Raw genomic sequence first — 53851 nt, forward strand, 5'->3', positions numbered from 1 at the left:
AAACGATATACTCTTATTTGGATTGTTAAATAAAAAAAAAACATTTCAAAAGTTTCCCTTGGAAATTGTAATGGAGGGAACAAGATCATCCAAATTATTTTCTGACATTTGAAAAACTGGAAAGTCTCGTACAAAGTTATTGCATTTATAGTGAAAAAAAACTGCAATTTTAATCATCGTTTTTATCTCCCATAAAACTCTCTCGTATAATCTAAATCTAAAAATAATCTCAATGTCATATTTGTTATTATTCTTACTGCATCGGTTAAAGTGTTTATTATGATCAGGCTGCCGTGTAAATAGCCAGTGAAGTTTCGCGAATACTCGACTCAATTTAGAATTTAACAATGATTCCATTTTTACTAGTTGGAATAGTGGTATTAATCGCCTTATATGTCTACTACCAGAAAACCTACAGGTATTGGCAGAGGATGGGTGTACAGCCAGTATCCAACTACCCATGCATATTTCTTGGGGACTTTTGGCCAATTTTCCTTGGCCAAATGAATTTTAACGATATTATGGACAAGTTTTACTATAAAAGACCCACTGCAAGGTAAATATTTTAGGTATTAGATTCATCAAGGTGACCAAAAGAATATATAGATTTCTCAATATTTTTTTTTGGTGTTAGTCAGAGAAATCCAAAGAGGTATTCGAGAGAATTTAGAATATGAAATAACCTTGAAACATGTTTAGGTGAGATATTTTAGCAATAATACACTGAAATTTTAAATATATATTATTTTCCAATATGATCTTAACAACCTGAATCAATCTGAATATCATGAGGGAGCAAGGCAGGAAAAATCTATTTAGGACCTTGGAGGGGCATTAATATCAGGTTAAGTAAATTTAAAAAATAAAAAAGAATTTAAAAAATTAAGGGATAAACTTATTTTTCTTGCTATACTTAATAAATATAATTAAATATTTGTCTTAAAGGCAAAAAATGCATGGCATTGCCGTAGAGATAAATTGTTGATCGTTTTGGGTAAAAAAAAGGAACAAAATGCAACCCTTACAATATTTTAGTGAAAAGACCACAATCGAAGAACCCTAAAAAGAGCCATTCCAGAGTATTCAGAATAAAGAGTAAACTGAAAAAAAAAAGGTGTGTAATTAGAAAATTGAATGCCTAGAATAAGCATAGCTGCAAACCATAGGCGAGGTTTAGGAGTTCACCATCTCTCAGACAATGATTTCGAATCGACTTTCCAACTTTTCATACAATATATATTGGCAATGATTGTATGGTTCAACGATACGCGGAGTATCAAGTGTAAACTGATAACGGTTGGAGATACTTACCAACCGAAACATCGTGTTACATTAAATAAATAAGACAATGCAAATCCGACAAGATGTTTTCACTATACCATTGTCTACCACCTTCAAAAATAGCTCAGCTTTATTATTGATTCTAAGTTACGATTTCGCAGCCAATTGGCAAGAGTTCTTTAAAGGCCGTATATGTCATTGCGGAATTGGTACAAAACTAAAGATATACTTGAACTGCCGCTGAGAAAGGTTTTGTGTAAAAACCTTGGTTCTCTCTCATACTGCATATTATAATTTTGTGAATTGCTTAGCCCTGGATGAAACATCAAAAAACAGATTACAACGCGTGCAGATTTCATGTATACGTTTTATTTACAATTTAATTAATCACAGGATCTTCTCTAGTGGAGCGCCTGAGTATCTTAGAGAGAGTTTAACTTTTAGATTCTCCACTTAGGATCGTATCACAGGTCAAAATAACTTTTTAAATAAAGCATCACACAGCTATGTTTCGACGTAGATTTTCGTTTGTTGCTTCAGAAGTATATAATAATTTGTTGCAAATAAACTTTAAAACTGTAGTTTATCAAGTTTTAAGAAAAACATATGAAGTTTATGTTGGATAAATATAGTTCTATACTAGGGTTTTGAACTTTTAATTCTATTTGGAGTGAATTTTGTGAATTTTTGATTATCATAATTATTGTTACTAATTAGGACTCTTTATATATTGCTGATTTCTTTATTCTCAGTTAAGAAAACAGCCTTGGCTGACCTTAATCGCATGCCCCCCTGGACAAGGAGGGATCGTTGGTGAAGCGCTTTCTATGTTATCGGACTCTGTTTTTTAAACTAGTTGATGTTATTTGCATTTCCAATGAACTTTCTGACGATTCGAGATGTGGATAATAGCGTTGACTTCTGCATGAGCTTACAGATGCTTCTCTTAAGGTTAAGCAGTTTCATGTTTTCGATCAGACTCTTTGGTATTACTCCTGTTGTTGACACAATAATTGGAACGGTCCGCACTTCTCTCTTCTCCCATGGTTTTCGTATCTGGTGTTCTAGATCCCTGTACTTACAAATCTTTTCAATATGTTTTGCTCTTAGTTCGTTACTAGATCATGTCGTTCTTTTTATTCCGTTGAAGCAAAAGTTTGACATCCACCGGTGACATGCTGAATAGACTCTGTTGTCTCACATCCATACCTACATCTCTCACTTTGTACTGTCACCTACAACAAACTTTAAATAATTTCTTGATCTTGAATAGCCACAAGAAACCCTTCAGTATAGGGGAAAAGTTGTCCCGAGGTCAACCAGTAGTTCGAAGCCGCTATGTCGACATACTCTTGTTAAACCTCGTGAACATGCCTTCCGTGGCAAACTAAACATGTAGTGGTTTTCCCATCCAAGCTTGCATTTTTTCTTGCTCGGTGCGATGGTGTTCAAGTTCAAGCTCCTGTAGTTTAAGTAGTGTTGAGTCGTCTGCTTCACATACGGCACGATGAATGTGTGATGTTTCAGCCTTTATTGAGAAAAAGGAACGGAAGTTACCTACTAATTTGCTGAGTCAGCTGCTTCTCTATGTCGGTCATTCTTCTTCCTCCCATATGTCGAGGAAGCGTAGTTCGTTCTACAGCACTCCGCGGATGATGCTTATTGGCTTTCGTTAGGAGTGTTCTAGCCTTTTTTTGCAAATTTTCGATGTCCGTTTTACTCCATCCTATAATACCAAAAGAGTAAGTTAATGAATTGACTCCAGATGTATTAATAGCTTTAAATAAGTTTCTGCTATTATTATTACTTGTTTTAAGAAGTCATCACATTCTTGTAGTGAACTTAGTAGTCAGCTCATTCTTTATAATTCTATGATCTATTCCTTGCGCCTGCTTTATTCCTAGATATTTGTAGGATTCCTCTTCGTCCATAGCATTAATTATCTGACTGTTTTCTATTTGAAAGTCACCTGGTTGTGTTTACCCTTAATAATGTTTACAGTTTGACACTTATCCAGTCCAAAGGTCATTCCCATAATATCAGAGAATTTTTTCACTATTTTAAGGATCTGATCTAGTGGATTTCGTGGCAAGAATTTTTAAGTCAGCCATATAAAGTAGATGGTTTACTCTTGTTACTTCTCTATTATCCTTTTTTAGGCCAAATACGTCCCTAGTTGAATTGAGTTGGCTAGATAGCGGGTTTATGGCAAGGCAGAATCAAAGTGGACTTAAAGAATCTCCCTGGAATATACCCCTACGAATAGAAATCATATTAGTTTCAATGCAGTTACCATTAGACACCTGAAGTTTTCTAAAAAGGAAATTATGTGTTTATCTATTTTGTACAATTTATGTACATGAATAAGTCATTTATGTGGAACTGCATCAAAAGCTTTTTCGGTAGTAAATGTATGCTGCGAGAAGGTTTCTCTTGTTGTTAAATGCCTGATTGCAAACTACGGAGTCGATAATTAGCTGTTCCTTACACGCCATGGCACTTTTGGTACATCCTGTCTGTTGAGTCGCTATGATACTATTCTGGTCCTTTTTTTTAGTGGGCTAAATGCTTATGGCGGTGTTTGTTGGAAAAGTGTCGTTAAGCTTTCGATAAAATTGCTTCTCTGAGCATTTAAAAAATAAATTATCTTGTTTCCTTTGTTACTGGATTTATACCTGCTTAAGCGACCTGAAAACATAGATAGCTTTTGTTTAAGGGTTTCTAGGCATTGTTCCGGAGAATAGTTTTCTGGATCCTTCTTGTATATTGTTGGGTCTGACGCATTATTTCCTCTGCTCTTTTTTGTACTTTCTGGCCCTTGTAACTCTGATATATTCCTTTAGCCGGCCAATGTCTTTCCTAGTATCTTCAATGTTTTTTTTGTAGTCTCCTTTCCCATGGCGGTATCGGTCTTTCATTAAGTATAACACTTCGCTGGTTATTTATTATTTTTAATTCCAGGATAACAGCGGTAACCGCATAGTAAATCTACTGTAAATCACAGTAAATCAGATGAAGCTGTTTAATTGTCGTAAGTGTAAGAGTATAAATAGGTATAATTATGTTGGCAGCATTCGGAAGAATGACCAATTTGCAGAAAGAGTTAACTCTAGGAAGAGGTGGTCTTGTTGAGGGGTTTGTGCCTTCATACTCTGCCCTTCCCTCGCGCCAAACTCTGTTCTAATTTTAAATTGCACTTCATCATTATGTTCATTATTCTGGTCTCCATTTTGGGCTTCTTCATTTATTATCATTTCTGGTAATGATGCTTGGTCTATCGGGTGTAAGTGTTCTTCCGCTTCTGTTCTCTCTTGATCGGCATTGTCCTGAAAATTATCCCTTCCTTCATTTAAAGCCTTTCTCGATCATTTATTTCTGCTGAAATTTCCCCTTTAATAAAGTTATTTCGCGTTTCTGGGATCAATTTATCTCTAAGAATGACGCGATTTTGGTTAGCGACTCTCTGCTCGGTCACGTTCACAATTTGATATTGTAAGCAGAATTCGGCATGTAGCTGTTGTCTGTAGCCATTCATTTGTTGCCCCAGATTTGTTATCTTAAAGAAAATGCGCATTATAGATTCATTTATGGCAGATGTCCATTTTAGGCGCTGTTTCGATAACCCTGCTTAAGTAAATACTTGCTGAGTTTTCTGCGCACCGCCTTTAGCGGATTGGGTCCTGGTTGGTGTTTGATGACCCTGTGCAACTGGGGGTTGTGGTGGAGCTGTAGTTTGTTGTATGCCAAGAGCCCGCCCCCTCAGCACCCTGTCACCGACGGTTTGCATACTGTCATGTCCAGCGCTGGCTTCAGATATGCCCTGGCGATCCCCAGGCAGCGACCTTTCTCCGAGGCTGCAGTTATTCTCCATTTTCATTGGTGTGAGCCACTATTTAACCCAGGTTGCCCCTTTTGTCGCCTTTTACGACAGGCAGAGCATACCGGGAGACTATTTTTTGACCCCGGTCCCCCACGGGGATTATTAATATTCTTCTTATTAGTTTCATGAATCTGATATAGAATATATTTTCCAAGATGGCCTAGGGGACCAGAAAGCAAAGAAGACTAATTCATGTAGTATTTCAGTGGAAAGACCCAAATCAGAGAATACCAAACAGCCATTCCAGAGAATTCCGAATTCAGAATAAATGAAGATAACAACTGCAGCAATAATCTTAATGTGTCAACTTATAGAGATAATATTTCCCAATATGGCCTAAGATATCTAAATCCGAAGAAAGACGGGAAAAAATTATTTAGTTTGTTGGAGGGACGATGGTATTAGATAAAATACTAAATTTGGGAAAAAAAAGAGAGATAGGGAAATTTTTGACTTGAAGGCCAAAAAATGCACCAGCACTCCTAAATACATAAATTATTGATCTATTAAGACAAAAAAAAGAAAAATAGTCCATATTGTGTTCCGGTGACTGACAAGACTAAATAAATAAAACATTTCAGCAACAATCCCAACAGAATTTTTTTTAGAGTGAATTTTCCAATAAGCTCCCTGAGTTAATCTAAAAAAACCACTAAGTAAGCCTGGAAAAAATTATTTAGGTTTTTGAAACGCATTTATTATCAACTTAAATTGAAGATTTGGTCAAAGAAGTAAAAATTAGAGGTTTAAACATATTTTTCTTGTTATTATTATTAAATTTAAATAAATTGTTGACTTAAAAGTCAACAAAATGCTCCGGCATTACCATTGAGATTAATTATTAATCTATGAAGACAGAAAGTAAGAAAAAAAGACTGATCCATATAGTATTCTTATGAAAAAACCCAAATCACAGAACTCTAAAGAGTCATTCAAGAGAATTCAAAATATAGAATAATCTGGGAAAGTATGTAGATAAATAATTGCAGTAACAATCTCAATATTATTTTATATAGAAAAAAATTATTTAGATCCTTATATCCGCCTATCAGACAAAATAGTAAATTTGTCTAAAAAAAATGAAAATTAGAAACTTAAACTTATTTTACATTTAATGAAATTTTTGACGTAAAACCCAATTAAATACAGCAGCATTCTTATAGAGATGACTTGTTGATCTATTAATCCTTTCTTTACCGGTCATAAATGTCATTGCAGTGGCCTCATTCCCAGACTTTTGAAAATGCCTTGAGCCCCACTGGCGTATTTAATATACGACACTCTAAAAATGAGACAAACAAAGTTTTACGAAGGACTTTATTTCAAATAATTTACAAAAAATTCTGAAAAATAATTAAGAAAATTTTTTAATCGTTTTTTTTCCTTCATTGTGTCATATTCACCAAAACAGGGAGCGACACACAATCCCACGTTGCATTCGTTTACACATATATCTGGAATCTCATCGCTTCTTTTTCTCCCGAATTTTGGATTGTGAACAAACGAACTTTGTTGTTTGGTATGATAGCAGGAAAAAGACGTTGATGACTTGGTGCAGCCCTTACTGACATAGTTTTTGGTGCAACATATCTGAAAAAAAAATAGTTGAAAATAATATGCTAAATTCTAGAATCATTATACCTCTCGAGTAAGATTTAATTGAAAATACTTTCCTGGATTTTAGGTTAGAAATAATGCATGGCTGTTCAAAAAACATAGATCCACAACGTGAAAAAAGAGTTTCTTGTACCATTTTAAAGTTTTTCTTACGCATTCTGTCGAACTTAGCATCATATCAGTCCTATCAACTACTCCCATATTTTGGTTGTACTCCACCACACATGCTGGTTTTTTTACAAATTCCCCCGTTTTTCTATCTTTTTTAGTCAACTGGGTCATTTCATCCCTGTGGAAAGTTGTCAACATGTTAATCGATCCTTCCACCTGACCAAAAATATTTTCACTAGACATGGATTCTGTTTGACCCTTGTCCAATCTTCCTGATAGATCCGGCATTTGCTTTCTGGTACTCCTAACTGTAGCACGTGTGTTTGTTTTTTTTTTAATAAATAGGTGAAAAGAGCTGGTCAGGTATACCAATTGTCAGTATAGAGGGAATGACCCTTGTTCAAATAAGATTCCATTAATGTTGTTACAACCGACCCTGATATGTCAAGATCTTGATACAACTCAATTTCGGTTTTTGAGCCTATATATATAATAAAATATAGCCTGTCTCACAATCACACAGGAGGAACAGTTTCATGTCAAAATGATGTCGTTTTGTTCGTATGAACGGCTTGAATAACAGACGTCCTTTAAAAAGCATTAAACTCTCATCAATCACCAAGTTCTGGAATGGAACAAATTTCTGGGCAAACGTAGTTTTAATTTTGTCAAAAATCCCTCGAACTTTGTGGAATGAGTCACCTTTAATTTGTTCGCCATTGTCTGCAAAATGAAGCATGCGTAATATTATTTGAAAGCGGTTTCTGGACATCACTTTTCCAAATATCGGAGTGTATAGTAGTTCATCGGTGGACCAATTCTCTACTAATTTGTTTTTTCTATGGCGAGCAGCAAGAAAAAGTACATCAATAAAAGTGAGGAAATCTTCTTTAGTAAGTGTTGTCCAAATTATTTTTTTATTTATTTCTTTTTGTTCTAAGGCATATTAGTTGTTTAAGTGATTATCATATCTATCACTTCATCATTCAAAAATAAAAGAAAATAATCTAATTCTGTCAAAGTATTTGTCATATTTTCCACACAAGCGCCAGAATTTGAAGCGTCAAAGTCATGGTTTAAAAGAATAAATTTGCGGTTAGACCATTTTATAGAAAAATCTTCATGTAAAGCGTTCTTTACCTCTCGCATTTCTCTATTTTCCCGTAAATTATTGCCCTGTTCCTCAATTATTTTATTGTCACTTTCACTAAGCCTTTCGGGGTATATCAATTCGTCAATTTCCTCATCACTACTTGCCTCACTATCCGTTGGTACATACTCACTTCCACTGTCAGCGTACGGATCCTCAACAGAATCTAGACACCCTAGAATATTATTTATTTCATCCTCTGCAAGGCTGCAAAAACGATTATTATCTTTTTCAACGTGTTTTCTTTTTCGCGATGTATTCGGCTCACTCAACGCCATTTTATATCCACTGACTACCGTACCTACTACGAGCAATACTGGAACAGACTAAAAATCAAATTACCTTACCAGATCGATGACAAACAATGCGATAGGACATTTTCGGGTATTTTCGTTAATTTTCGCTAATGCCGAATATATGCGACACTGGTTCTAGTGCCACTTGTATTTGAACGAAATAATACGACAATGGGTTTAGAAGCACCTCGAGGCTGACGTATGAATGTGGCGGTGGGTCTACAAATACTCTTAAATTAGTTAGGTGTCGCATATATGAGGCAGGGGGAATTCCCAACATTTGGCCGGTGAACGTATATATACGGCGGTGGGAAGAAAAGCCCACCTAGGTCTTGTCGTATATATACGGCTCTGGTAAAGAAAGGGTTAAGACAGAAAAAAAAGAAAAGCAAAAGCATCAATGCTTATAGTATTCCTATGAAAAAATCAAAACCAAAGGTCCCTTAAGGAGCATTCCAGATAATTTAGAATATAGAATGAAATGGAAAGGTGTGCAGGTTAACAATTGCAGCAATATTCTTGATGGAATTTTATCTAGAAATAATTTCTCAATACACCCCAAGCGATCTGAATCAATCTCAAAAGAATTATGAAGCAAGCTTGAAAAAAAAAATTCAGATCCTTGGAAGAACTTTATTATCAAGATATAAATTTATAGAAGTGAAAATTAGAGTCTTACTGTAATTTTTTTCGCAATTCGAATTCTATTCAATTACATTTTTTACTTAGAAGGCAAAAAATGCACCAGGCTTCTCCTAGGGATCAACTATCGATCTGTTATTAAAAATCTATTATTATTAAAACAGAAACAAAGGAAAGAAGACTAACCCTTTTCGTATTTCAGTAAAATGACCCAAATCAGAGAATCCTTAAGTTGTATTTCAGAAAATTCAGAACACAGATTGATCTGAAAAGGTGTGTAAAAGAAACATTTCACTGATAATCTCAATGGTATCATATATACAGATCATTTCTCAACATGACCTAGGTAACCTGGATTCTTTTTTAATAAAATTCTTTTTTTTTTAAATATAGATACGAAGCCGTATACCATCTAATGACCCCCTCCTTAATGATTAGGGATTGTGAACTCATAAAGCAGCTCTTAGTCAAAGAATTCGACTCTTTTACCGATCATTTTGACTTTGCCCCATCGGATGGACCTGATGGAATATGGGGCCAAAACCTCCTCAATTTAAAGGGTAAATTTTCTTAATTTTTTTCTTGGTTTTCTTTGCTTGTTTTATTATTAAAAATAATTTCAGGCAATAAATGGAAGGAGATGAGGTCAGTGCTATCAGGGGCGTTCACTAGCAGCAAAATGAAGGTTTTATATGGACTTATATCGCAGACCTCTGAGAATTTCGTGGAGTATTTTAAGGAAAGGGAGGAGGAGGAGGTGATTGAGGTTGAATTTAGGGACTGTTTTAGAAGGTTAATGACGGATATCGTCGCTACTACCGCCTTTGGGATCAAGGTTGACTCCTTAAGGGATAGAAATAATGAATTTTACGAACTAGGGAAGAAAGTTACGAATTTTCAAGGATTTGGCGTCGTTATTAAGTTTTTTTTGTCGTTTTTGTTTCCGAAGCTCGCATGGGTAAGTTTAAAAATTTAATTGTTGGATATTTCATCCCTTGAGTAATTTTTTCATCTCAGTAGTGTGAAGCACTCAAAGGAATTCATTTTTTAATAATAATAGGATAATATATAATTATAGTTAGTAAGTAGACTTATTAACCAATACAATAAATTAATAATTAACGTTTAGAAATACACTGAAGCACACTAAGCACTTGTGCGTGATTTGTGGTTACATAATCGAGTAAAAAATTGGGAGGAGATAAAATGGCGACCATGGCATAAACACGCGTCAACTGTGCTCCATTTTTTTAAGCTAATTAAGTTAAATTAATGGTTTTGTGCGTAACTAGTTATGTCCCTCAATCAATCAATCAATCAATCATATGCTTTATTGTCAAAAAATTATAAAATTTTGTAGACAAAGCTAATAAAAAAACATAAAAACAAAACAAAACACACAAAATAAAAATAAAAATAAATATACAAACAAAATAAATACATGCAAAACTGTACAAAAACAATGTACCTGGTTAATATACATCATGATGTATAAAATGTCAATAAAAATAAACACAATAGTCAATAACAGTAAATTAATTAAATACAAAATAAAAATGCAATTCATTTACTAAAGAAAAAAAAACTAATATATTCTCTATTTTAAGATATAAAAAGAGCCAGTGTGTGTGTGATACCCAAAAAGTTATCCTAGAAAAAAATCCTCCACTGCGTACAAGGCTTTTTCCAGAAAGTATGCCTTCAAAGCATTATAAAATCGAGGAAAAGAAAAAAATGATTTAATTTCCAAAGGCAAATGATTATGCATCTTTTTGGCTCTGTATAGAATAGAGCTTTTTACTCACTCGGACCAAGGGGTTTGCAGATAAAGATCATGCACTGCGTTGCGAAGTGAATAATTGTGAGACAGCCTACTTGGCATTTCTGACTTATGTTTGCGTACTAAGCAAATAGATTCCAATATGAATAAAGCGGGAAGAGTAAGTATCTTGTATTTTTTAAAGATTTCTTGACAGTGAGCTCTGCTATTAAGTCCAAGCAGATACCGAACTGCTCTCTTTTGAAGTTTAAAGATGCGCTCAAATTGAGTCACACCGCATGTGCCCCAGAATGGAAGGGCGTAACGTAGATGTGACTCAAAAAGGGCATAATAAACTGTTCTTAATGTTTGAAAACTTAATTCCCTGGAAACTGATCTTAAGGCAAAACATGCTGAACTTAATTTTTTATATAAGGCATCAATATACAAGTCCCATTTTAGGGAGTAGTCAACATTAAGTCCCAAGAACTTCACAGATTCTACAACGTCCAAACTGGTGTTGTTAAGTACAAAGGGTTAAATAGTAGTTTTATATGATAAGACTTTAGTTTTTGAGACATTTAGGCACAGAAGATTAGAATCGCACCACGATTTAATGGTAACTAAGTCATTAGAAACAGTAGCATGTAGTGCCCTAGCATCCAAATTGCTCCATTTAAAGCTAGTATCGTCAGCAAAAAGACAGATTTTGCCACTGATATTAGGATTGGCCATGTCATTTATAAAAATCAGAAACAAAATAGGGCCCAGGACTGAACCTTGAGGCAGGGCCGTATCTAGGGGGGGGGTTTTGGGGGTTCAAACCCCCCTCCCCCGAAAATCTTATAACGTAAAATAAAATTGAAACGACTGGTAACTATAACTCTTTTTTTTTTAATTTACTTTTTAAAGTTTTAAAGGTGTTCAGACTATAATTAGAGAAAAATATCCAGCAGCAATATATGTGCACTGTAGTGCTCATTCTTTAAATTTAGCTCTTGCCCATTCCTGTAAGGTTCAGAGTATCAGAAATTGTATTGCAACAGTAAAATCTATTGCAAATTTTATAAAAATATCAGCTATGCGCACTGAGATATTAAAAAATAAAATTAAAGAACGTGTTCCAAATAGTAAATGGAGTAAGTTAACATCCATGTGTGAAACTCGGTGGGTGGAAAATCATGACGGACTAATTAGGTTTACTGAAGTTTTTAAACCCATTATTGAAACATTAGAAGAACTAAAACAAGTAAGAGACATCGAAACTTCTTCAAAAGCTTTGCAGTTCCTTCGAGCTATTATGACCAGTAAGTTTATTATCAGTATGTTAACAGCGTCCACTTTATTTGCTTTTACTCTACCGTTATGCAGAATTCTCCAGACTGTGGATTTTGATCTATTTAGCGCTGTTGAGCATGTGAATACTGTTATTAGTCAGGTCAGGAATATGAGACTGAATATAGATCAAGAATTCAAAAATATTTGTAAAAAATCTGAAGCTATTATAAAGTCTATAGAAGATTTAGAATGCATAAAAATACCTAGAATAGTTTCACGACAGCAGAATCGTTCTAATGCCATGGTAGCTACTGCAGAGGAATATTTTCGAATCACAGTTGCAATTCCTTTTTTTGATCAATTTATAGAAGAACTGATGAAAATCTGCAAGATTTGCAAATCACGAAAAATCACTTTCATTGTTATATTGTCTAGTACCAAATATGTGCGAAGCACACATAGTAAAAATGGAAGACTTGTTACCATATGAGGAATTTTTGGACCTAGATACGTTATCTGCAGAACTACAGTTGTGGAAACAAAAATGGATTAAGCTGCCTCAAGCAGAAAGGCCAAAAAATGATCTTGATGCATTATCAGCATGTAATCCATCTTTGTTTCCCAATATTCATACTCTGTTGCAAATTCTGGCTACGCTACCTGTATCTACAGCCTCATCAGAACGATCATTTTCATCGCTACGGCGTTTAAAAGACTATTTGCGCAATTCAACTGGTCAGGAGCGACTAACAGGACTATTGCCCTTTTAAGCGTGCATAGAAATATTATAATTGATACCGCAGAGGTCTTAAATTGTTTTGCGAGGGAAAAGCAAAGAAATATTCAGTTGTTATTATAATTGCTATTTTTAAAATTTTAACGTTGTTAAATGTGTTTTTTAGTTTAAACTGGTATCTTCTTTTAGTAAAACCTATTTATAAATTAAAGATTTTTTTATCCCTAATATCTCAAATGTCACTGGCCTAACCCCCCCCAAAATTTTGGTCCAGATACGGCCCTGCCTTGAGGTACCCCACATTCTATTGGTTTGCAAGAAGACTTCGTCGTATCAACCTTTACAAGCTGATTTCTGTAACTGAGATACGATTTAAACCACTCAAGGGGCGTTCCTCTGAACCCATAGTGATTCAATTTGTCAATTAAGATGTTATGGTTTACACAATCAAAAGCCTTGGAGAAATCACAAAAAATTGTTGCTGTTGAATGATTATTATTTATACTGGTGTAAACACTATTAAAAAGAGAAAACATAGCATCATTTGTGCACTTGTTACTCAAGAATCCAAATTGGTGAGGAGTAAGAATTTTATATTTAAACAGAAACGATAAGAGCCTTTTTTTTAACCAATCGTTCAATGATCTTTGATAAAGTGGGAAGGAGTGCGATTGGGCGATAGTTTGAAGCTTGTTGTTTATCTCCTCCCTTATGCAAAGGAATAATTATTGCAGTCTTAAGGCAGGTAGGAAAGACTCCATTTTGAAATGACTTGTTAATTAAGTTTGTTAGATGGATTAAGGTGCAATTTGGCAGATTGGAAAACATTCTGAGAGTGAGCCCATCTGTACCAGATGATGATTTGTATTTTATTTCATTAATTGTAGTTTGAAGCTCTCTTGATACAATGGGGGTAAAAAAAAAGCTGTGTAAATTTTCATTTGGGAGATATGAACGAGGATCGTGAGAAGGTGTTATGGTAGCCATTAGATTTTTAGCAACATTAACAAAGTAGTGATTAAGGTCCTCAGGTGAAGTAGGGATAGTGCTAGATGAAGAAGTCTTATTTCTTAATTCATTTACAATAGACCATGTTTCTTTGGCAACATTACTTGATTCGATCATCCTTTTATTATAATAAATATCTTTTGCAGCTTTTATAGTCTTATGGTACATTTTTCTATAAAGCTTGACATAGTTATGAAAAAATACGCTGTCTGTAAATTTTTTTAGGTGTGATAATGACCACATGTTATTTGCAGAAACATGTAAGCCTTTAGTGGTCCATGGCTTATGATGTTTAATTTTGATAGGTCTAAGAGGAAACGACTTATCTGCAATACTTGATAAAGACTTTATAAAACTAGAAAATTCACTATCTATATCGTCAGAAAGAAAATCCCAATCAGCCGTTTGGCATAAGTTCTTGAATTGTAAAAAATTATTTTTGCCAAAAACACGGCCTAATTTACGTAACGTGTTTTTGCCTTTAGAATTTATGGAAAATTTAGTTAGTGCAGCTTCATAATCAGAAAATCCGGAATTAAAAACCGTGCAATCTACGAGTTCAGGAGCAAAAGATGACACGACATAGTCGATAGTAGTAGAACTATTTCTAGTTATTCTGGTAAGAAAGTTAATATGCATTACTATACCCATTGAGACGAAAATAGAGTGAAGAGATTCTTGAGCAGCACACACACTGGAAAAATCAATATTAAGGTCGCCACACAAAATTAATTTAGCTTTTAAGGGCAAGGATTCTAGCAAGCTTAGTAGTTTTTCAAGAAAAGTCTGTAAGTCAGCGTCAGGTGTTCTATATAAACAAATAATATAGAGGTCGTATATGTATCATGGTAAACTATGGAAAATTCAAATACTTTTTCTAATAAAAAGTTATCAAACTTAGTTACCGGTGAAAAATCGTTGTTTATAGACATAATCATAGTGCCCCCATGAGATAAATTAGTTCTATTAAATCTTGCTATTGTAGTGTAATTTTGAACAAAAACAGGTTCATCAATGTTTAGCCAGTGTTCGGTTATAGCAACTATTTCTGGAAAATTTAGCTCTTCTAATAAAAGAAATAATTCATTAGTTTTGTGTCTTAAGGACTGAATGTTAAGAGGAAATACGCTAAGCTTGCTATCATCCGATTTATCAGAGGGTGCTTGATCCTCTGGTCGCGTCACGTTATTTAAAAATTTTTGTTCCTAGATGAGGAACCACTGGAAAAATAATTAGATTGACTTTCTCGTATTTTTTGAAGCCTTAAAATTTTTTCTGAAGAAAAGAAGGATCTAAAAGCGGAGAGGTCTTCTTCCACTTCGGCTGCACCAATTCCATAGACGTCGTGGAAACGGATATACAAGCGTCGGAGGGAGTCTATGTTAGTAGGTAGGCCCTCTGAAGCTAGCATTAGCTTGACACTGGTCTTGGTATGGCCTTCGAGACAGACGTTGGAAGGCTGGTCATAGAGGTATGCCAAGTAGAGCCTAAGAGTTTTTAGGATGCTGGGGTCTCTCAGTCTAGCCAACAGGTACCGTCCATTTTCCGCATCAGATTTTTGGGATAGTCGCACTACTGGAGGAGTCATCGGATCCATATTATGCAGTCCATCATCATGGTTGGCCTTCTCCACAAGTATGAAGCTGACATTTTCTTGCCCAAATGACTTAGATGCAGCTATCGCATCTTTATCTGAACCAATTTGAAGCATATTGAGCTGATTTGAGACAGGTTTGGGAGTTAAGGTTTTATTAGCTGCCGGTGGAGAATTTAACGGTGGTAATGGACTCATCCTTCGTCCATCCACTACAGCACCAGCCGGCCATACGTTCGTCTCTTTTAGCTGGCTAAAAAGATCCTTGTTTTGGACACCTACTTTAAAGCTGGAGTTCACACTGTCTTCATTTTGCGTAAAGGGAAAACATCGAATAAAAGCATTAGTCTGGATCTTATCTTTAACGTAGTGAGCGAGCCGGTTTACTGTATAGTCAGGGGAAATATTAGAGACGATTAGGTAATGCCATTCTTCCCTAGTTATGGTTTTCTGAGGTGAAACCGTTATTCTTTTTGTAGAGGGTGAAACTTCTGGTTCCTGATCGGTCTGTATAGAAATGGAAATGGATCTTTTTGCTATTGCTGGAATGTATTTAGGGATTTCTTTTTCCTTAACTGTCAACTTTTCCAACTTAAGGGCCATTTGATTAATACTCTTCCGTAAATCTTCCATTTCTTTGGCAAGTTCTTATTTGGGGGAATCATGAATCTGGATCTTGACGGATTCGTCGTGATTTCCCAAAAGAAGTGAAGACAGGTTAAAGAGCTCTTGTTTCATATCCCTGATTAAGTGAAACATTGACTCTTGACCATTTTCAGATCTACTATTGGCAAGCAAGTTGTGAATGTCATTCATTTTCTCGAACAAAACCTTCCATTTGGGATCATTTTGACTCAAGATGTCATATAGTTCTGTAATGACAGGGTAGAGATCCGTATTCTTTTTGAGACATGAACCCAAAGCATCAACAATGTCTAAAGGAATCTGCGCTTTTTGTAACTGTGAAACCTTGTCGTGAAGGTATTTTAAAGTAGGAGAGTCACAAACATTGCAGAAGAATCTAATGTTATGGTACTTTTGATTATACAGTACCTTTGTTGTGGCCTTATCCAAACCAGTACAGGACATGCAAAAATTTCGGCGACATTCCCCGCTACAGCGAAGCTTATATTTTTCTTTCTCCAAGATGGTCTTTTGACAGGAATCACACTTAAATTCAGCCATAATTTCTTAAGATTGATTTCAAAAAGTGTCCAAATATTTAAATAACAAATATTGTTTCGTGCACGAAAACTATTTGTAAAGCAGGAGACCGGAACTGTTTATTATCAAATCACACGCACTGCGAAAACTTGATGTTGTAGAGTTAAAGTTCAATAAATTGTGTTTTTAAGGTCAAGTTTAGGTTAATAGGTACCAATTTAATCGGAAATCAAAACTAATGTTTATACAGGAAGCAAATCAAAACTATTTATACCGAAAGCACACGTACAGCAAAACTTCGCGTCGCGTCTGGTAAGGTCAAAAACAGAAAGTCTAATCAAAACAAATCAAAGTCAAAACAAAACTTATCAACCATCAGAGCCGACGAGCGAAGACACAACCGTCTCGTACGACTACCAATGATCGAAAGAAATTAAGAAATTTCTTAATTTGTTAAATTTGTTTGTTTTCTTAATGAAAAAAACCATTAAGAAATACCTTAGCATTTTGGTGTATTAAAATGGGAGGTCCAAGCAGAATCAATACTAGAGCCACATCTGAAAAATCGACCGATTTGGCCGGAAAGATGACAGAACTAGAAGCAAAGCTTCAGTAAGATCTCGAGAAGTTGCGTGAGGAGTATGCATCTCAACAAAGTATACATATAAAATCCAACGAAGACATACCTTTTAAAAAAAAACTTCGACTTTTTGAGGTAGATATAAAAACCTCGATTACTTCGCTAAAGAAAGACATTGCATTGTTGCAAGACAAAGTCCAGAGCAATGAACAGCGAATTGACGATATTAAAAAAATAAACAATTATAAAAAACTCATATTTAGAAGAATACCCGAGCGGCGACAACCGTGACCATCACAGCGACATTATTAAATTATTACAGTCAAACCTAAATATTCTCGGGTCCAAAAATAAAATTAGTTCATGTTACCGGCTTCGTACAACCGCATCTATAATAAAATATAATAAATATAATAAAATTAGAAGGTCAAACAATGCGTCCTATTGTGGAAGAATTTGGGTCTCAATGGAGACGGGACGAAATTTTTTTTGCAAAAAACGGTTACGCGGTACCAACTTTTTTATATGTGAGTTTTATAGACCTGTATCTAAAAGTGCGTGAAAAGTTTAAGAATCAATCATGGACCTGCCGTGGTTATTAAAAAGAGCGAATGCTACAAATTACAGTTTTGAGAAAAACGCACTATAATTCAATAACTTATTTATTAAGTAATATTTTGGCTTGATTTTTTTTAAATGTTTTCCCCCAAACGTATCTTACCCTTTGTTTAAATAAAAGTTAATTAACTCCTTTATTTAAATAATAATATCAAAAAAAGCAAAGCGAATGTTTCCTGGTTTTTATATTTAAGCCAACGTTCTTAGCAAAAAGAGCGAATGTAACATAAAAAGCACATTCGCCCTTTTTATTAAACAGTATATTGGTGGAATTAATTTCACCGTTTAAAAAAAAAAGAGCATGTTCTTAGCAGTTCCGTTTTTTTTTAAATAATATGATGTCATGCTTTCATTTGGATCTTTCTTTCTATTTAGCATCATTTGTAGACTCATGGCATAGTCAGAATGATCTGGAAAGCTTATCTTTATTAATGCTTTCCACTCTTATTACCTGTGGTTATAATTTTTTTAGGCTATGGTACCAGCTTTTAGCCATTCCTATAAGCCTTGACGACTGCATATGATAGATAGTATTAATCTTGTCCCACTGGTTGACATCTTCAAATTGGTCGACCTTATTTAACCACTGCTGGGTAGTCAGATTTGTCTTTTCGAAGAAAACTCTGGAATACAATCTGCCTTCACCTTAGGTCAAATTGTACTGACCTTGCTATTTTCGTCCTTTCGTTGAGCCAAATTTTCAATCATTTTCTTCAAACGTTTGAACCGTTGTTTCGTTGTTTCCGGCTCAGGAGTTTCTACAACACGTGATTCTGGACGTCTCCTTGAATCATCGCGTTTTCCTGATTCCACTGAAGGTTTTCTTGAATCACGCCTCGATTTCATATAACGGTACCTCTCATACTCACTATCTGTTGAGCTAGTAGAATGAGAGCTACTGTGGGATCTCTTTCCCACTGTTGAGCCTTTTTTATATAATACACTACAACTTAACTACTATTTTTACTACTACTATAATTTTTAACTCTAAAACTTGTATTTAAAAATAAGTTAGGTTAGAATTATGTTTTTGTTTCAACGGTTTTTACGTAATTTGCTTGCGTGTTATTTTTGGGGATTTAGTCGGCTCTCACGCTAAGGCAACCAGCTATAAGCAATCTGGCAATAGGCAACACGCAATTTTACATTAAACTTGGGTTGAACCAAAAATATTGCTTGTTGCAGCGATATTATTGCTATAGCGATACATGCACCGTGAAAAGCGTTAAATATTGAGGTTTTGCAAATAGTGCTGTGAAAAGTTTGCGCATTAGACTGTTAGTACTGATACTGATAGTACTTATTTTATTTTATTTTATTTATTTATTTTATTAAAAAGGCGTAAAATATTTGCGCCGTTCCAGGTTTTATAAAATTTTTTGTAGAAATAGTGAAAATTCTTGTGTCTTTGGAGTCGTCGAATGACATAATGGTCAGAGAATTCTGGCAATACTGTTATTGTTTTAATGTGACAGGGAACTTAAATAATATTGCGTATTGCCTATTGACATTTTCCAATTGCTTATTGGTGTGCCTTAATGTGAAAGCCACCTTATAGAGGAAAAATTTGTGAGATTTTATTATTTAAAAAACTCTTAATTGCTTTAATTTTTTTTAAGTGACTGAAATTAGTACTTATATGATTAAAATTTGCAATTTACATTTTAAGAATTAATGCGTAACATGATGCGTAAGGTAAGTAAAGATATTGGACATAAATAGACTTTCTTCAAATGGAGACGAGTGTCAAATCAAAGATACATTAATAGCTGGCCCGCGTCATGATTCATTAGTACAAGCATCTGCTGAGGAAGTTATAATATTAGGTAGATGCAAATTTTTTCTAGTGTTAGTATTCTAATTTGTTTTATTGTAGATTTTATAGCCAATCAAGGTGAACAATATCTGCAAGATTTTGGCGAAATTAATTGCGTTAACAGCCTTACTGAATTTTCTTTAGATGAGGTCAATAATTCCATGCACGGATCGGATCATGAGATAACTAAAGAAACGTTTAATGTAGACCAGCTTGAATGAAATCATGGTAATGTCAATGAAGAAACCGTTGAGGAGGAGCCATTGGGTATAATATTATACTAGTAATAGCAACTATCATGCACTATTAAAAATTCTGTGTTTTAGATAACTGCACGTTAGCAGGGAACTCTGATTATGAAAAGAAAAAAGATGAAAGCTTTAGCGATTTTTCCCCAGACAATTCTGAATATCTTCCTGGCACCAGTTCTTCAGATTCGGAGAAAGATACAGCATCTAATAAAGGAGAAGGTATTAGTGAAAATAATTTAATTGGAATGGAGGAACATCCAGAAGTAACTAGTAAACCTCGGAGGAAAAGAAAAAGGCCAGAATTGTGGAAAAGAAATATTAGGAAAAAAAACAGAGATGAGGGAAAAAAATATGAATCAGTTAAAGGCGTTATAAAACCTGCTGCTAAAATGGGTGGTCCCTGCAAAAAATCTTGTCGGCTCAAATGTTTTGATGTCCCTGAGGCTCAACGGCTTCAAATCTTTAACGCATACTATGGGCTGGGCAACTACTCGCGCCAACGAGATTTTATTCTCTCTAATTCGGAAAAAACCGAGAAAAAAATTAGAACAACTCAGCACGAATCTAAAAGGAAGTATTCAATCAGCTATTTTCTTCCCGTTGTATGCAAGCCCATGTTTCTGAGTACTTTAGGTATAAAAAAAGGCGTTGTTGACATTGCTATGGCAAAGCGATCCAACAAAAATATTTCAGCTTCTGATGGCCGAGGAAAGGGAAAGGGTAAAACCTTGAATCCTACTTTAGTTCAAGACATAAAGTCACACATAGAAAGTTTTCCATGTGTTCCCTCTCATTATTGCAGAGCTGATATTGAACGAAAATATTTGGATTCTTTTTTAAATTTGCCTACAATGTATAGGATGTATGTCCAGTGGTGTCGAAAAAATGGAAGGCCAGAAGCAAAGTTATCGACCTATCGAAATATTTTTAAGGATAACTATAATTTAGGATTTGATCGGCCAAGAAAAATCCAGTGTCGAATCTGTGTGGCTTTTAATAATAAAGAAAATATAACTGACGAGGAGGCAAATGACTTTGAAGTACATCAACAATTAAAAGAATCCGCCAGAGAGCAAAACGTACGGACAAACAAATTGCCGTTACCAGTGATCAAATTGTTAGTTGCAATTTTGACTTGGAACAAGTTTTACTTAGTCCTAGTGACCCCACGAACAATGCCTTATTTTACAAACATCGATTAGCCACTTATAAGTTTACAATTTATAACGTTGGTAACAGAAAAGGAGACTGTTTTATGTGGCACGAGGGCCAAGGAGGTAGAGGTAGTTGTGAAATAGCGAGTCTTTTATTTAGATATTTTAAATCCCTGCCAAATTCTGTAAAAGAAATAAGGTGTTTTAGTGATAGATGTGATGGACAAAACCTTAACAAGTACGTTGTTGCAATGTGCATGCATGCAGTACAAGTAATAGGCAATTTAAAAACGATCCATCTAAAATTTTTGACACCTGGTCACAGCGAAATGGAGTACGACTCAATGCATTCCGCTATAGGCACCAGGCGATTGGAAGACTATTGCCAGAAGTGCAAGGAAAAGGGGAGATCAGCCCTATGCAATTCATGACATTCAGGGCAATGATTTTTTTGATTGGAAGGCATTTGCCAATAGCCAGTTGACCATGAGAAAAACAGATATTAATAATGAGCCTGTTTTATTTCAAAAGCTCTGCTGGTTTCGCTTTAGAAAGGAAAAATATATATATATATAAATATATATATATATATATATATATATATATATATATATATTTAATTTTGTACTAAATGTAATGTTTTCATCATAATAAAGGACTTTAAAAATTTTTTTTGACAAAAAAATTAAGCTATTTTATTAAATACATTTACTGCAGAGCAGTTCTAGTTATATCGCTTATAATGTTTTGCCCATTTTCTCGAAACTATCAAAAAATAGTTGCCTAGTTTTTGCATTCAGGCGACGAAATGATATATAAGTAGAGAAATTATGATTGTGATATATTGGTTTGGAAATTATAAATCATTAATCACAGCTACAATTTTTTAATTTATGATGTGGTTTATTTTAATCGAATTTTTTCTTATTTGCAATATTTATCACAGCAAGGATTTTAACGGTTCTTTTAACCAAACATTAGAAAAACTTGCCAAATCATAATGAATTTTGAAAATAATAATTAAATCATTTATCACCGCAGTGATTTTTGATTTGTCACGTAGTTTATTTTATTTAAATATTATTTCTCGTTCGTGATATTTATTGCAGGCGTGATTTTAACGATTTCTTAGGCGAAATCTAACGAAAAATCTTTTCCCGGTCAGTGATAATATATAGATAAGAATAAGATAAATTTATCTTGATTGACAGTGAGTTTAACGGGTCTCATCAAATATTTATTTTGAATATCATAAAATGTTTATTACAGCGGGAATTTCAACGGTTCGATTAACTAAAAATTTAATGAAATTATCATTAATCTCATTAGTGATTTTTCATTGATTGACTTTTCTTTTAATTGACTTAAAATATTCATCTCAGTAGTGATTTTTAGCAATTGAACATTGGACTTTTCCCCAAAGATGCCACTGAATACTTTTATAAGGTGATCGATGAAACTTTAACTGCAAGAGAAAAACAAGGTATTATACGTCCTGACATGCTTCATTTACTCCTTCAAGTCAAGCACCGTTCGCAGCAGGAAGAGAAAACCGCCCCCAGTAATCAAGATGGATTCGCAGTAGTAAAAGAGGATTCGTTAAACTTCGGTAAGCAAATTTTGTCATCCCTAAAGGGATTTTTGACCCTTTAACTCTCAGGCAATTCCCAAAAAACGATCCAAATCACCAACAAAAATATCGTTGCTCAAGCACTGACATTTTTTGTCGCGGGCTTTGAGACAACTTCGAACGCCATGTGCTTTACCGCTTACGAACTCGCAGTCAATCCAGAAATCCAGGAGAAATTAAGAAAGGAAATTGAGAAGACTTTGCAAGAAAATGACGGGAAAATTGATTATGAGGCTCTGATCGGGATGAAATATCTGGATATGGTAGTTACAGGTATGTATCTGTATTTGCCTTTTTTTTAATTCGTTGCGAATTCAAGTGTTTTCTGATCTAGAATCCTTAAGAAAATGGCCTCCGATCATGGCAACTGACAGGGTGTGCGTGAAACCGTTTACTATAACACCCACAAACACCAACGAAATCCCCATAACTGTACAACCAGAACAAAGAATCCTAATTCCGTTCCAGAGCATCCAAAGGGACCCAAACCACTTTCCGGATCCAGAAAAGTTCGATCCAGAACGTTTCTCCGATTTAAATAAACACACTATCCACCCCTACAGTTTCTTGAGCTTCGGGGTAGGTCCTAGGGGTTGTCTCGGGTCCAGATTGGCTCTCCTTGATATTAAGACTATACTGGTATGGATTTTAAGGAATTTCCAGATTGTCGCCACCGATAAGACGCCTGTGCGTTTGGAGTTGGATAAGAAGGCCATCAGTACCAGCGTCAAAGGGGGTTTTCCTCTTGGATTGAAACGATTAAACCAGAATAACTCCTAACTTAAATAGATATCTCTGCGGTGTTTTTTTTACTATTTTTCTCTTAACAGCAATGATTTTAAATTATTAATTTATTGCCTGTAAACAATAAAATACTAATCTCAGCTGTGTTCTGGCATCAAAAATGTTTTTCTCAATAGTAATTTTAACCAGGAATAAATTCATTATCTTAGCAGAGGTTTTAAGGATTTATCATTTAAAATACTGATTTTTTCCTTACTGGTATAAAATTAATACAACAAACAATGAATACAAAAATTAACACATACACGTGTGTATGTGTTAAGTAACTCAAATAAAAGTAGTGTAAGTTCTAGGTCTCAACACTCAAGAACTCATTAAAGGTTTTGTGAGTACTTTTAATATTAAAGTGAATTATATTTAAAAGTTTGTTGTCCAAATTAATTTTATTTTGAACTTTATTTCCCAATAAATTTTCCCGGTTATTTTTAACCTCCAGTTCTTCCAAATTTCGAAAGAGTGCCAATCGATTTTAGATCGCAATATGTTCAGGAAGTACTGATGTGATGGACATTCCAAGTCACTAGCTTTATGGAAAATGTTATATTTTAAATTATATTTTTCATTGGCTGTTTGACAATTTTTTCATATTTTATTTAGTTTTGCATTTTTTATTAGAAATTATTTTGCTCTTTTATCGCTTTTGTAACTTGGTTTTCTTGCAAATGACAATTAAATCCTAATATTTTGAAGCGGGGTTATTTCATCTTGGTTATTTGAACACTCTATTTGTAATGTTCCATGGTCCTTGTCTTGAAATGCTTGTATTTTTGATGCAAAGTGGACTGTATTATTTCACTGGTTGGAAAGATGCTTCTGGTGTTGTAATTTTAAGAACGTATATTGAACATACATATTTTTACAAATTGAATGATTAATGTAATTAAATGAAATGTAAAAATGTCGACTGAGGCTGTTGTGTCTCCCATGCTTGAACGGGGAATGCGTCTCTCTCGCTTCGTGCTAGTGGCGCCACCGGCCTTCGCGAATATAGAGACAGGGTCGGACTGTACATGCCCTCGGCCTTGGAAGCTCAGCTTTCAACTGGAAGTGGACACAAGCGGACAACTGCTCTTATGAGAATTCCGTCTGCTGTCTTCACGGATGCAACTCTGACAAATCTCCACCCATAATTAGATCCAAAACTCTTCGTAAAAGCCATTTCATTGGAGGGACGTTACTATCCCTGACCAAAACCAATTGACCGACCTTTATGGATCCCATATTTTTCTTTAATTTTTGCCTTTTTTGGAATTCGCTGATATATTCGTGGTGCCAACGATTCCAGAACTGTTCATAAATCCTTTGAAGCAGCTGATACTGAGATAGCCTATTTTCTTAAACATCCATGACTGATGGCTCCAGGATAGCCGTAGCATTGCGGCCGATGAGAACAATGTGCGGGGGTAAGTGGGGAGTAATCTTCAGGATGGGAACTTAAAGAGAAGAGTGGTCTGGAATTCAATACAGCCTCTATGCGTACAAGCAGTGTTTGGAGATCAAAAATTAATAAAGTATAAGAACCCACTACTCTTTTAAGATGATATTTTAAGCTTTTAACGCCCGCTTCCCATGTAAGTGTAGCGAATTTGGCGAAATAAAATGCCATTTAATTCCTAAAACTTGATAAAAAAAATGACCCATTGACTGTAAATCTTTATTGGCTTTAATAAAATTTGTTCCATTATCGGAAAACATTTCTACTGGCTTTCCTGTACGGCCAATAAATCTATTTAAAGCCTGCAAAAAATCATCGGAACTTAAAGATAATACAGTTTCCAAATGAATTGCACGAGTTATAAGACAAATGAATACGGATACCCAACATTTGATAACCTTGCAACCGCGTCCGCGCCTTCCTTTTGCCATAAAGGGTTCAGCATAATCTACGCCTACCTTTACGAAGAGTAAAGCTTACTGTACTCTGCAAGCAGGTAAATCTCCCATAATTGGCTGAATATGTGCTGGATTTTAACGAGAGCATTTTACGCAATTTCGAACGATTTTTCAAGCTAAGTTTCGTCCTGATATTGGCCAGAACTTATCGCGAATGCTGGTTAACAGTAATTGAGGTCTCGCGTGTAATAAATTTTCATGTCCATATTCCATAATTAATTTCGTTAAATTATGAGTTTGAGATAACAAAATTGGATATTTTTTGGAATACGAGAAATCTGAATTGGAGAGTCTTCCTCCGACTCTTATTAGTCCCTGATTATCTAAAAATGGCTTCAAGCTAAGAATTTTGCTGTTATTCGGAAGTTCGTTCTTTTGAGATATAATAGCATATTCTTCTGGAAAACTTTCTATTTGAGCCACTTTGATGATTCTTTGAAAACCGTATTCTAATTCTGAAAAAGTGATACGTGTAAAAATTCGTGTCAATTTAGAACTTTTAGAATTAGTGTAAAATCTGAAAATAAATGCGATGGTTCGCTTCAATTTAATTAAATTATTAAATTTGTCAAAGGGAAAATTACTAATTGGCAATTTAACTATCAAAGAATGTTATCGCATTTCGGGTAAGTTATCTAACATAAATCTATTAACTGGCCACTCGTTTTGATTTTTTAGTAGCCAGGTCCATGCCACCAGATTTGCATACCAAAAATGTTTTTTGGTTGGACACCTCGAGAAACTAGGTCTGCTGGGTTATCTGAGCTTGGAACATGGCGCCATTTAAAATTATTTGTCAACTTTTGGTTTTCGGCTACTCGATTATCTACGAATGGTTTTAATAAATTGGGAGAGGTTTGTAACCATCTCAAAACTATGGTCGAATCGGACCAGCAATATATTTCGTTAAATTCAATTTGTATCGAATTTAAAACTTTAGAAATAAGTTGAGCAAGCAACAAAGCTGCGCATAATTCAAGTCGCGGCATTATTAATGATTTTAAGGGCGCTACCTTTGATTTAGCACACAATAAATTGGATGCTGAACTGCCGTTACTTAAGTAAAATATAATGTATTTCACAAGCTCCATAGCTTGATTCCGATGCATCTGAAAAACCGTGTAATGAAATAAAATTGGGATTATTACATGTAACTTTACGTTCAATAGACAAAGAATATTTGTTTAGTTCTGAATAAAATTCTAACCATTTGATCAAAATGCGGTTAGGTAAAACTTGATCCCATGCCAGATTTTCTGCCCATAATTTTTGTAATAAAATTTTGGCTATGATTATGCAGGGACTTACCAATCCATGCGGATCAAAAATTGTGGCAATTCGTGATAAAATTACTCTTTTAGTAATTAAATGTTGATTCAGTTCGTTTGAATGATTAATGATCTTATAGGTAAGTAGATCTGAAGTGCTTTTCCAGGAAAGACCTACAATCTTTGTGTCGTTATCTTTGTCTTCTGAATAATGTACAGTGTGGTCATTTGAATCTAGATTTAATTTCTGTATTAACTCTGATCGATTTGATTTCTATTTTCGCAATTCGAAACTCGGTTTAAGAAGAACTTCTGTAAGTTTTTGAATTATACAGGGTTACTGGTAATTCGATACATTCCTTTGGAGATGTGATAGGGGAGGGGGTAAGAAGTAAATTGAATCCTAATATGTATTATGCAAAAGTTGATAGTTTTCGACATATTTAATTTTTTCTGTTTTTCTTCAAAATGTAGGCCTTAGTGGTTTAAAAGGCAGTTCCCAGAAAATCCACTGTATATTTTTTTAACCTTTTAGGCAAAATAAATGCTCAACACAATAGTGTTACGTTTGTAATGGCAAAAGTCCCGCAAATAGTTGTAACCATAGGTAAATTCTCAATGCAAAGTGTAATTTTTTTTTCTTAAATAAGATACTACACTTTCTAGTGGATATTTTTTGACAAAAAAATTATGCTACATTCTTCAAAATTTCCTTAAAACTTCCTTATTACCTAAGCTAGCTCACAGGATACAAATGCTTAAAAGTTAGGTGACATGGTTTTGTATTTTTATTATAAATTGTAAAGTAACGCATTTATCAGTATTTACCTTCACAAATCTTGTTCAAAATGAGAATCTCTATTGCGAATACAGGCTCGGCAGCGCCTTCTCATTTCAGTCTTTGTTGTTCTAGTTGTTATGGTATTCCTGATCTGCTGGGCAGCGTTGGTTATTCTTTGAAAAGATCTTCCCGGGTAATTATTGGGGTTGCATAAACCAGTGCTTTCATTTGATCCCATATGCTATAATCAAGCGGGGTTAAGTCAGGGCTTCGTGCTGGCCAAGCTATTGGACCTGACCTACCAATCCAACGATTCGGGAAACGTTCATCCAGGAACTGCCGAACTGACCGCCGAAAATGAGCTGGACAGCCGTCATGTTGAAATATCATTCGTCCTCTAACGGCGAGAGGAATATCGTCAAAAAGATCTTGTAGGTCATGTCGTAAAAAATGTTCATAAATATCCCCGTTTAAATGGTCTGGGAAAAAATGTGGTCCTATTACATCCCGGCCAATAAGTCCCATCCACACATTTACAGAAAACTTTCTTTGAAAACTGGTTTCTCTTGTTAAACGGGGATTTTCTTCGGCCCAAAAATGAAGGTTATGAAAATTTGTAATGCCCTCATGACTAAACTTTGACTCGTCCGTCCACAAAATGTCGGTTAAAAAAGTTCTATTGTCTGCATCAGAATTTATAATAAATCTGCAGAATTCTACCCTTCTTATCGGGTCCCCTTCTTCCAATCCTGGGACAGGCGTATAATGGTAAGGATGGCTTCACATTTGCCGAATCGTGGACCAAACTTTCCATTGCGATGATCCTGTTTGCTGCGCTACGACATTAGTGGATGTGATTGGATCGTCTTCAAAATGTCTTAATATTTCCTCCTCATCTTCTGCTCGATATACGCGAGGAGCGCCAGCGTCACCTCTTCTTGGTTTTACGGATCCAGTTTCAGCGATAGCTCGGTAGGTCGAAGCGAAAACACGGACATTTGGTTCGGAAAGCGACGTTGGTATTCTCGGCGAGACTCCGCGGCATTACCATTGCAAAACCCATAAACAAACATAATATCTGCATATTCAGCGTTAGTAAACGTGGCCATAGCGCAGAAACCAATAGAATACCTTCTTTGAAAACACGAGAAAAATAAACTCGAAACTCGTAATTTAACTACTTTCCACAACAATTATTGCTGACACATTAAATTTTTAACAATAAAATTAAAAAAAAACAAATTGTTGCTATAGTACTTAAATACCATAGAAGTAAATACCACTTGGCATTTTTCAAGTGCGTTCTTACTATTAATAATAAAAATACAAAATTCTGTTAAAATTTTTGGTAGCATTTATAGCCTATGAATTAGCTTAGATAATAAGAAAGTTTTACGTAAATTTTGAAAAATGTAGCATAATTTTTTTTCAAAAAACATCCACTAGAAAGTGTAGTATTTTATTTAAGAAAAAAAAATTACACTTTGCATCGAGAATTTACCTATGGTTACAACTATTTGCGGGACTTTTGCCATTACAAACGTAACACTATTGTGTTGAGCATGTATTTTGCCTAAAAAGTTAAAAAAATATACAGCGGATTTTCTGGAAACTGCCTTTTAAACCACTAAGGTCTACATTTTGAAGAAAAACAGAAAAAATTAAATATGTCGAAAACTATCACCTTTTGCATAATACATATTAGGGTTCAATTTACTTCTTACCCCCTCCCCTATCACATCTCCAAAGGAATATATCGAATTACCAGTAACCCTGTATATTCTGCTTCGTTTAGTGAATCCACTGATGTTAACAAATCATCAACGTACCTGTTTAATTATATTAGAAATATTCGTATAAGATTCCAAACATTCGTTTGCTACTTCGGGGATGCTTTGGATTGCTAAAAGCTAAAAATGATCCCGACGTAGTAGCGTATGTCACTGTATTAAGTTGATATGTTTTGATTGACTCACTAGGGCTTGATCGCGATACAATTTTTTGTAAATTTCTATGTTGAGGGTTAATAAGTACCTGTCTGTACATCATTTTTATATCACTAGAAAGCACAACTGCGCGAATTCTAAATCTTAAAGGTATTGAAAATAAATCTGACTGAATAATTGGACAGTTCATGAGCAAATTATTAAGCGAAATACCCGTCGATGATGGGGCAGATGCGTTAAACACAACGCGAAGCTTAGTTGTCTAGTTAGATTAGTTGAACTAGCTTCTCTGAGAACTCCATGGTGGGGTAAGTAATATTCGGGTTTATGATTATCAATGTCCCTTACTTCTGTCATATGCCCGAGTTCTTTATATTCGTGTAAAAAGCTTGTATATAAATTTCTTAGAGAGCTATTTGTTAAAAGCCGTTTTTCAAGACTAAGAAATCTTCGAATTGCAATGTCGCGTGAATTACCTAATTTGTGGGGTGAATTCTTTAGAGGCAGGGCCACTATGAATCGACCGTCTGTAGAATAAGAAAGATTGTCTACAAAATGTTTCTCACATAAAGCTTCTTCATTTGATAAAGGCTTAGTATGGAAAACTTCCCCAACCTCCCAAAATTTTGTGAGCTGTTCTTGTATTGAGGAGTTTTTGCTTAAATTACAAACTGTACTATTATTAAAAACTGGCAGAGGTCCTGCGACAATCCATCCAATGCGAGTACTGTGTAGGATAGGACCATTTGCATCAAGCTCGTATCTATCCGTTTCTAACAGTTGCCAAAAGATATCAGCACCGAATAATAAATCTATTTTGTCCGGTAGTTTGTCTAATAGGTAGAGGAACACGATTGTAAATCTTTTTACTTATGTATGTAAGCGAGTTTCCAGTAAGGGAGGATGTAGGGATTGGTAGGGGAAAATCATCTGGGCGAGTTCAGGAATTCCACACCCGGTGTGAGTGTGATATTTATGTTGTAACTGTCAAGTGTTCTTTGGGTGACGGTCTAACGTTACTATTTCTGAACGATTGGTATGACGACACCAACAAGGAAGCAAGGAGTAGCACACAAAATATGTACCTACGGAAACTGTCCGTACTATCCGTAGGCTATTTTGTGGAGTAGCGATTTAACCTCCTCGGAAGCACATGTATGAAGCTTGTATCGTGAAAACCGGAATCGTATGTTGTACAGTTGTTGACATTGACTGATAGAACATCATTTGTCATTGAGTTTGTTTTTCATTTCAATTAATCGTCGTGGGTTGAGTTTGCTATTTGCTTTAAGGATGCTATTTTAAGTTCATTATTTTTTTCTAAAAAGTTCTTTTTCAATATTGCGAGTAGTTTTAATTGATTTGCAGCACGAAATTCCAGATTTCTGGTAAATATTGTGATTTTATTTATTACTATTATATTTTTGTATTGTCAATCTTCAGTCTTTACAAAATCAAATTCAGTTGATTTCAATGAAGAAGTTTCACTTTTCAAATATTTAATTTTTAACTTGATGATTATAAATACATATTACAAAATGCCTCTCATTTTCTTTTCCACAATTAGAAAATTGACTAAAATTATCCTGTAAATATCCTTCATGCAAGAGTATGTATATTTTAAATGGTTCTGATAAACATAGTAATAAAAGATTTTTTCAAGTTCCTTCAGTCCCTATTACAAGAAAAACATGGAGAGAGATATGCATTGTAAATTTTATTAAGACTGAGCTATAGAATTTGTTCTGATCAGTTCTCTCCAACAAATTTTAATAACGCTGATACTACTGATACTGCTGGCTTTACATATTTATTTAACCCTTAAGTACGGACACTTGTTTTTTGAACAGTAATACTGACAGGGAGTCTCGTAGACTCCTGTCAATATACATATAAATAAAAACTATAACAAAAGCCTGAATTTCATATTTATACATTATTACATCAAATACGTTTACCACACGTTTATTGAAAATACATATTTGTATATTATTTACGAAAAACTAACAAAAAAAGTTAAGATATAAAATTTTTAATTTCCAAAACATAATACAACTTAAGGGTCTTTATTCATAGAATCATGACAACAGTTTATGCAACATTTACGTGAACACTGAAGGCCTATGGGCTTTTTGCATGTTATACAGGTGTATGCAGTCGTTCTTCTCAATCGGAAAGGACAAATATAGCAGTATTTCCTGGTTTGTAGACGTTCTTCCTGAACTGGAGGTTCCGGCATACTCAAAATTCGACGAATTAAACCTTTTATATCTCTGTTAACATATGAATTTTCTAATCGATCTCTCATATGATTCTGAAATAACTGAGATGCTAAGGTTTTAATGAAAGTGAAACGGGACATATCATTATTAGGAAAAGAAGCATACATTATAAAAGAGTTTACACTGCAAATATCGACAATTTTATAAAAAAATTGCCAATGGCCATCGTCGAGTTCGGCGACTACACGTATATTTTGCACATTTCTCATCCATGGCATCAATTCCTCCTTTCATACAGTTATAAAAGGCATTTATTTCTGTCTTTCCTGTTGCTTCACAATGGTGCATAGTTGATAAAATTATAACTGCTTTATTTTTTTAGGAGTATGTGAAACGATAGTCATATTTTTTTGCAAATCCGTAAAGCGTATCACCTTGCTTGCGATCTTTTCTAGGAAGAAGTTCAGGAGGAATCTCCTTTTTATTTTTTCTAAGGGTCTCCACAAAGGTCAATTTATTTGCAAATAGGTGTTCGGCAAGTTCTACACACGAAAACCAGTTGTCAGCAGTTATATTCCTATTGGAATTGTACAAACATTTGGCAAGCCTTATGACTGACTGAGTTGGTTTACAAAGTTTTTTCTCTTTATTCGTCAATCCACGACCGTCACTATCTTTCCCTGCATAAATATAGGCGTTGTATAAATATTGGGTTCTTGCATCTGTTAGTGCCATTATTTTTATGCCATTCTTTTCTGGTTTAGAGGGAATGTACATCTTGAATCTATATCTGCCTCGAAATGCTACCAACATTTCATCTATGCAAGCATTCGCACCTATCGTATAGGAGTTTCTGGCATTTTGAATGAATAAGTCAAATAATTCACTTATAGCAGCTACTGGATTTTCCTTCTTTCGTTCTTCCCTGTCATCTGAATCGTCGAATCGTAAAGCTGTTTATAGTATGAGGCAACGCTGTTTAAATATTACTGCTTGAAAGACATCCATGCCTGTACCATCGGTCGCAAAAATACTTCTAACGTCTTTATCATTGGATTTGAAAATCGCAGTACATAACAATAAACCCAAAAGCGCCTCTAATTCCCTTATGCCAGTGTCTACAAGCTCTGGTTTATTTTGCCGTTTATATTTTGTTCGCATGGAAGCAAATTTTTTGTTTGTCGACTTTAAAATCAGATCAAACATCTGGGCAGGAAACAGTTGACTGAAAAATGCCTTTGGATTAGTGTTATCACCTACAGCAACACGTACCGCTGGTAAACGTACAATATTATGCGCTAAAGTACGTACATTTCTTGTGGGTCCATTTCTGTTACATAAATGGTCACTGTCTAGTTTTTTAGCACTACTATTTTTACTATCACTATCACTGCTTGAAACATCCATCTTTTGAGTTTCATTATGGTGTTCATAATTAGAGTCATCATCACTAAGCTCTTGTTCGCTTGCTGAGTCATGCTCGCTCTCAATGTACTCATTTTCTTCGGGTTTAATGTCACTATTATCACTGTCTAGATTTTTATACCAGTTTCTACCGATTTCTTCAAAGTTTTGTCAAGAACACTGACTTGTTTGGATGTGCCAGGCTTTGAACTAGCCATGATAATGGAATAATAATAAAAATATTACTAACGTAAACACTGACACGGAGTCTACCAGACTCCCAGGTGCTTATAACTTGGGCAAACAAAATTCCAAGATACAGCCACTTTAAGACGCTGCACACAGAACACAAATATATAGAGAAGTGGTGGTTGCATACAAACTGAAAGAAATTCTTCTGACAAATCAGCTAGCGGCCTCTTGCTTGGCAGCGGAAACTGTTGTAACTAACTTGACAGTTTGACGTGTCTAATTGGACCAATCGAAATGGTAGAAAGGCGTGGCCAAATTAAGGCGGGAAATCACATTTTATTTAATCTGACAATCTTATCATTTAATCGTAATATCTAAAGCACACGCCTAATCAAAAAGGTTACTCACAGAGAAGAGCCTTTTTGATTAGGTGTTAGCATCAGATATTGATCTGAACAAAAATAAAACTTTTCAGTTTCATTTTACATATCTACATGAGTAAATTTACTGCAATAATCTACGACAGTGTACTAACAATAGTGTAATATATATCACCAATTATAAAATGGAAATAAAACAATGTTTTTCTTTAATATATTTATTATTTAATTGTCTAAACAATAATTACTTAAATTTATATAAATAATTTATTGGAATTTATTATAACAGACATATAAATGAGAATTAATCTAAATGTTTAAAAGTATTTTGTTAGCACTGAACTACCCTAACCCAAACAGATTAGCAAAGGTTTTGAAGATGTTTGTGCTATTTTCTTATTGTACACTAAGGACATTATCATTATGCTAATAATATCCTTATTTTACTAACACAGAGATATATTCAATAGAGGATGAATTATCTTTGTCTAATATGTACTTGTTTCTGTTCCCTAAAGAAAAATTAAACAGGTTTTAACAACTAATTTAAATTCTATAACAATAAAATTATTCTATAACACAAAAAAACAAAAACTCTTTAAAAACAAAAACAACTTATTATATTATAACATAAATCACATACATAGTATATATTTGTTGGTCTTTCATATAACTAACAACATAACTCGGAACTGTAAATTAAAAAAACAACTGAAAGACCAATGTCTACATAAAATAAAAATAAACTCTTAAAAAAAAACAAGATATCACAAAAACATTTATTCTAAACCATTTTGGGGCTCAGCTCTCTCGGACTCTTTATCTCTGTCTCACCTCAGCAACATAGGAAGTGGTATGAAACAAGTATGAAATAAAATTAAAAAATAGGCAGTGCAAACCTTATAAATAAATTCACTAAATGATTTATGTGAAAAATAATGACAAAACTAATGTTTAAGTAAATAGGTATTGTATTGCAAAGCCTTTAAATTAAATTAAATATAATATATTAGAAATAAGGGTATCATATATCACAGATAATTGAGTACCTAAGTCATTATCACAGAAATTCGATTACTTTAAAATACAATTTAAATTTTACATTTTTAGCCTCTTTTTTGGAATCTTTGATTGACAGATCTTTTTTTGTTTTTTTGCATGGCCATCACTATTTAAGGTTTTATGATTTTTATCCTTTAAATATTTATAGATTGTTAATTGAGTAATAGTTCTTACAATGGGTTTAACGATGTCATGTGTGTCAAAAATTAAAGTCATTAAATTTCTCTTGATGAAGAGACCAAAAATTATCTATTAAATCTGTATAATGTCCATATTTATCCAAAAAGTTATATAATTTATCATGAACAGTATCTACTAAAAGTGATAACAAATTTTCAATGGGATCTTGATTAAGATTTCTAAGATTTAAATATTTAAGTCCCATACCTTTGAGATTTTGCCATAATAGCATCACTGCTCTAATAGTAATTTGCCATCCCTGAATAAATTGACATCTATTATTTATTTTTCCCTCTGCATCAATAATTTTCCACCCACTTAATTTAGGCAACATGTCTGACCATAATTTCCAGTGAGGGGAATCAACTGACAAAGCACAACGATATTGTTTGCCATTACTATTAATATATTGTGAATTATTAAGTGAATGAAACAAATTATCAATTAAGTGGCAAAACTCAGCAGTATAAATAGCCTCAGCTTTTAAATCTCCTGATGAACAGAAAGTTTCTATGGCAGCTGCCACTGACTGGCTAAGTTGTCGAGCTGCAACACTAACTTTCATTGCTAAAAAAGTGTCACTAAAGTTAAAATGATTTTCCTTTAATTTATTAAGGCACTTATATGTTCTTTTTAAGTTGTCACATTGAAAAGCTTGCTTAATGTACTCCATAGTGGCAAACTTTCCCTTCTCAAATTCAATTTTGTTTTTAACAAGAGCATTTCTAGTATTTTTTAGTAAATGTGGCACATCAAAGATAGTAGTAATGCACTGTCCATTAAAAATAAAGTGATATGGAGTAGGTTTGCTGTCACTATACTCCATAGTCAATTCTCTTAGAGCTGCTCTATTAGGGCCAGCTTGATCACAAATTGTTGCACAAACCTTTAGACCAATTGACTGTAGATCTTTAATACAGTTAATAATCAATATTTTTAGGACCTCTGTTTTGATAGTATGCTGAGTGAAAAAATAGGATACTGGCATTTTATAAGATTTCCGTAGACCCCTTATCATAAAAACAAGAGCATGATTTGCTTGCTTGGAACTTCTACCAAGTGTTCCTAAATCTTCAAATCCAGAAATTCTCTGTCTGGACCTTTCATAAAAAAGTCCCGAACATAATGATATCTCATCAAACATTAGAGCACAACAACGATCTAGTTCACTCATTGATTCAACCTGTAATTTCAGATGTTCTAAAATGGGTTTTACCTGACCACAATCAAAAGGAATGCATGCAAGAATTTCTTGAAGCGTCCTTGGAGAGGGTAGTTGAAAAAAATGTCTCAAGTATTTGTAAAGACGTGGACTTCTTTTAAAAATATAGAGGGCAAAGGCTTTGTCTTTCGCTGACCATCTGCGACCTGAAGGAGGACGATTAGCATTTAACAACTGTGAATTAATGAATTCCTTAGTTACTTCATTAAGGCTGTCCTCTATAAATTGAAATCTTCCATCATTGCAAAGGGACTTTAAAGAGGCAAGTTCAGCTCTCTCATTTTTCAGCAATAACTTAAGTTTTGACAGCTTGTTCATGGTAGATTTATGAACATTATACATAATCTCCTGTTCATAACTTAAACTATTTCTGGAAAGACCAGCCTTAGCTAGAATACCTTTTTTTTTCTCTAGGAGAAAAGAATACTTATCAGAATAGTCTGCAGTTGATTGTGAACCAATAGAGTTCCCTAAATGGATTGACTGAAGCACCATTTGGGATTGAACGGACTGGACATTTCCCAAAGAAGAGGATAATAAAGCGGAATCATTACTATTATCTACATCAAAATCTCAGCAGTTTCAGTTCCATAACCTGCAGATGCAGCAACAGAAGTGTCAAGTGACTTAACTTCAACCGATTTATTGGAGAATAGTTGTTTTGGTTGTATGAGGGAATAATTATGTTCAGTTACAACTTGATATTTTAATGGAGACCAAGGGATAGCATCATGCCTAAGCCTATGAGGATTATCAGGGTTATTAAAATTTGTTGGAGAGAAATGATCAGAACAAATTCTATAGCTTCTACAAATCTTACTAAAATTCACATTGCATATCTCACTCCATGTTTTTCTTGCAATGGGGTCTGAAGGAAATTGGAAAATTTTTTTATTAATGTGTTTATTAGAACTGTTTAAAACGTAGATATTTTTACAAGATGGATATTTACAGGAAAATTTTAATCTATTTTTTGATTGTTGAAAAGATAATGAGAGGCCAGACATTTTGTTTATTACAATATTTATTTATAATGATGAATTTAAAAATTAAATATTTGAAAGGTTGGTTGAAATTAATTGAGTTTGAGTTTATTATAGACAAAAAATTGACAATACAAAAAGATAACAGTAATAAATAAAATCACATTTTCTTACCGAAAAACCTGGAAACTTGCTGCAAATTAATTAAAACGTTACCCATAATATTAAAAGAGACATTTTTTAGGAAAAAAGTAATAAATTTAAAACAACATTATTTAAACAAACCTAACCCACGCTTACGACATACATAGAAAGAGAAACCGATATTACCGATATGACATGACAAATGATGTTCCGTCAGTCAATGCCAACAACGTCATTTCTCTCAGCTCTCGGTAAATTTTGCCAAGCAAGATGGCCGACATACGATTCCCACCTGCCCCATACAAGTTTCATACCGGTGACGCTGCAGGCAACTAAAAATGCGGAAGGTACTTGGCGCGGTAGACGCTAGAAAAATTTGTGGTGGGAGTAACAGTAAGAAATCTATGTCGCGTAGTCTGTTAGACTCCATGTCAGTAGTTAAGGGTTAAACATTTATTTGGTCTTTTTTTCACATGAATCATTTAGTGAATTTATTTATAAGGTTTGCACTGCCTATTTTTTAATTTTATTTCATGCTTATATCATATCACTTGCTGTGTTCACTGAGTCGAGACATAGGTATATAGACTAAGACAACTGGGACGGGACTCTATACATTTTCTTTATTCAGAGAAAAGAAGCGAATAAGTAAAGGAAGAGATAAGGATCGCTATATATGTTGGTACTCTATAGGCGTTTCCTTATTTATTTCGTTGTTTCTCGGGTATAGAGAATCCGATATTACCAATTCTAAAAATATTAGGCAACTCGGTAAGATCCACTCGTGAATAAAGAAGAAAGAAGTAGAAATTGACTATATTGACATTTTTATGTTTTGTTTTTGTAGCTCATTCCCTATAGAGTTTTTCCTTATTTAAAATGTTACCTGTGCAAAGGTATTTAATAAACAATGAAGAAAATCGCGGACGAATTTATAGATATAATTTACAAAAAAGGGTGCTCAGAGCTAATAGTGATCCCTTTTCGCTACCTGATCGGCGATTTCAAGAGTTATTTCGATTAAATAAAGATCTTGTGGCATATTTATTTAATATTCTACTACCCCATATGGAAAACCAGCAAAGAAGAACTAGAGTTCCAAGGGAAGTTAGGATATTGATTGCAGTAAGGTTCTTAGCAACTGGTAATTATCAAAGAGGGGTGGGCGAGGAATGGATATTGTCAACAAGTCAGCAAGTAGTCAGTAGATGTATATCCGAGGTTTCAAACTTAATTGTCATCCATTTAGGCCCCATATGCAATCAGTTTCCATTACAAAATATTCAGAAAATGGATATCAAAAGAGGTTTCTCAGAAAAAGGAGGATTTCCAGGAATAGTTGTGACAAAATTGATATATGGGTGCAATCTATGCACCCATATATCAATTTTGTCACCAGCTTTGGAGAAGCACAATTATGTAAACCGCAAAGGTTTTCATTCCAAAAATGTGCAGATTATTTGTAGCTACAACTTAAAAATCCTTAATATCAATGCAAGGTTTCCGGGATCTACAAATGATGCTTATATATGGAGTAGCTCTCAAATAAAGCAGTTCTTGCAAAATGAATAAAATAGGGGTAGGTAATTTAATTTGTTTAATTTTGACTTGTTATACATTAAATGTTTTTGGTACATACTAAATGCAGCACTACAACTTTTCAATTTGTTATAGGCGAAAGAAACACTTGGTTAATAGGAGATTCAGGGTACCCACTTGAACCATGGCTAATAACTCCATTTGATAACAATCCTCCCCCAAATACACCAGAAGGTTGTTATAATCAATCTCACAAAATTACCAGAAGTATTATTGAGAGGTGTAATCGTCGATTGAAAGGTATTTTTAGATGCCTGTCAGGAGAGAGAAAGTTAAGATATAGTCCTCAGAAAGTGGGAGTAATTGTAAATGCCTGTGCTGTATTACATAATATATGCATAGATGCAGGCTTAGAGTTTGATGAAGACCTAAATCAAAATGACGATAATGAAGACCCAGACAATAATATACAAGCTCATATTCAAAACCCAGACTTAAACCAAGGGAGGCAAGTTAGGCAACAAATTGTCCAGAGATACTTCACAAATGTTTGAATAGGAACTTAAAACATAGGCGTCTGAATTTTCAGATGTCTATAAATATAAATAAAAAATTGATAAAATGAAGTAATTTTGAAAAACATTATCAACTTTAAATAAATAGCTTACACCCAAGATGTTCTCATTTTAAAATTGACTAAGCACATTAGTTCGTTAACTTTTTGATTAAGTAGGCATAGTTTATAAATATTTAACTTAAAAATGCATACAATGGTTCCTTTTTCAGATAATAAATCATTTATAAACGTTATTTTTTTTTTAATTAAGAACAATCCAAGAGGTAATTTATTTAAATGTGTGCTATATATTTACCAAGATTTGGGATGTCTCATTTTGTATAATTTTAAAATATTTATATTCTAATAATTATGCTTTTTATAAATTTTAGGTATTTACTTGTTAATAAAATATTACTAAAGTAGCTCTTTTTTGTTTTTTGTATTGATATTTCAAACGCCTTAGAAAAGAAACCGTATCTGGTATCAATAGGAATTATGAGAGAGAACCAGGAAAAAAATCAAAAAAAATAATATTGAAAACACTTTTAATAAATAAGGATCATCCAGGTGAACATCTAATAATTTATATCCACAACAAAAATATTAATTCATAACAAAAATAGGAACTCATGTTTATAAAAGGAACTTAAATACATATATATTTATACAGTGTAACTTAAAGTGGATGGATTAATAAATATACATATTATCATAAGTAAAATCAAAATGCTGTATTTAATTAAATTGACATTTACAGCAGCATTTTGAATTCCCAGAATTTTTTGCCATTATTGTAAGATTTTCATTAATTTCCTTTAGTACTTTTAGAGTCTCCTTATGCAATAATTAAGAGTGTATTATTATCATTCTTTATAGGTATTTTGCTAATTTTATTTGGTTTATTTATCTTTCCTATAAACTTTCGTTTTATACAATTTTTCTGTGAGTGAATTTCTTCACTGCCAATTGCTACCAAACGAGGTAGTTCAGATATCTGAGCTTCTATATTTTCATTAACTTGTGGGGATTGTGGTGCTGTGGTGGATGTACTTGCAATTGCTGTTCCCGAGGCTTTTCTAGTATTACCTTTTTTTCCATGCTTTCTTGGGTCTGTAATTTTTTAGTTGTGATTTAATTACACTAAGGAGTAATAAAAATAGCAATTTATAAACTCTTAGATTTTACAAGATAAAACAAACATTATGTTTCACAAATTAATACTTTACCACTAATCCTAACTCCTCTGTAGCATCTCCTTCTACAGCTGACCATCCAATTGAACCCATTCACTTTTCCTCTCAAGTAAGTTGAGGTACTGGACCTTCTCCACCTGTCCTGTTCATGGCCAATTTCATAGTTTGAGCCTTTACCTTAACTTTGCTTTTCCATTTGGAAAATGCCTTAGACCAAATGCCTTAGACAATTATTAAAATGTTGTAATTTTACATACTACATGTATATAGCTACACAACAAGTCTGTATCTTATATATTAATATTTATATCATATAGCTTTAACTGTAAGTATTCTCTATTCACTTATCTGGGGTTATAGACCCATAACCCATACTATTTAGTTGGGTAGCTGCTTCACTTCACAATTTCTCATAGTGCTTCCGGCCATTTACCCCAGCAAATGCCTTGATAAGCATTTCTGGGTAATTCATCAAATACTCGACCAGCACTTGCCACTGCCCAGGGCTGGTTTTTGGCGCTCTATTAATTGGAATTGAAAGATCCATTTTAACTTAATTGTCCTGAAACACAGCTAAACAAAATGTTCTTATATACCTCAATATGTAAGTAGGCTAATATTTTTTTTAACTTTAAGAAACAAATTAAAAATTATCACAAAGAAAAAAAAATAGTACATAGCTATAATAAAAACTAAATAAACAAATAAAAACTAACCTAAAAAAAGTAAATAATAAATTTCCTACCTTATGTGACCTACTCCATGAAAGTAGACAAAGATAAGTTAAATTCGACATACAATAGAGTGAGAAGAAGAAAATAGTAGCTCTTTAATAAGGAGCCATTTTATCTGTCCTTATTTAAAGAAATTCCGAGCGCACGCGATCAGTGGCGATCTAATCCGATTGTAATTACAGAGTACAAATGGCCGAGGCGATAAGGATTATAGAGAATCGCTGTCGCTATTTTTGTTACAGAGTTCCGTCCCTGAGCACCCAGATTGGATCAGAATAAATATTTTTGTTTTAACTTGTTTTTTTTGAGAGTTTCTTTTTATTCTATGTAGACATGTGTCTTTCAATTAAGTTTTTATGAATATTATAGTTCCATGAAATTTTGTCAGTATTAGTAAAATAGGGATATTACTAATCTAATGGTAATGTCTTTAGATGCATCATAAGAAAATAGCACAAAAATCTTCACAACCTCTTCTAATATATTTAAAATTAGGGTGCTAACAAAATAATGTTAAACATTTTTAGATTAATTCTAATTTATATAAAGTCTCTTATAATGAATTATTGTATATTACTTATATCATTTTAAGTAATTTTTTTCAGGAAAATTGAATAATAAATGAATTAAAGAAAAACATTGTTTTATTTCTATTTTGTAATCGGTGATATGTAGTATACTATATATTATTAATTGATTATTACAGTAAATTAACTCATTTAGATATGTAAAATAATGCTGATGAAGAGTCTTATGTTTATTCTGATCAATATCATATGCTAACACCTAATCAAACGGGCTCTTTTCTCTATAAGTAACCTTTTTGATTAGGCGTTTGCTTTAGATATTATTATAAGTAATAACTTTATTATAAATAAAAAGATTATCGGATTAAATGAAATGTGATTTCCCGCCTTAATTTAGCCACGCCTTTCTACCATTTTGAGTTGTCCAATTAGACACGTCAAACTGTCAAGTTAGTTACAACAGTTTCCGTTGCCCAGCGAGAGGACGCTAGCTGATTTGCCAGAGGGATTTCTATCAGTTTGTATGCAACCACCACTTCTCTATATTTTTATGTTTTGTGCTCGGAAGGAAATACAAAAGAAAATGCAACATAACTTATATTCATGTTTAATTTACTTACTTTGTTTCCTTTTTTATAAAAAATGACAATTTTTCGCAAAAGAAAATAATTTGGAATTAAAATTATGGAAGAAACATAGAACAATTATTACTCATGAATTGGTAATTGACGAAAATCAGAAACCTATAGTCGGAGATAATATATTTTTATTTTTAAGCGAACTAAGTAGTAGTATATTTATGTTTTAGTTTTTTAAGCCCAATATTATATTTTTACTTTTACTCATTTTTTTCTACATGGGAAACAAATCTTATAAAGGAAACAGCGTGAAATTCGATCTAGTATATACCCCATAAAATTAATTTAATAAATTTATAATAAATAAGTATAAATAAACATTTCTTGATAAATGACGTTAATGACATTTCAACCAACTAATCACACCACATAATTACGGTGTATTATGTAATTGTGTTCACACGGTGCGTACACAATTTCATTTCTAAACATTCATCAGAACTGATGAACAACGTTCATCAGAACGTATTCTTGAACGTGCTAGTATGGAGCTGCTGCGATCTCAACTTAGCTACCACCGTCGGAAGAAAGCACAAATAGAAATCGAATGCATTCAGCGATTCGAAGAAATCAAAGAAGTTACATTGGAGGAAGACTATCACCCAATCTTTGACAAAATAGACTTCGCTTGCCAGAAACTAAGAGAAAAGCTAAGAGCAGGCCACCTTTCAAAACTCCAAAACCTTAAATCCAGACGAACCAACAGGACTCAACCAGCACCAACCTCTAACCTCCCCGCCACCATCATTAATGTGTCAAAAAGAACCCTTACCGATGCTGAACAAAAGGTGTTAAACAGAGGACTAAACTTCGCCATATCTTCAAAACCATCCTTTATAGACATAGTGTCTTTAGTAGAATCAATCCACCTACCACGTCCTGAGGCCGATGAATTTCGACACGAGGTAAGGGTTGCTCTGGACTCACTTAAAAAACAGAAACTCAGGAATCTCAAAAGTGAAAAGAACATTAAAATTCTTCCTGCAGATAAGGGCAATGCAACTGTGATTATGGACCTGGAAACCTACGAAAACAAGGTTGAGGAAGTTTTGAACAAATGCGAATACAGGCTACTATCTAAGGATCCGACGACAACCATAGAAAGTCGAATTTACAGAGCACTTAAAAAGTACTCCTCAACATTGTCGGATGCGGTACGCTCTAGGCTGACACCACATTATAGCAAACCTCCACACCTATACGGACTACCCAAGATTCATAAGGAGCAAATGCCTCTGCGGCCCATCACGAGCTCTAGAAATTCGCCGACATCAGAACTCTCGAAATTCCTTTTGGAGATCATTAGACCGATCCAGGGAAATGCAGCGTCTTTCGTGCGAAACTCTGCCCGAGACCAATGACAGATTGGTGAGTTTTGATGTCGAAAGTCTCTACACCAATGTACCCATAGGAGAGTCTCTTAACATCATCCGAGACAAACTAAGCAAGGATGCAGCTTTCTCAACTCGGACCACACTGCCTCTGGACGGGGTGATGGAACTTTTGGAGATCTGTCTTCGTAATTCTTAAGCCTATAGAATAGTAGTTTGCTGTCAGTTTACATTTGATAACGGTTGGAGATACTTACCAACCGAAACGTCGTGTTACATTAAATAAATAAGACCATGCAAGTCCGACAAGATGTTTTCACTGTACCATTGTCTACCACCTTCAAAAACAGACTAAAAAACTTAGTTCGGTTAGACCGCATCAAGGGCCAACTTCTGTCATTAGATTATCGATTTTCTTTCGTCCCTTCCCACCTTCGCATCATCGATCGTCGCCATTGCTTATTCGTTTTTATTTTGGCGCCCATTGGGTGTGTTCTTTTGTTTTTTTCTCAACAAAAAATAGTTAGAAATGTAGCTTAAAGTCATTAAAGTGTAATTTCATCAAATAGAAGCTTTTTTGTTGTTTTATTGTGTGGTTTCAGATCCCTAGGATGAGGTAAGTGCAATTTTTTTTATCAAATAGTTTTCGCCATGTTACAGGTCACCTAAAATTGTTGTTTACCATTTTAAAACTGCCCTAATAATGTTATCACCAGGAAAATTCATTTTTAAATGCAAGGTACCTGCTTGTTCTAATACATACTATGGGCCTATTGAGAATTCATACAAAAATAAAATTTTCTTTAAATTTCCTGAAAGTGTTTCCTGAATGGTTTAAAATACTTGGTTTAAGCCCAACCTCAACAAGGTGTTATTTATGTCAAGACCATTTTGATGATATTTCATTTAGTAGTACTATACATACTCGTTTAAGATAGTGTGCTCTCCCAATTGCTGGCCCAAGTATTATTCAAAATGCCCCAGTACTGGTTGAGGCACAAGTACCTTGGGAAGATACATTGACTTTATTACCTGCTGTAATAATCCAGCAATCTCAATATAATGTTCAGAATAAACATAATTATGCTAGGCCACTTTTTACTAGGTCTGACGAAAGGTATCATCAGTGCTTTGCTGCTAGGAAGTACCAAAAGCACAATAAGTGAAACAACTTCCATTCTACCAGGTCACTACTCAAAGAGGTACCTCACCTCGATAAGATGGGAGTAAGATCCAGGGATTCTCTTTGAATATTTAAGAAAAAGGACCGATGACAACTAGAATTTAGGGTATACATCAGTATCAACTAATTTTTAATATCATACTCTCTATAAAGAATATTTTAATTACAGGGTTAGTTTTTATATATTACCAATCCCCTAACATTTTTGGGTACCCTCTGTACAAAAAAGTAGGTAGTAAACGTAAAATTTTTAGGCCATATTTTTGAGAAATATTGTTCTTATGTCTATAAGAATATATCTTATGTATATAAATAATAATTTATAAATTTGATAAATTGTAATTTTTGTATCATATCCTCAAAAAAGAGAAAAAGCAATATACATACCATGGACAGTGTTGTGCTAAAGCAGCACAAAACAAAATTGTATCAGGATACCATTTAAGACAATAAATTACAAATTTACTTTACAATTGACTTTAATTCCACCCCTACCCTTGTTAATTTGTCGATATTAGTGAAATTAACATTGTTAGTATGGAGCATTTAATTCTCAAAATAGGACTTAATATATTATACTTAATTAAATCTCTAAAATATTGTCTTACATAATTGACCCATTAAATCTTTTTTTGATAGCGTATTAGGCTGTAAAATCTCTTTCACATTCTCTAAAAATCAATGAAAAAGTGCATTATTAACAATTTATTTTTTTGAAGGGCCTTAATGCATTAACTTAACAGCTTAAAAGCAAATTTGATGAATTTAATGTCAAAAACACTAACGAATTCAATTAAAAAATGTAAAAAATAAACTTAAATTGCATACATTATCACTCTTAGCCTGTTCAAAAATTAAATTAATACACTTGCACTATTTTATAATTTTTTAGAGTTTGTGATCGAGATTCACAGCCTTTACGCTGTTAAAAATTGATTTAATGGGTCAATAATTTTAAATTTCGCGCCATTCTAAAATTTTGAATAGCACGCCTTTCATTTCTATGACGGATCGGTATTACAATAGACTATTTTACCGACTGTGACAAATGTCAATTACTTTAGTTCGGTTAGACGGCATCCGTGATGCTGCAATCGAGTTTAGGGTAAAGATGTTGCCTACTTGTTACTATGGGATTGAACCCTCTTACGCCCGTATGCACCGTGTATACTTAATCTGGATTATGGGTTTAAGCTCGCTTAGTTCAAAAATTTGTGATGCACCGTATGAAAAGAATCGTTTAAGCTTTCGATTACAAGATCCATGGAAGAGGAAGGTTTAGTCCCGCGATTAACTGGTTTTCTAATCTAACTTATATTTTGTTGTGGTTTCCTGGTTTGTTCTCAGTTTGCTTTAATTGAAAATATTGTTAATAAAATTGGTGGCATACCGCATGTTCTTTTAGTTTACTGTCTACCCATATCACTTTTATAAAATGGATTTAGAAGATGAACTGTTTGTGAATGATGACCAAGAAATGCTGGATATTATCAATTTCGGTTTTCCCCGACGAAACTATGAAAGAAGTGAATATTTCGACAGCATGGACAATTTTTCATTTTTTCGTCGATTTCGCTTAACTAAACAGACTGTTTTAAACTTTTTAAGTGAAATTGAAGATCAGATTGAGTACAACAATAACCTGTAAGTTGTTTAGATAAAAAAAAATTGTCCCAGAACAAACCCAGAACACTTGTGCTTCAAAGTGTTCTTATGACTATAATTTGTTTCTCTTGTAGCAATAATAGTTTAACACCAATAAATCAGTTGCTAACAACATTACGATTGTATTCTTGTGGCAACCATCAAACGGCAATATCAGATTTTATTGGATGTCATCAAACAACAGTTTCAAGGACTTTTAGGAGGGTTACAAGAGCAATTTGCCTCACAAGGCCACATCACATGAGAACGCGACAAAATGAGCATGAAAAGTTAAGAATTTCAACAGACTATTACAATATTTCCAGGTTTCCTAAGGTGATTGGTTGTGTCGATGGTACTTACTTACATTAGAATTCAGTCGCCTGGTAAGGAGTGCCTTTTATTTTTAAACTTATTTCATTTTAATACCTTTATAGTCTCGAAATGATAATAAATCATGATTTTAGGAGGAGATGATGCCGAGGTATTTAGGAGTAGAAAGGGATATTTTTCTATTAACACCCAGGTTGTTGGGGATTCACAGCTAAAAATTCAAGATATTGTGGCAAGATGGCCTGGTTTTGCACATGATTTAACTGTTTTCAATAATAGCAGGATACATGCAAGATTTGAGGGATAAGAATTCCAAGATTCTGTTTTACTAGGCAGGTATAACAGTTATAAAACATCTTTTCATTATATAAATTTAAAATTATTGGTTATTATTACTTTATAATTTCATTTCTAGTACTCTATGTATGACTTGAATTATTGTAATACATACTTAGATATTGGTTGATAATTTTAGGTGATAGTGGATATGCTAACCGCAATTACCTGCTAGTACCCTTGTTAAGTCCCTCAAACCATGCAGAGAAGTTATACAATGAGGCTCATGTTAGGACACGCAATACTATAGAAAGATTGTTTGGTGTTTGGAAAAGGAGGTTTCCTATTTTGGCCTATGGATTGCGATACAAGCCAGAATTAGCCAGTGACATAATAGTGGCCACTGGAATATTGCATAATGTTGCAAAAGAAAACAATGAAGATGAACCACCTTTAGCAGAAAATATAAATGCAGAAGAGTTTAATTATTTAATTGAGCTTAGAAATATTCCTGATGTCATTGAAAGAAGAAACCCAGAAAACCGTAATGCTTTTGACCAACGCAGACATTTAATTGAACATTATTTTATACATCTTTAGGCATTAAAAAATAATTTAGTCTATAATAAAACAAAAAATAAATAAAGATTTTTTATTAGAATATTTCCCAACAAATTTTATACTTCAAAAATCAAATAAGTTAATAACCAAAATTGCACTTACGGATTAAACTTGTACTTTTGCAAAACCCTAATATTAATAATATATAATTAGTGAGATCATAAGAAGTAAATATCCAAATAAACATAAAACTAACCATTTTTGTTAAATATTAAATTTTGGTAAAACAAGTCCAAAAATATTTAGATGGTTGAGGTTACTGTATTAAACAGTGATTGTTTATATGTAATTTCTGTCTTTAATAGGTCTATGTTCAATAGCTTTTCTTGCTTTTGCAAGCTCAAATTATCTTCTTCCAACTTTGTTTATGTTCCCCTTGAGCAAATTGTTTGACCTCACTTGCCTGTTCAATTTGTTTTTCTATTAAAACTAATCTTCTGTCCAATAAGATATTATACTTTTCACCGATATCAGATGATGTTAAAGCATGCAAGCCTCCAACGGGTCTTCTTCTATTTGATTGAGGGATTTTATTTTTTCTTCTTTCATTTCCAGGAGTGCTCACTATTGTACTACTGGTAGTAGCTTCACTAGTTTCTCTATGAGGTATGAGTTTTGAATTAATGGGTTTTTGTAGTACTGCTGGAGGACACCTAGTACTTTGATTATAACAGATTGACTCAGGTATTATAGCCTAAAATCTTTTTAATTAAACTATTTGTTATGCCTAAAGATATATTGTCCTTACCTTATTGCCATTGTTAGTAACATCTGTTGGAACAAATTCAAAAATGTTAACATCTTCAACATTATTAGATGTGTCCTGAATGTCAGTCTTCTTTTTCTTGGGAATTGGTTCAAAATTTTCTTTTTGTGTTATTGTCAAGCTGTCATCCTGGTTAAAATAGTTGTCAGAATCAAATTCAGAACTAAACCCTTTCACAGATTTTTCATTTAGAACTTGTAACAATAGATTGTCTACTCTATTGAGAACTATGTCAGGGGGTGCAAGTCCCCCTCCAGTTAAATAAATCTCCTTCTTGTGTTCTGCCAATTTTTTCCTAATATCCTTTTTTTTATTGTCATACAACCTTTTGACTTGGTCGTGACTTCTAAATGCCAAAACAGGCGTTGAATTGTTAAACTCAGATTCAATTTTTTCCATATTTTAGCTTTCTCTTCAATGCTAGTTCTATTGGTTTTTTTATCTTCTAAGACTGAAGCGTATTTCATGACAATGTTCATTAAAGATTCTTTCTCCGCGGGTGAAAAGCTGGGGATTCTTGTCACCTTTTTTTCTGCCATTATAAGCAAAAAAATTGCCAAAATCACTTAATTTTTACTACAACTTATGTTACAGTTATAATAAGTTTTTTTTTGTTTATAATATCAACTTTTATTTTCTTTTTGTAACCTCAAAATCTCATAAATCCATCTGATATGCTTTTTTTTTGAAAGCTAACAGTGTTGCCATATCATAAATCCAGATTAGATAATTCCCGTACGATGCATCATAAACAAAGAAGATTAATGTAATCTCAATGAGCTAAGTACCAGAGTTGCAACAAGTCAAATTTAAATAGACTTAAGTCTTAAGTTTTAAGTCACATCCAAAGTCAAAATGATTTAAGTTTTAAGTCAAATCGAGTTCAACATTCAAATGATTTAAATCTTAAGTCTTGACTTAAATCGTTTTCTTTTAAGTCAAGTCATTTTACTAAAGACTTAAGTCAAAATAGCATGATTTAAGTCAAATTTATGACTTAAGTCTTTAATTTTGATTTAAATCATTATGCGGTCAGTTAAGTCATAAAAGATTTAAATCAATCAATCAATGTGATATGATTTAAGTCGATTTTTTGACTTAAGTCTTAAATTTTGATTTAAATCATTATACGGTACGAGTGTCATTGATATATAATGTCAAAAAAAAGTTTGATATAAATCAAAATTCTCAAGCGAATATAACAAACATTACATTCAAGAATTTATATTTCGTACATTTTAATATTATTTTATTACTGGTACACTGGTACTTACTATTACTGGCTAATATGTGGCAGAAGTGCAACTAGAAGATCATTTTTATCTAATTTTATAAGTTATCACAATGGGTGATCACAATTAAATTGGTCAACGTTATAGGCTGCACTGGTGAGTACTGTAGGCAAGTAACATTGACTTTTTTTGACAAGTAACATATAAGTAAAATACACTTTTCAAGCTGGGTGAACCTGAAAGCAAGTTTTTTGTTTTAGTGTTTCGTTACAATATTATTAAGTTATATTATAGATGCCACTCGACACCCTGAGGAAATAAACCACTATATTAGAACTTTGAAAATGTTTATATTAAAGTTAAACACAGCTGAACCTACGGAACATACATTCAAGTAGGAAAATAAAACAAGTACCTAAATTTACAGGGAACATTAAACCAACTTAAACAACTTTTTTTAAATATATACATAATACATACATTTGTCACTTGTCAGACAGTATTTTTTTTTAAATTTGGACACTAAGCAATGTTTTTAATTAAGCTATCAAATGGACCATTCATGTCTAGTAAAAAGTGGCCCGTGCGTCTTCTTGACTTGGGAGCAGGGACCCTCCTGGGAAGAGAACCTAACCTGGGAAGAGAACCTAATCAAAAATCGACCCCCTGTATGTCATGTGCATATAATGTAGTAGAAAGTAGAATGCGTTATATTTTATTGGCTTTCAATAATACTAGGTTTTCAAAATTTAAATCAGAGAGTGCATGCCGCCTAGGAGAATTGATGAATGTTGCAAACGAAAACAATCTTTCGACGGGTGCCGAAGATGGCAATACAGCGTTGAATTTATTAAAAGCTGGCTTAATGCATGGATATTTATTTAATATTTCAATATTATTTTCAGAATCTTGCAAGTATTGCAAATACTGCAATTCAAATTCATTTAAAGAATTGGCTGAGGCTAGATTTAAGGAATCACTTGTGTCGCTAAACTCAAAAAAATCAGTTTCGAACGTATTTTCGGAACATTTCACGGCATTTAGTTCTGATTTTTTCTCAATAGAATTAAGTTCAGAATCAGATACTGCCTGAATGACTATATTCTTCAACTCAGTTGTACTTAGGGCCAACCCAGTATCCTTAAAAGCACTTAACCAACGCAACTTAAATTTCGGATGAGTAATAGTGGCAACTTAAGCAAACCGTGACAATTTTGTTTAAGAAAAATAGCCTGCAAACCGCACTGTTAAAGAGTTTAAACAGATCTCTACTACTAAATTTAAGTATCTAAAACTTTGAGTCTTCATTCTATGAAATTTAACATACAGGCTTCCGATTGTTGGGAAAACGTACCAAAGTAGGTATTTTGATTGCCTTGCAATATGTCGATAGCATATGCTAAAGGCTAAAGAATTTTAATGTACTCTTCAATATATTCCAGATCAGATTCTTTAAGAACGTGTGATTTTAAATATAATTTTTCAAACAAAACATTAAGTTTATCTATTTCCTTTAAAATTTGGGCTAGTGCATCATAATAGCAATTCCATCTAGTGACCCCTGGATAGCTAAGGTAATGACCCAATGTTTCTTTAACAATCTCTGCAGACTTTGCGCGGCCACACTTATTCCATAATAAGGAACACTTATTCATTATGGTCGTGTGCTTACTACGTAGAGAATGACTTTTGTTTATTGTTTTAGTTATATCTGTTGTACCTATTAAATTTATCGTATGGGTCACACAACGAAAATGATTGGGTAAAATGAAATGCCTGTTACTTTGATCATCATATTCAGAGGTAATTGATGTTGGCAATATCAATTCGTCTTCATCTTCATCGTTTGCTTCATCTTTGAACTCTGAAGCCTGTCATATCGTTTCTTCGTCATCGTCACACTCTTGAAGATTTATTCCGAATTCCTTGAAAGCTTTAATGATCATTATGAGTTACCGTTCCTATAATTTTTGTTTCAGACAAGCCAAAAAAATTGTTAATATCATCTAACATCTGTGCAATTTTGTCAAATGAGTGTGTTACACTAAAGCGTCTGCATGCTAATGCGATCGATTTTCGTTGAAGTGTTTGGTTATCGATCCAATGACATGTCACTCCCAAAAAGCTTCTTTTCTTGGATGACCAGATATCAGCTGTGGTACATACAAATGGCACATCTTGTAGCAAAGACTTAACGTTACTAAAAAAGTTAGTCCTTAGCGACGTTATTTTTTTTACGGCTGTTGTTCTAGACATAACTTTCCAATTAAATCCATCAAATATCTGAATAAAATTGGGATTGCTAGAGACTGAAACGGAGCTCATGGTATTAATAACAAATTTAAGAAGCCGCTGGTCGAATCGATCTTGCGTAATGGCACTTGCCTGAACTATACTATATCTAATATCTAGTTGCTTGTTGCTCTTAAATGGCTTCTGAACCTGCTCAGACTTTGAGAGTTTATCATCCTTTTTATATTTTGATTTTAGACTTTGTTTTTTAACTCTTTTGTATTTAGTATAGTTATTAAACGCTGTGGCGTGCTTAACCTTTAAATGCCTTAAAATTATAAAATTTTTTGTTACTGTTGTTTTTCCTTTAATGGATTTCGTGCCTTTAATAATTTGACATATTGCAGCAATATTTAAATTATTACTTCGGCTAACAATTTTAAAAAATTTGCCATCAAATAATGCTGATTCATTTGATGTTTCTTCATTATCTTCATCTTCTTGGGGATAGCATGAACTAGAAGTTGATACGGAAGCTTCATCAATTTCCATTACAGATCTTGGGTCACTTAATTTGATATAGTTTTTTATTTTATTTTGTGCCTTTACCAATGACTTTACGTTAAAATAATCCTCTATTTTGGTTTTAAAATTGTTCTTGGCCTCAGTAGCTGGGTCGTAGTTAGGATCTCTTTCATCTTCGCTTGGAGCGAAAGGATCTTCTAGAGTTTCTAGATCGTCACTCTCAGTGTCTAAGAGCATTTCGTCATCCAACTCTAAGTCTTCCTTGGACATTCTGTAAATAAACACGAAAATCAGTATAACCTATTCTATAGTGACAGTGACCCTTCTATCCTATTTTTATTGAATCAATTTTATTATAACGTATTTACTTGATAAGTTTTTTCTTCTTATGGGCTTATTTATCAACCGATTAAAAAAATGATTGTATCAAAATATTGGAAGTAGAAAGTGCATTTAAAAAGTATTTGTTCCCGATACCGTTCTATTTAATAAAATTGAGTTATTGTTAAACTTAAAAATACAGATTTCGAAATTTTAAACAGGCGTGTGCCGTGTAAAACATTTAGGAAATTAAATACGATTAAAACTATTTTTCGGTGATTACTTGATTTACCCATGTCATGTGTTCATGTATTAATTCACCCCCAACCCAACCAAAGTGTATTGTTATTGTTAGTTATAAATCGTAAATTTGTCACTTTTTATATTAGGCATTGCGCTTCCAAGTTCTAGTTCAGTCAGTGTCAGTGATATCTATTGTCGGGTATAAGTCGGGTGTGGTAAGGATTATGAACCCACAAATTTCGGGATTTTTCAAATTTTAATCGATAGTCTGTGCTTTATAGAATACATTAAAAGTTACATTTCAGTGCGGATCGCGAAAAGTGTTTTTTTGCCCAGGGACACGTCTAATATATTACTAATCTGGCAGAAAACAATAGCACAACACAATACTGTATGTCTGTTACGATACAATACGAGGTCTGTGATTCCCCCAACAAAAATGCCCAGTAGTACGCACACGCAAGATTATACGACTATTTGCAAACAAAATTGGAGTCGACTAGTCGGAAGTCGATTTTCGTTGACGGGCATGAGAGCGTCGGTCGTCGGCACACTCGGCACTGAAGTATGATTGATCTTCCGCTACGCGATGAATACTACTACTGACTTAAATCTTTTCTTTAAAAACTTAAATCTTTTCCAAATAAATTAAATGGTTTACCTTGTTAAGTCTTTTATAAAAACTTAAATCTTTTTTTTTAACTTAAATCATTTTTATATGACTTAAATCCTTTTTAGATGACTTAAATCGTTTCTCGGTGACTTCAATCATAACTTCTGATTTAACTCTTTTATTACTGACTTAAGTTTTTTCTATTTTAGACAAAAGTATTTAAGTCACAAATAATTTAAAAAATGACTTAAATTTTAAGTCTTAAGTCAGCATTTTTGAAATGAATTAAAATAAA

The 53851-nt window shown here is 33.6% G+C and overlaps 2 protein-coding genes across 2 annotated transcripts; both read left to right on the forward strand.

Annotated features, from left to right (window-relative positions):
• Nucleotides 1-261: 261 nt before the first annotated feature.
• LOC126746903 (cytochrome P450 9e2-like) lies at nt 262-23522 on the forward strand. The gene is made up of 6 exons (XM_050455316.1): nt 262-556; nt 9371-9537; nt 9601-9935; nt 22331-22544; nt 22596-22838; nt 22900-23522. Exons 1-6 carry the CDS (start codon nt 348-350, stop codon nt 23343-23345), a joined length of 1614 nt encoding a protein of 537 aa, XP_050311273.1. The 5' UTR covers nt 262-347; the 3' UTR covers nt 23346-23522.
• LOC126746909 (uncharacterized) lies at nt 15223-21485 on the forward strand. The gene is made up of 3 exons (XM_050455333.1): nt 15223-19540; nt 19591-19797; nt 19857-21485. The coding sequence occupies exon 3, from the start codon at nt 20027-20029 to the stop codon at nt 20981-20983; it is 957 nt and encodes a 318-aa protein (XP_050311290.1). The 5' UTR covers nt 15223-19540; nt 19591-19797; nt 19857-20026; the 3' UTR covers nt 20984-21485.
• Nucleotides 23523-53851: the final 30329 nt, after the last annotated feature.

Source organism: Anthonomus grandis, chromosome 18 (genome assembly GCF_022605725.1).
Source record: "Anthonomus grandis grandis chromosome 18, icAntGran1.3, whole genome shotgun sequence".
NCBI classification, from domain to species: domain Eukaryota; kingdom Metazoa; phylum Arthropoda; class Insecta; order Coleoptera; family Curculionidae; genus Anthonomus; species Anthonomus grandis.

What these genes read in the sequence shown, in the direction of transcription:
- LOC126746903 (XM_050455316.1), top strand. Translation starts at nt 348, where the DNA reads ATGATTCCATTTTTACTAGTTGGAATAGTGGTATTAATCGCCTTATAT. An exon ending in TATAAAAGACCCACTGCAAG is followed by an intron (nt 557 to 9,370) that starts GTAAATATTTTA and finishes TTTTAAATATAG; the next exon opens with ATACGAAGCCGTATACCATC. An exon ending in TGTTTCCGAAGCTCGCATGG is followed by an intron (nt 9,936 to 22,330) that starts GTAAGTTTAAAA and finishes AGTGATTTTTAG; the next exon opens with CAATTGAACATTGGACTTTT.
- LOC126746909 (XM_050455333.1), top strand. Translation starts at nt 20,027, where the DNA reads ATGGAGGAACATCCAGAAGTAACTAGTAAACCTCGGAGGAAAAGAAAA.